This window comes from Medicago truncatula, chromosome 8 (genome assembly GCF_003473485.1).
Source record: "Medicago truncatula cultivar Jemalong A17 chromosome 8, MtrunA17r5.0-ANR, whole genome shotgun sequence".
In the NCBI taxonomy this organism is placed as follows: Eukaryota; Viridiplantae; Streptophyta; class Magnoliopsida; order Fabales; family Fabaceae; genus Medicago; species Medicago truncatula.
Window position 1 is genome coordinate 34,827,929 of NC_053049.1, and position 69,492 is coordinate 34,897,420.

The following is a 69,492-nucleotide window of genomic DNA, read 5'->3' on the forward strand; positions in this document are numbered from 1 at the left end:
GAAAAAAATATTTTTTTTATATAAAAAATAAAAAGCTCTCTATGTTTTTTTTTTGTGGTGAAAAAAAAAGGATAACAAAATACGTTGTTTTCCTTGCATAAAATTTCTCTTTGTTTATATTTTTTTCGTACAATAATATTTAATATTGGTTAAAAAAATAATATTAATAACATAATACTTGTGTGAGATGACACAGAGAAATATTTACTCATGGTGAATTGGCATCTGATTGTTGCTTCGTTGATGTCATTTTTGAATCTGATAATGAGAAAAATGTTAGGGTACTTACTAGGAAAGAAGAAAACCCAAACCTCGATGTTGGAAACATAGGCGGAGACACCACCCAGCTAGTCCAAGCACTCGCTCGGGCTCAATCGATACTTTCTTTATATTAGGTCCAACCCAATAGTCCATTAACCCACTTAAAAAAAATAAAATAATTGGGCAAAATAAAATATTTTTCACACGCGCACACCAAAAGTCACTTGATGATGTTGATATTATTCGAACATTCACCGCAAAGAGGTCTCAAAAAGGTCATTTACCTCCTAATTTTATTTAGCACACTATTGGTAGGTTATATTTCTCTTATTTCAAATTGTAGTTTTGTTGACAAAATGACATACCTCTTATATTTCGATTTATGACTATTTCAAATAATAACATAAATAATAGCAAATATATTATTTCCTTAAATGTCTAACTCATTTAACTTAGATAATACAACATTGGCAAACCGACATGAACAACTTCTAGAAACACACATCTCTTGGAGCACAAGTCACGTGAATAAAATCTTCAATCAAATCTTCAAGAATTTCACACAAAAATATAATCTTCCAAGAAAGCAAAACAAAGTACTTCACCTAGTACATGATGTCGTACTCACATGTTCATGACATCTTCTCCAACATCTTGTTAGAACTTCTTGTTTTAACAAAATACAACCAACACAATATAAAAACCCAACACTTAGTCTAATAGAAAATTGTTTTCTACTAAGCACAAAAGGAAGTCCTAAACTCACATTTGTTTTTAATTTAATTATGGGCAAGAATTCTCTTTTTCCAGCGTTGTTTCCTAATAGGATTTCCCAACATATTCAAAAGCAAAGCACAACATAATAATTTATCTCATCGGCTGATTTGTATCATTTACAGGACCATATTATTTAGTTTGTTTATTCATCAGGAGGTTTGCGGGTTCGGCGTTCTATGTTGCAACTTGTTTGGCTTAAAATTTTGAGATTGGTTAAATTTCCAAGATAAGGTGACAATGTTCCAGATAAATATGTATCAAAAGGTAAATCGATGCCGTCGTCGACGGTTCCAGAAAGAGTGAGACTAACAACTCTTCCTGTGGTGGAATCACATGTGACTCCATTCCAACCTTTGCAACAATCAGTGGACAATGTCCAAGAATTCAATAGTTGTGATGGGTCAGAGGTTATTTTGTTCTTGAATTGTAGTAATGCTTCTTTGTCTATTACATTACAAGCTTTAGAATGTGAGATGAGTGATGTGAGGAGAAGGAAGAATAAGGGTAGCAAGAAGGATTTGGTGTATAATGTGTGTACTTTCATTTTGTAGATTTTGCTTTTGAAAATGAAATTGGTAATGTTGGTACTTAGAAAATGATTTTTCATCTGTATTTATAGTGTTTGGGTGATAAGTTATGTTTCAACGGTAAGTAGGTGTGACAAGCCTTTTACCATCTGTTTTTACTTGCATCATCTTTGTTATAACGTTTTTTGTGACACACAATATTTGATTAAAAAACAACTAACTAAATTTAGAAAAACGTATGAAATCCGTGTATGGTAATGTCATCTCTTGAAATCACGAACACTAAAAATTACTTATTGACAGATTGGTAATTTTTTTTGGCAAACTTGTAGTAATTTATTAGTTGGTAACAATTAACAAAAAAGCTCTATGTTATCCTTTAACAAAATACGTTGTTTTCCTTGCATACAATTTCTTTGATTATATTTTTCGTACAATAATATTTAAAACGGGTTACAAAAAAATTATTAATAACATAATACTTGTGTGAGATGACACGGAGAAATAATACTCAAAAAGTATGTATAAAATCCCAATTTTAATAAGATTGTGTACGAGTAAAAGAAAACAGAGAGGTTGTATATTGAAATATGTATGAGAAAATATATACCATAAAATAAATTTAACTAGGTTATCCATGGAAGAATGGTGGTAATTTACCCCAACCAATACACATTAATCACATAAGCACATATTCATGAACTATCTTGACCCCACCAATAAATTGCTCATATTCATTGGTTGGTGGGTAAATTACCCACCATTTTTTAAAGGTAATTTAGAAGAAAAAAAAACCTAAATTTATTGCTATTTTTTATAACAAGAGGAAATGACAACAAAAGATAAGTATCAAGATGAGGGAAGTTTTGATGTGGGGGGTCTAACAAATCAACCAAACTCAAGTTTTCATTATTATCCAAGTGGGTAAACTAAGTTATTTTGATGTGCTAGAAACTTTTGATGTGAATAGTCTTTATCCTAATTGGATAAAATGTATTTCAGATGGTGCATCTTCTCAGATGGTGCATCTTCTGAAGTGCTTGGAAAAGCATTTGTGGAGGCATGTTTAGATCAAGTCAAGCTGATCATATGAAAGTTTTAATGACAACTTAGGCATAGCAAATGCTTTTAGAGCTGAGCTAGTAGCTGCTATGCTTGCAATTGAAATTGCTTTCTATAAAGGGTGGCACAATCTCTAGCTGGAAATTGATTCTAAACTAGTAGTTCTAGCGATTTCTTCTATAAACGCGGTTCTTTGGGACCTAAGGAACCGTTGGTTAGACTCTATGCATCTTATAAGAAATATGAACTTTGTTGTTTCTCACATCCTTAGAGAAGGAAACTATTGTGTTGATAAAATGACAAATCAACGTTCAAACTTTAACTTGGTGGGATAAAGTCCCTTTAGAGGTTATGTCAGATTTTGCTAGAAACAAGTTAGGATTACCTAACTTTAGATTTGCTTAGTTTGAAGGGTTTTAGTATATCCCCCTCTTCTTTTGTATCTATGCTTTTATAATATATTAAAGGAAGAACTATGCACCTTTTTTTAAAAAAAGTTGTTTTTACTTAATTGTTATTGTTTATAAAGAACTCAAACTTGACCCCAAATATTTATATTTTTTATTTGTAATTAGTTTTGATTCAAAATTAATATTAATTTAAGGGTTAATTAAGTTTTTAGTCCCTATAAATATTCACAATTTTATTTTTAGTCCTACAAAATAAAATCACACTTTTTAGTTCCTATAAAATTTTCCATCAGCATTTTTAGTCCCTATAAATTTTTGCATCAGCACTTTTAGTCCCTGTCAAAAATTTTCATCAATAGTTTTGGTCCCTAAAATGTTTAAGGAAAATGTCACAGGGACTAAAAAGTGTGATTTTATTTTGTAGGGACTAAAAACAAAACTGTGAATATTTATAGGGACTAAAAACTTATTTAACCCTTAATTTAACTATTTTGATTAAAAGTTGCATAAAAATATTAATTATTAAAGTTGTAAAAAAATATTTTAATAAATTTTACCTAAACGAATTTTAAATACTAATAAATATATAAAATTAAAAATGATACAAAATACACAACAATAATACATTAAAACTACATTTTCAATGGAATACAAATAATACATAACAATAAAAAAAACAAATGACATTTTAATCGACATACAAATTATAATACAAAAATAATGATATAAAATAATAAATTTAATTTTATAGTCCCTACAAAAAGTAATGCTTGTGGTTTTTTTATCAATGATTTTGATGCTTGGGTTTTATTTTTATTTTTTAGGTTGGATATATATATAGTTGATTCACACCATGTTTAGTTCACCATTTGCCACGTCATGTTTATGCTTACTTCAATGCAAGTTTTCGAAAGTTGACATCATCTATAGGAAATTGGGCAAAATCATCTTGCACTAAAGTTGCTCTAATAGGCTAGTTTTTAAAAGGCTTTCAAAAGATGAAGAGTATTGCTGTTCCCACATGTTGTTTGGCTGTGCCACACGAGTAAAATATCAAAATACCCTTCAGCAGTTTGCTACCGAGGTTTTTAGGAAACCGGCGGCAGTTAACTGCCGAGGAAAACCTCGGTAGTTAACTGCCGAGGAAATTTGATTATGCAGACAGCAGGTTCTGCATAATTCTAAGTATTTCCAAGCCATTTTTTCGGCCAGTTTTTACCTGTAATTAAACCAGAGCATTCCAAAGGTAATATAATTCATATGTATGATTGAAACTCGAACATAATGAAGATAAATACAATATCTTTTACAATTGTTAATAATTAAATTAAATCGACATTTGGTTAAAATTAAACAGACGTTTGAAATTCATCAAAACATTACAAAGTGTCCATAATTAAACTACTCATTACACATCATTAAATTAAATCCCTACTTACATTCAATGCAATTACATATGGAACGAACATACATATATAATATATTGTCTTCCACCATATTCCGAAACATAAATCCGACGTCGCCATCGTCGCGAATAAGCAAAGGCATATAGCTTGCCGTTTCCCATGCGTATTCATCTCTATCTTCTCCTAGGTCTATGCATGGCATTTGACCAAACAAGTGACGTGTATATTGATTTTCACCAAGATGCTCAAAATAAGTGTTAAGTTGTGCTTTCAAATTGTCAAGAGAGTCCGTCGGCGTTATCATAACCTTAACCGTCTTTTTAAACGCGGAGTACCTAACCCGCCCTTCAATTTGTGCAACCTCAGACATGTCTCACTTGAAAAATTTTGTAACAAAAGAATCATATATTAGAACAAAATTAAATGGAATGTAATAACGAATAAATGAAATGCGGAAAACATTAAAAAGCTATAAATTAGTATTGCATTATTTTCTCCACATAAAAATCATATTATCATATATATATATATATATATATATATATATATATATATATATATATAAATTACATAATGTTAGTTATATATTGGCCACCAAAAAATTGGCGTTACAATTTCGACCCAAAAAAATACATCGGTGTAATTTCTACCAAAAAAAAAAGAACTAACACCGACAAAAAAATTACTCATTAAAGACCAAGTGATTGGAGAAGATCAAGTGACATAGAATCTTCCTCATCTTCCGCAATAACTTCAAATTGTTGCTTTGCTTTCCCTACAACGTTTTTCTTCCAAAGCAATGTTGTCCAAAGCATTTCTAGACACATGATCACCTAACCCCGAGTACAAAGTGACATCTTTGAATCTATGTTCCAACACGCAAACATTTTGACCAAAGGATGTTTGTATAGCGGTCAACTGGAGCAACAACATGTGATGTATTTTCTCCCAACAAGTACCCAAATCACCCACACTATTGTCCAAGTATTTCTTCAACAAAGCATGGGCCGATTCGACCCTGTTTGTGGTCCTGCAACCAAGATGCAACACATGGTTTGTCCATGCCCTCACAATTTTGTCCTTCACTTCATCCAAGGTGGTCATGGCATAATCTACAAAAATTGGGAAATCACTACATGAATCTTTGAACTCCACTAATGCATTTGCATATAATTGTTGATTGGGAGATTCAACCATAGCTTTCCATGCGTTCATTATCTTCTTCACCACATCCCGATTGATCACCTCTTTCCCATCCTTTTTAAAGCCCAAAGGATATTTACAATTCAAGACACACCTTTGTTTAACATTAGCTTGCACATGAAAAAAACAATTCAATGCATAACTTTCCGGAAAAACATGTGCAACCGCTTTCATCAAAGACATATCCCTATCGGTAACAATCACCTTAGGCATATTCATCTTTGACGAAAGAAGTTTACGCAAAATTGTTAAAACCCAAACAAAGTTTTCTTCTTTCTCATGTGTCATAAATCCAAACCCAACCGAATATGTCAAATCGGTTGAAGTCACCCCAACTACCTCAAACATTGGCATCCTATACATGTTGGTCTTGTACGTGGAGTCCATAACCAAAACCGTTGGAAAATTGTTAAACAATTTAATGGATGTTGGATGAGCCCAAAAAATATCTTCAATAGTATTACTTTCAAGTTGTGTTCTTGAGTAATAAGTATAGTTGTGCTCCTCCAACTTCGAGATTAGAAATTGCAACGGCTTCTTGTCACCCCTATTTGCCTTCCATATTTGTTGACGTTCATTGTACACTTGCTTCACATTTGTCATGCAATGTGGTCTCTGGTTCTTCAAGTGTATCAAAATATTTCTTGGAAGCATCTTGCTCTTGGTCAAGTCACGTACGATCTTCTTGTCGTCCTCCTTTAATCTACCGGCAAGAATGTGTCCTTCTAAAGCCGGCTCCATGGGATGGTTGTGAACTCCATTAAGAATGTTCAATCCCCATTCCTTTGTTTGCTTACTTTGATATCCACTAATCATGAATAAGCAACCGCATTTTCTTGAGCCCGTGTTCGCATGCTTCGGTTTTTTTTTCGGAACTATGTGACTTCCACTCCTTTCACACACTAGCCGGAACATTGGATTGATCAAGCTTGATCTTTGTGTGACAATGGTAAATCCCGCCTTATTTGCTTGTCGGCGCACCCACTCAAGCAATTCATCTCTATTTTTCGACTTAACGTCGTCTGAAAAAAACTTAGCCGTGTCGACCTCGTGGGGTTGAAGTGGGAGTACACCGGAGCCGCCAACATACTTTGAAGCTTCAACATGGACGGAAGCTTCATCTATGTTTGTTTTCGCTTCAAAATTAGGCGGTTTGACATCTCCGGAATTTTCGACAAAATTTTCTTTTGTCTCTCCCGGAACATCTTTCGCATTCTTTACCATTACTATAATTAAACAACACATAAATATGAATTAACAACTAAGTAATGCATAAACATCAATGCTATAATGAATCAAAACAAAAAAAAACAAAAAAAAAACAAAAGAAAAAAAAATTTGAAAATTTGCCAGTGGCTGCCATTTTTTCGTGGTGAAAATTTTCACCAAGAGTTCCTCGGTACCTAGCTACCGAGGTTTTCCTCGGCACTAAACAACCGAAGTTTTCCTCGGCAGTTAACTGCCGAGGATTCCCATGACAGGGTTCTACGTAACTGACGTAGATACCCCTAAAACACCCAAAAAATGACTCAAATAAAACGCACAATACCTGTTTTTTTACGTCAATAGTGTGTTGATACCTCCTATGCTTGATGCTTGAATGATTTTGGATCAAAAATTGATTATAGAAAAAATGGATTTTGGGATTGAAATGAGGTTGGAAATGAAGGTGATGAAAAATAGTGTGTAGGGGGAGCAGGTAGCTGTTTCATCGTATGAAACATTTCCCTCGGCAGTTAACTACCGAGGAATTCCTCGGTAGTTAACTGCCGCTGGTTTCCTAAAAACCTCGGCAGTTAACTGCCGAGAGGGTATTTGCGTAAATTACTGGTGTGGCACAGCCATACTATATGTGGGAACAGCAAAACTCAAAGATGAAACACTCTCTTGTTAATGAACATTGTTAAACTTTGTTCATGTTCTGTTAATGAACTTTGAAATTCATCAAATCAGGGAAGAATACCTAGACCCTTACATTTCTCAATTGAACAAATACTATAATTTAAAGGGTTAATTAAGTTTTTAGTCCCTATAAATATTCGCAGTTTTGTTTATAGTTTCTACAAAATAAAATCACATTTTTTTAGTCTCTATGACATTTTTCTTAAGCATTTTAGAGACCAAAAATGTTGATGGAAATTTTTTATAGGGATTAAAAATACTGACGGAAAATTTTATAAGGACTAAAAACACTAACAGAAAATTTTGTAAGGACTAAAAACTGTGATTTATTTTTATAAGAACTAAAAACAAAATTGCAGGGGACCAAAAACTTAATTAACCATAATTTAAAACAAGTAGGCATGCGTGAGGTTTGTATCATAAAAAGGTGCAGATTATTTTAGTTGAATATTACTATTGGATATGTTTTAAATTATTTTCCTTAAAAAAACACTAGTACTCCATTGGACATGTTTAAAACAATCATTTCATGTGTGAGGTTAGTTTCAAAACAGGAAACAGAATTTAAAACAAAGATTTTTAAAATTTTGAAAACTTGAAACTGAGAACTAGTATTGTTGAAAAATGGAAACTTTAAATACTTTCATGAAGTAGACACGCCCTAAATCTCCGTGTGTTGTTTTCCACTTTGCATTTAATGTTTAGAGTTTTGTACATAATGTTTGAGCTCTCATCTCATTGTTATTAGATTTTCATTTGTGGCGTGGAAGATTTTCTCTCATATCCAGCATCAAATAGAGAAAGAAATAAGAGATAATTATTGTGTTTTTTTTTATGTGGTCGGATTCGTGGTTGGAGGGTGGCCTTTTAAGTAGTTGGTTTAGACGTTTGTTAGACTTAGCTAGAAATCAAATCTTTTATGTTGTCGAGATGTACTCTTTAAGTTGAGGTGTTGGTGGGGAGGCGTGTAAGTGACGGTTTTGATAACTAATTTGAGAGGAAAAATGAATAGATGAATGTTGTGCATTGTTATTTAACATTTTCTTGTAGGATGGTGTAGTTGATAATTGGGATTGGAATCCTGCTCCTGAAAAAGGATACACAATCAGCGGCGTGTACCAACTTAAATTTTCAACCATACTTACACAAATATCAAAACGGTTAGGCTTAATATTCAATGAAAAGAATATATGTATAATTTAATTCAAGAAAATCACTAATTTTTGTTATAAAAAAAATAATAATAAAAAAAAATCACTTATTTATGTGTTTGCTTGACTATTGTTACGTAACCGTCTCTGAACTAAGGATTACTTCGTCGGCAGATCATCCTGCCCAATTCCAATTTATGTACCGGTGGAGGCAGGCTGAAGGAAAATTCTAATCATCTTTTTATGTTTGTGAACACTTTAGGAGTATATGATTTTTTGTTTTTCAATGACTTATTGCCTGTTTAGTAGCACGGCTGAAAAGCTAAACACACATCTATAGGGGCTTCCACAGCTGTTTTTAAAAGCTCCAATTCCAAGCTTTAGCGGAAACGCGGTTTCGTAACGTGGGTTTGGTAAGTTCACCCCTAGAGCAAACACACTATTAGAATCTCTTCTGCATGCGCAAATAACCTTGGCGACCATTTCACTTCATTTGTGGAATTGGGAGGTAACTCTAAAAAAGTTTGGTCTTCTCTATGATTCATTTGGTTGACTTATGTTTGGGCAATTTGAAATGAGAGAAATTACCGTATCTTTCAACATAAGAAATCTCTCATGAATCAAATAATTGATAATATGAAACTTCTTTCCTTTTAGTGGTTGAAAGCAAAAAAAAAAAAAAGTTTTAGCTTTTGATTTTCATTTCTCCAAAGTATGTGATTCATTACCTAACTCTATATCTCGCTCGTTCTCTTTGTTGGTTCTTTGATTTTGTACTATTACCTTTGTAACAGTTTGATTTTTATCTCTGCACTCTTTGTGTCGGATAAGATTCTTTGTTTGTTTTAGTATATTCCAATTTGACTTAAGAAAAACTTTGTATTTTACCTATAATAATTACAAGTTTTAGAGAAGAGAAAGTTAATATAATAATTAAATAACAATAAGATTGGCAGTGGCGGAGCCGGGGGTGGCAAGGGGGAGCCACCGCCACCCCATCTTCAAAAAAATATATTTTTTTCCCCTGGAATCCCTTGACGTGCTGAGGTATGGTCGGAATCAGAATCAAAATCTGATGGATGTTGTAAGGATGCCGTGAAAAATCGAGAAACGTGTGAAATTGTAGACGGCCGCCTCTGTTTGTGGAGACGGTGAGGTAAAGAAAAAAGTGTCGGAAACTGGAAACTACCTCTTTTGGTTTAGTGGCCACTTTTTTCTCCTTTCTCTCAATCGCTGGATTAATCTGACGGCAGAAAATGGAGCAGAAGAGATGGCAGGAGACATACACGCAGGAGATGATCCATTTCCGGTTTTGTGTTAAATGCTGAGGTTTTTTTGTTGCACATTTCTTTACTCCTTTTACAACTTACTGTCTTTTTTGTTTTCAATAATTAATAACTAATCATGTGATTTAAAACATTCATACACACAAATACAATAAAATTCCCTTAATAAAACACAATAAAATTAATAATAAGAGTTGAATAGCATATTTAGATGTACCAAAAAGAAAATAGCATATTTAGATGTACAAAAAAAAATAGCATATTTAGAGAGCAAGCGAAGAATTTGTTGACTTTAAGTTGTGCTTTGTCTCTTCAAGATAGATATAAAGTTTTTGACATTGACGCTATATGTACTCTTGTTGAAAAATATTATCCCATGAGTTTTAATTAGTGATCAAGAGAAAATTAATTTTCCATTTCATTTTCGACATCTCCTTTTTGATGCTCGTCAATCAACAACTTTGAAGAATTTATCAACTATTCAATAATTATGCTCATGTTTGCCAATGGACAACCCAAAAAATATTTCTTGCTTGATAGGTTGTTGCGTCTTATTACGACTCTTCCAGTTTCTACCACTACAATTGAAAGATCTTTTTCAACAATGAAGATTATTAACTCTAAGTTGAGAAACAAGATGGGACATGGTTTACTAGCAGATAAGATGTCAGTTTATATTAAAAGGGAAATTACTGCATGCATTAGTTCGGAGTCAATTATCGGTGATTTCAAGTTACTCGAAAAGCGTAAAGTGTCAGTTTAAGTATCTAATGATCGAATTTATATATTATGTAGTTTAAATTTTGATTTTGGTTTATTACAACTTAAATGTGTTGTATGCAAATATGATTTATATATTTTATTTTATTTTTTTGCGGCCACCCCAAATTTTTTTGTCTGGCTCCGCCACTGAAGATTGGGTTGCTTAAAAAAAAACAAGACTGGATGAATTCGGACTGAATCAGTCACGTGATCTAAGGATGTAGGAAAGGGCAATCAAAAATACAGTTAAAGAGTAAACATGTCTACAAACTCATTACACTTTTTTTCCCTTTATAATACAGTGTAATCAAGATCATTTACCTCGGTAAACGCCTCAAACTATCGAGTATTACTGTTGACACATTTGATAGCAGAAAAACACATGTAAGTTATTCAAATACCCATCGGCAGTTAACTGTCGAGACAGTTCAAAACCGGCTGCAGTTAACTACTGAGGAAAACCTCGGCAATTAACTGTCGAAGAACTTCAAACTCAAACTGCTACCGATTTCATTTTGTTGGCAATTTATTTTATATTTTTATTATTAGCTTTTATCATCAAACTCAAACTCCTCCCAAAATTAAATCTTCAAACTCAACCACGGTTGTCCCTTCATGTTTCTCATCAGTAAAAAATTGAAATTGTTGCTCTTTCCCTAATTAATCAGAATAGAAAATAAATAGAATTTCTGCTTTTCGTGTTTCTTTTATATCGAGAATTAAGTTGTTGTGGCAAACAGATGACTAAAAATTGCTTTCCAATAAAATCTCAAAAGCCAAAACTCAGCCAAAATAAGTTGTTGGAAAGAGAAGAAGTTGTCGGCATATTGGAAGATGAAGAACCATTCATGGTGGTTTGAAGAGAAACGAAAATTTGCAGTTAAAATCAATAAAAAACATCATTGAAGTTCTTCGGCAGTTAACTACCGAGGTTTTCCTCGGTAGTTAACTGCAGCCGATTTTGAACTGTCTCGGCAATTTACATGTGTTTTTCAGCCCTATCAAAAGTGTCAACAACAATTCTCCAAACTATCCCCATCGTTTAGGCTGTTTGGATATGCTATAGGACTTTTCCTGAGTTGGAAAAGGACACCTATTTTTTTTTTTTTTTAACTAGGATTACCCTACCTCCTAAATGGATGATTTTAGAAATTGAACCCGGATTCTTTTTCTGATGAGAGTTATGTTATCAACTCTTCCAACATTATGTTAATTACACCTCTTGTAGATGTCTCAAAGTATCTCCATGGCTTAAGTCCTTTAAACACGTTATGAGACTAATCCTCAAATCGACAATAAAACATTTTTATTTTCTCAAGATCGAATTACCTCTTAAATGGACAACAGAAGAAATTAAATCCAAAATCTTCATTAAGGGAGGTCATGTTGCTAACTCCTTCAAGACCATGATGATTACACCTTGGTTTCTATATACATATATTTTAAGGTTGTTTTGCACATAACAATAAATAATTTCGCCCCTTAAAAAATTTCTTTACGTAATTTTGCACATAACAATTACTTTTTTACTTCTTTTTTTTTTCCTTTCATTTTTCTCCATTTAACTACATATACACATAGTAATATCCATTTATTTTTAAATAGTTTTCTTTAAATGCATTAATCAGTTTGTCTTGGTAACGTATAGAATGGATAGGTTCAATCTATTCTTTTCCCCAACCTTTTTCTCTACATCTCTATACCCCCATTGCAATAACTGTTCCTCACCCTTAACCCCTCTCTCGCCCGTCACAGCCCTCACTTGTAAGGAGGACTCTTCTACTAAGGGTGTGTGTAAGTGGTCGCTAAATTTTGTCCAAAGTTACGGTTATAGGAGTAGATTTATGTATCTGAATGGGTCGAAGCCAACCCGCACTGGATTTTCACTACATGGAGGATTGGCGACCCGCATGATTAAGATCAGATATTGGTCCCCTTTTAGAGTGAGATTTATGTGTATGGCAAAACGTCCTAAACAGACTTTCCCGTCATTTCTCTTACATGGCTCTACTATATAAGGACTTCGTTCTTCTGGAATTACACAACATTCCATTACTTCTCCTCTCGATCTCAAGTTGAGTTGAACATCTAAGTGTTTGCATATGCGCCCCTTCTCCAACCGTCAAAGATGTAGAACCGGTGTCCTTAGCCGCCCTCCATCACTTTCGATCACTGCTCGTCTGCTCGAGATCCACCTTTGATCATTGATGTCGTCTATCAAAATGAAGGGTTGATAGACCCTTTTAGCCACTTAACCTCGGCTGAGAACTACAGTTACTCTTAACCAAAAATTCACACATTATATGAAAATTCAAGCATAAATATAGTTTATAAACAATCACACTTCTCTACCTACCATGGTGTCTTTTATTTTTTTTTTATTTGAAGGATACCAAGATGTCTTTTAACTACGGACAAAACCATCAAATTTAGACACCACCCACAACAGACTTGAGGTCGAAATATTTGAAAATCTGAATTAAACTTTTGTGGTTAGTTTTCATCTTACAACAACAGAATGTGCTTAGTTTTCATCTTACAACGACAGAATATGCTTCACGGATCTAGAGCTAGAGGCCAAGAGGTGCATTTTACCCTTATGACCATCCATGCACCACTAAACAAGTGGTGGATTGGTTATAACCCACTTTATTTCTTTCACAAACCAAACCAATTTTAAGACATAATAACGTCCCACTTGTTTCCTTCCCAAAAAAAAAAAAAAAAAACGTCCCACTTATTAAAAATTGAGGGTTTGATAGATTTAGGACTCAAATTAGTATTTTTATACAGGTATATTTAATAGTATAGTACTTAATTAACACGTTCTGTAATCGAGATGCCTGAGACAGGCCCTGACCTGGAGGGCTGTACTATTGACAGTTGACACATGCTCCTGAATTTGAATGTTTTGGCTAATGGAAAAAGCCATGCAATAAATTAAAAGCAACCATCCAAAATCATAGTATATAAATTGTGTGTCTGTGTGTGTGAGAGAGAGAGAGAGAGACATTGTAGAAATGTTGGAAACCATAACATAACTTTATTCATTGAATAATTTATTGATGATTGTTCGGAATGTAAGATCCCTAAACAAAACTATTTAAAACAACAATAAGAACATTGAAGACAATGACATCAGGATAAGTTCCCCCCTTTGAGCAGCAGCCATTTATACATATATCTCTATAGTTTCTCTATCTTCTATCTATTTGTACAGATCTGACTTTAGATCGACAACACATTAATATGATATAATAAACTATTATAACTTCTATTTTTGGCTGGCTTCATAATGCTATTCTACAACCCTTTGATGTCATTTGTCTTCGTTCGGTGTCATCCTTCTATCTCTCTAGGTTTCTTCTCATTTTCAATAAACTTTTCCACGCATTTCTTATTGACATCAAATATGAATGCCAATGCCCTAATCTGCATGTAAGCCAATTATTTACCAAATCAATATGCACTCAAGGTAAAAAGAACAACATCACCACACTAATGTAATATAGGAGTTACGTAGGGAAAAGGAAATGCAATTACCTGGATCAAAGTACCAGATCTCAGACCCCGCATCTGTCCTGTAGGAACTTCTTTGTCATTCAAGAATATAGACCTCTTGCCAAGATTCTTTATGCGGAAAGAACCATCTGCCGCCATCTTTATTAAAGCCTATAGATAATAAGTAGTAGTTCACATTTCATTCTAATATAAATTCAGCAGAGGAAATTTAAGAGAAAATGTAATTAAAAATTTCTGGATTTTCATTATGAACAAAATATTCTTCTGGTCCTTGTTATGTGTTGCACTCGTGCATAATGAAACATCAAAATAACCCCATTATGTTCAATCACCAAAAACACTCACAAGAACACCACACTCCAAATAGGTAAATAAAAAGCTTTATAAAAATTTGTCATCTGACAAGCTGTAGAAGTACACCAAAAATGTATTACTGATTCTGCAACTACTTACTAAAATGGATAGAGATCATTTCATGCATTACTTTTCAAACGATAATACCAAATCCTTCCCAACTCTACCCTGCCTCCCCCGAAAATATGAACTTTAAAGGACATTAAATTCATCAGTAAAATCAACCATGCAAGGAATTGTTAGAAACAGTTTCTGAGCTATCTTACTTGTCTTCTTGATATGTTGTGAGCATATTGCCCTTCTTTAGCCAAGTCAATATCAACATGTGTGTCATCTGTTGATCTGCCAAGTATCACCTACGAAATAGAAAAAGATTGTAAAAGTATGAGAAAAAATATTTAAACTGGGAACAAACACGACAAACTTCTGGAGCAGCGCCAAATTAGGCAAACACCAAAATCAGAAATTTAGATGTAGATCTAGGCACACACAAAGGACATCATTGTATTAATGTTCACCATAATAAAGGTCAATCATTTTGTAGATTTCGTCAAAATTTAAATATAACTATCATAGATATAAAAGGAACGCAGAGATAAGAAAAGTACTATCCTCAACAAACATTGAAACTCCTAGGAAGATATATAAAACTCTAACAGACGTAGTCACAAAAGAAATGAAAGGTAGTCTGTTCAAAATTTATTCCCCGATTGGCAAAGCTAGGGCATTAATTGTAATGCAATGATACTAGAGCAGTACTATGCAAGACAATAAATCATGACGACATGCAAACATGCACCTCAGGTTGACATGATTCGTTATGGTGATATGAGGTGGAAGGCAATATGGGTAAAAGTTCCTCTCCCCATTTTTTAAAGGAAAACAATAGCTCCAAATTCATAAATGCACCTCGGGTTGTATAATATATTCCTTCATAGTGCGCCCATACAATACTGCAAGTGCACCGCGAGAATCCATGGCTCTTCGCGTCATGGCCTGAGAAGATTGCTCCAACCTTATGATGGTCCTCTTAGTTTCTTCGTTTTGGAATCTCGAAACTGGAATAAAAAGAACATAGCATTAGTAGACAAACAACCATTACTATAATACCTACAAATGGCCAAACTCAATGACGAGCAATATTAGTAATATTTTAACCATAATTATTTCTGTAAACATTTATGAAGGCAGACCAGCATATTACTAATATAAGGAGTGTTTATTTGATTATAAGAAACCACACAGGAACAAAGAAAAAACACAGAACCAAGCAATGAATTTCCATTTTCATTCAAAAATCTAAACTTTTTTTTAAATTTTTAACAACCTTTGAAGTAAAATTTAAAATCCTATGCTGAGGGTGAGCTAAGGCACAAGAGTAAGGTTGGCTATCTAATGACATGGTGGCCATAGGTTATGGACACAGAACTAAACCGTCCATTTCTGGAAACAGAATTAAACCATCTATTTACATGGTAAGTTGTGTAGATTTGGTGCTTCCTAGATCCCACATGACGACAGCCTTATGCAACAGGCGGCCCTTTAAAATATTAAGAACTTTAAATAGAACTGTAATATTTATATTGTATCTAGGGTCAGGTGACATACCTTCAGTACTTGCCTTGGTATCTTGATCGGTTGGACCTAAGTCCATTTCAAGAATCTGAGCAAGCAACATCAAGAATATGAGATAAACAAACACAAATTAATATGGGGAATTATTACTATTCAATGCAACATAGTATACTTACCATTCCCTCAACATCAGAAAAGTAAGGAATTTCTTGCTCTTCACCATCACTCTCATCATCATCATCACTCTCATCATCATCATCGCCTATTTCCTGATTGATGAATGATAGTTTTGCTTCTGAATCAGGTAAAGTCTTATGTTCCTCTTCCTTTGGATGTGTATTAACAGGTGAAGGCAGAGCAATAATTACCTGTAAATAACATACAACTTCAATAAACTTTATTCTTAATAAAAGTATAATCATAATTAGTTCCCTAAAGAGCTTTTCAATTATGTGTATCCAGCAATGGACACATCTAACCTCTTGTGTCGGTTGTCCATATGAGGCATGCTTCATAGTTGCATGAACTAATCTGCTTTGACTTTGATTGGTATTGACAATGAAATTGTTACTCTGTCTAGAAACTGCAGAAATCAAATTCTTTGCGGGATTTTCAGTTTTCGGTACAGCAGCAACAGGGTTTTCCTTGCTTATATTAGGCACTAATCCTGGTTGAACTGACTGCAAAGCCGAGGAAAAGTTCGAAGGAATGTCTTTTCTTTTCGTTACAGCAGCAACATGATCCTTTCTTGATTTCAAACTTCTACCTGGTTCATTTCTTTTTTGATTACTGATGGAGGAATCTGGATAACCCACCTCTTTAACAATTGATATGGGTTTCGGAGTCGCAGAATTAGGAACTACTACAGCAGATACGTTCACAGAATTAGGAACTACAGTGGATTCGTTTACATCCTCAATGCCATCGGATGGGGACGGGACACTATCTTCAGTGTTCAATGAACAGACCCTAAATTCATTAGCAGGCTTAGGGTGAGAACCATGTGCAGCAGCAGATGATTGGACTTCATTTCTACAATCAGCAACAAAACCGGAATCACCATGACTGCTAGCCGGCGAGTCAGCAACAACCTCTAACTCAGCAGACGGACCATTTGCCATAGCAAGTCGTGTTTCTGCAACCAACTTCTGAGATTCACCAACAACAGACATATCCTCGCCTTGAATGTCACAGGGAGAACGCAAAAGAATTGAATCAACATTCGCATCAGACTGTTTATTCACTGCAGTCTCGTCTTTCTCGTCTATATTCACAAACATAAGCTCGTCTTCATTCGGCAAGTTGAAGAGTGCATCAGAAACATGGGGAATCGTCTCTTTCGACTCAGAACCTCCATTTTCAAGACTAGCATGGATCGGCATGTTAGGTGCAGAGACATCCTCCATTGTCTTCCAAAGTGGATCTTCACTCATTGAATGAGATGACCCCGCCCTAGCTCCCACTAACCCCAATTGATTCCCATAATTAACTATACTATTGACAAGCAAATTATTATTCACATCCTTATTTAAACAATCATTAATATTACCAGACCCAACAATTTCTTTTTCAGTGGTGTTATTTTCAATGCACATCTCATCACGTAAAGCCATATCAAAAGTATTAAAAAAAACCTCTGTACGAAGTCTCTTCCGCATGGCGTAGTACTTCTTGCGAAGGGTCTGAGTTTTCCTCTTCCGGGCAGTAACATCCACAGAGGCTGCTTCCTTGATTCCAAGGTCCACAGAGACTGCTTCCTTGATTCCATCACTGTTAGGCTTGGCAACCTCCAAATTGTTCATGGCAACGGAAGCTTCATCGGAAATGTCATAATCGTAGAGAAGAGAATGCCAGCGCTCAGTCAATTCTGCTGTGGAATACCTTTTGGAGAAGGAAACAACACCCTTGGCCAACGATTCCAGAGAAGCTCCACCCTACACAACAATTAAGCATCATCAGTGGCAGATCTAGAAACATTTCAAACTGAGGGTAAAAATAATAGTCTAAACTCTAAAATGTGTTCATAAAAGAAAAATATTGATCTTTAACAACATACACAATTTTATGAAAGAAAAAAAAAAACCAAACTACATGAAAATATGTCTATAAAAGAAAAATGTTTTTTTTTTACAAAAAAAAAATACACAATTATATGAACAAAACAACTAAACTACACGAAAATATGTTCATAAAAGAAAAATGTGTATTTTTTTACAAAAATACACAATTTTATGAACAAAATCTCCATAGTACACTAAAATATGTTCAAAATAAATTTATACACAATTTAAAAACTGTTTCTTTTCAAATATATTTTGTATCACTGTATATGCCTTATTGTTACTATATGATTGATAATAAAAACTAGAAAAATAAATGATTAAAATTAATACAATTTACTATACTTCATACATTTACTACACAACTTGATTAATTGAGGCAAAAACAAAATATTTAAAATGATTTTTTCTTCAGTTGGGGCAACAACACTCTACATGCATCCGCCGCTGAGCATAATTGAGTTTAGGGTTTCAATTGTATCTTAAAAAAAATGAAATTACTGAAAAGTAATGAGAGTAGTTATACCTCAACGGCGCTCTTGAGGACAAAATCGTCATCGGAATTCCACGGAGGAGGAGGAGGAGGAGAGGGAAGAGAGCTACCCATGACTGGAAAAGAAGGATCTGTTTCCAGAAACTTCCAAACCACAACACTGTCAGTTTAAAGAATATTCGGTGTAATGAAAAGAAATGATTCTCTAACCAGTGAACTGCATGATAAAGGAAGTGGGGAAGAGAGGTGTAACATTTTCATTTCATTTCATTTTGGTTTGTGACAAAAAATGGGTACATGTTTCTCTCTTTTATAATCTAGTTTTTGTGTATTTTATGAATTTATTTTTTTTGACCAACTTTTTTTTTATTAATTTTGTGATTTATTTTATTAACTGATTCCTTTTTTATGAATTCTAGAAAGAGTAAAATGTTTGACCAAAAAAAAAAGAAAGAATAAAATGTATTTGGACAAATTTAATTGTAAATTCATTTGACTACTTTAATTTATATTCATTTTTGATATTATTTCTTTGGGAAATTTTGGTCAAAAAATAAATTATTTCTTTGGGAATTTAATTATATATCATTATTATATATTATAGGCTTAATTACGGTTTTGGTCATCTTATCTTTACTGATTCACAAAGTTGTCGCCCGATTTTAAAATCACACGGTTTGGTCCTCTATCGAATTTTTGAACTTAAAAATCCTGATATTTCATATTTAATTGATTATAATAGTTTTTTTTTAATTTCATGGTCGGTGATAATTATACATCATCATATCATATTATATGTCTTTTAAAATATGCCGCATCACTAATTCTGAGTTGAAAAATATGAAAAAATGACCAAAACTACGTAATTTTAAAATATAAGGACCAATTACACGAATAAATAAAAATAAGGGACCACAATTATAATTAAACCTATATATTATTATTAACAAAAATCACTATTATTAATTATTATGAACTGTGCTTATCAATATTCAAATCCTAACTTCGTACTTACATTTAGTGTTTGAATGTCTCAAATAAGATATTAGGAAACCCATGGGAAAACATTAACAAAAAATTTGGCGAGGGAAATTATGATTAAGAGCTATGATACTCAAGTATTTGACACGATATGATACTAATACAACAATACATGAAAATTTTAAAATTTAAGATCGGCTAGGATACATTATTAAAAAAGTTAAATTTAAAATTAAATATATAAATGCACAATATATAAACATTGCTAAAATTGATAAATGTGATGTGGACAAACTCAAGGTTTTGATTTTATATGTGTGCTTGAGCGTTGCTATGTTAAAAGAACGAATGAGGAAAAAGAAACAAAAATGTATCGGAAGTGTGTATCAGAAGTACAAGACAGCTGCGTCACAAAAGTATTGAACTTTGTGTCAAAAAAAAAAGTATTGAACTTTTTTTTTTCAAAAAATAAAAATTAATTTCCCGACACTTCCTCTATACGTATCAGATGTGTATCAGTATCAGATGTGTGTTGGACAAAATACTTCATCATTTATAAGTATCTAGGCTTCAGAGATTAAGAGTGGTGCTAGCAACACCCTTCAATGCTCACTTTTTTAATGACTTAAATCAAGATGAGACTCACACTTTGAAATGAGTTTCACTTCAAGTGGTTGGTCACAAATTGATTTCATCGAATAAGAGAATTAGTATTGAAAAGAGAGTGTTTTTATCATTTTTATTCTGATTAAATAAAGTATCATTATTGACTACTATTGTATAACTATCTTTGTAAAAAAAATATATATATATGGTATTTGATGATAAAAAAAAATAAAAAAAAATAAAACTTTTTTTTTTATAAGGATCAAAGAAAAACATAGATTGTATTTTTTGTTTTAGTGTGAATCTGATACGCTTTGTGCGCAACTGCATAAATTAATTTTTCAAGTTGTGGTTGATGGATTGCAAAGCTCTTTCTAAAGAGATTTAACACTGTTGAGTTTGAACTCATAACTAGGCATGGCAGCAAAACTTATACATGCGGTAACCCACCCGAACCAACCCCAATTTGATGGGTTTTTCCCGCTTTAAATGGGTTTTGGTATGGATTTGGGTTTTTCTCGATTTCAAAACACGAGTATGGGACAGATAATGAGAATATATGTACCCACCCTGGACACGTAAGCAAACACGTATCGAATGTAGAAAATTATTTTATTACCATTGATATTTGTCATGTCATCAAACTTGCAATTGATATTTAAAGTAGCAACCAAATCATCCGATCAAAGAAATGTTAAAATGAACATATTGTTAGATAATGTCCTACAACATTGTCCTCGAGACTAAAAAAATCTTTTTTTAATTAAAAATGATTCGGTTTAAGGATGAGATTAGACGGGGATACCCAGACCCGTTGGGGACGGAGATGAAATTCAATTTCTTATCTTTATTGGGTATACGTAGGGTAATAGTTAAATATATGAAAGTTGGGGATAAGAACGGATAGATAAAACTCGTCCTCACCCCGCCCCATTGTCATGTCTACTCATAATCTTTAATAAAATTGAAAAAGATCAATTATCATCTAATTCAAATGCCTTTGGATAAAAATGTAGATAGTATAATATAATTTTCTACCCAAAATAAATTTATCATATATATATAATGATATTATCAAAAAATAAAATTGAGCCAATTTCATTGCATATTGCATGATATAACACTATTATGTTAACTTGAATAAATTTATTCTTGCAAATTTTATCATTTGATTCTGTCAAACCAGTAATTATGCTAATAACAATTTTGTATATAACATAATTTTCTTTCCAATCAATTCAAAAAAAAAAAAATCTTTCCAAAATCAATTTTAATGATATTATCAATTTTAATGCTATAGCTAATATAAATATTTTCTCTTTTTTCTTTGGTCAAGAAATATTTTCTCCTTTAATTGAACAAAATTAATTACTTCTCATAAATAAAAAAAGTTATATATATTATTCTTCTTTCAATAATTAAATAATGGGTTAATAGCGTTTTACCCCCTATAATGTAAGTCATTTTCGGTTTCACCCCATGTAAAATATTTTTTTTGGATTTCGTCCTTGTAATTTGAAGATTTTTTGTTTTGGACCTTTATGAATTTTAACTGTACAAAATCAAAGATATGGTAGGGGGTAAACCGAAATTTTCTCAAATTAACAGGAGGGAAAACCTAAATTTGCTCAAATTACAGTGCGTGAAATTTTTCATGAAGATCCAAAACCAAAAAATCTTCAAATTACAAGGATAAAATTCAAAAAAAATATTTTACAAGAGAGAAAATCGGAAATGACCTATATAACAGAGGATGAATCACTATTAACCCTTAAATAATTTAGGGTTAAGTACATTTGTCCCCGCAAGCTTTATAATTGTTTGATTTGAACCCACAGATTTTAATTGTTCAATTTTAGCATCCAAGAATTTTTTATTTTTTTTAAGGAAGCATCCAAGATTTAATTGCTCGATTTCAGCCCCCCAATCTTACCTTTTTTTTTTCTTTCTTTCATTTGTTAGCATCATATCAATGAGCAATGCTATATATCAAGAAAGATTTTATCAAGAAAATTTTAAGAATGACATGGCAGAATAATCACCCTTAAATTTTATCAAGAAATAGTCTTGAAATTAATGTTAGCCAATAAAATCTCAGTCTAGCCGAAAATCATGGGGTGGTAGGTGTTATGTATTTTTTTTTATGAAAGATTAATAAATGAGACTGAAATCTAAAGGTGATTATTGTGCATGTCATTCTTAAATATTTTTTATAAAATCATTCTTGATATATAGACAATTACGTGGATTTTAAAATAAAAAAAGTAAAAAAAAAAATATAAGAACTTAACTACGTATCATTTTTCTTCTCCAGCGATTGGAAAGTCATCTTCTCCATCTTCATTAAAACGCATTTATTCTTCACTTTTTTCTTTTAGTTTTTTTTTACATCGTTCTCTCTATGACGCACCATCATCTGCATTAAATTCATCGTCCACTTCATCTAATTTTGTTAAGTTCCATATATAAGTTGTTGACATGGAACCCTAATTTTCTTCTCATTCTTGTTATTATTTCCTACTTTTGAATAACAAAAAATGGAAGAATATCTTTTTCAAACTCATCCCATGTTTCTAATATATTAATTGATAGCGAAATGAAGAGAATGTGTTTTGAGAGGAACCATTATTAAATAATTATCCATAGTGGCAGGAAATAAATTCTGGGTGGACCGTAAATTGTGATGGAGCTTAAGTTTTTTTTTTTGGGCGGCCAATTTGTTTAGAGTATGAAAATATATATTTTCTTATAGGTACATTTTATCATTAGTTAGTTCGAATGACTATAAACTTGTTATTTGTTGATTGTTGAATATAGTTCAAATCAATATTTTTAAATTTGAACCGATTATCAACTCGGACAAAGTACAAGACCATTGATTGAATAACTAGGTCATCGATCAAACCTCAGGATTGAATTAAATGACTCGACTTCTATAAACAAATATATAAGTATTAAATTGAATTGAATTAGACGATTAAGACAAAACAAAAACTCATGACATATAGTAATGTAAAAAAGATCATCACGTAAAAAAATATACTTATAATCAAGTACAATAATAAAATATATTTTTATTTAATAAAGAATATAGTATTTTTGCACCCAAAAAATATAGTGTTTATACAATTAAATAATTTTATGATATAATACTCCCTCCGTCCCAAATTTTATGATGTTTTGGGCATTTCACACATATTAAGAAATGTAATTAATATTGTGTGGGAAAGAGATATTATGAGTTGTTTTACAAAACTGTCCTCAATAAATGATATGAGAAAGATAAATGAAGGAATTGAAAGAAAATAGAGTAATAAATAATTAAGGATATAATAGGAAAAGTAACATTAATTTTTCATTGATATTGTAAAGCGACATACAATTTAGGACAAATATTTTTTCTAAAGTGACATACATTTTGGGACGGAGGGAGTATTATTTAAAGATCCTTTAACATTTATGTTATATGTCATGTGTTTTAAAAAAGAGTTTGCAATCCTCTTTTGTATATAAAATAGTAAAGAGACAATTGTACCCAAAAATAAGAATAAAGAAAGAATGAAAGTTTTAAATTGAATAAAGGAGTTGTATTTTTTTAACCAAAGGTAACTTCAATTATGAATTTCAACGTTTATACTTCGTGCAGGATTCTTTATAGAGAAAAAAAATAGGAAAACGGCATAGGTAGGAGTTAAACCTAGCACACTATACTAGTCAAAACACTTCCTAACCGCTACAAGGCGCTGCACTGATGCTACTAAATTGGCAGCAAAAACATATATATAATAGTAATTTAGTGTATAATATGTATATATACCTACTAAGAATTATTATTTTTGGGGTGGGCTGTGGCCCACCTTCCTTCACCATGAACGACCAATGTTTTATGTCGTCTCCATCTTTCTACTAGTCGCCTTCTTCTAGTCTAATGCTTTTTTGCGACTCAAAACCTCCAATTTACTACCCTAAATTCAAATCAACAAACAAATACTAATTTTAATAAAATGTAAGTCATGTGCATTATTTAATGTCTTTTATTATTTTCGACTTTATTTTTCAACATGGCCAATTAGAATGTGTTGTCGTCGTGCAAAATCTATTGCTCAACCGAGTGGACGTGTGATCAGTCGGGATCACGACAACTTGGTTTATTTATAGATTTCTCAGGTAATAATATGACATGAAGGCTGATTTTGTATTTGAGATAATGATCCCATTCTTAGTTGCGGGTTCATACACTACTCCAAAGAGTGTTAGTGTTAGAGGGTGAACTACTAGAAAAAAGTAAATGAAAGTCTTAAAAGAAAGATAAAATATATATAAATATCTGTTTGATTTGTTGTGTGTTGAATAGTCTTTACTTTGAGGTATTTATAGACTTAAAATAAATAAGCAAGTTAAACTAACATTGATTGCCAAATTTTTCGTCCACTATCTACCAGATTACATCATGTAGAGTCATGACTAACATCACTATTGCAAGCAACTACCTCATAGGCTAGGTTACAACCTTAAAATGCCTTGTTGACAAAGTTGTATCAACTATCCATGTCACACATCAACCTATTAGTAAGGGGACAAATCTTCATGCGCCTTCTGAACTTAATCAGCAGGTATCTTGCTCATACGGCTGAGTTGAGGGAAAAATTATATTTGTATGACTGAGTTCTTGGATGACATCTACCGATATTCTTCACCTTACCATTTTTGAGGTAGTTGATATATGATCGTGTTTTGCCACTCAAACCGATCATTAGGTCATATTTATCTCCTTTTCTCTCTCTCTCTTTAACCACTTCATTTATCATGCAAGAAAGTGGTTGTATAGCCTTTGGACTAGGTCAAATTTATGTTACCGTCTCTTGGGCTCACATTAAATATCACCACAACCTGATAAGTCCTAATAATAGCCTCCAAGGCCATTTGGACTTGGTAGCCATGCTCAATCTTCAGTCGATAATTGATTCAGTTATCAGACGATTTAGTGTTAGTTGTCAACATTTTTTTCGTGTAAACATATTCGCTCTGCATCTTTTAGCTAACGACATCAAGAGAAAGTTGATATATGTATCATGCCAGACAAATTGTTCATGCTTTTTGTCTTGACTCTCGACTAATATGACTTAACTGTAAATGGAGAATTGATCTTCTGGATCAACTAGGTTTACATAATTACATATAGTAGACTTACAATGCATGACTGACGTTGCTAAGTTCCCCCCAACTGTTATATGAACCAACGAGTCTGGGAAACTCCAGCGTCACAAATATTGGTGGTTAACATGTAGTAGTCGTACACTATCAGTTTGGCACAACTGAATGTCTTCCCACTTGATCTCTTAACTTGGTGAGCCTTATTGTTTCAATTGTTTCACATCAGATGTTTCCATTTACCTTTGATGTTGTAAATGGTTAGTCAGACGCCAAATTCTTTTAGGAAATGGAGCTAAGAATCAATGTGCATCATTCTTTCTTCTAACTACATCATTTTCAACATTTCTCAGATCGACCTCGGCTGCTATATTAATGGTTTCCATGTTATTAGCTACCTAATGATTATGATAGTCATATGTGTCATCAAATATATCATTATCATCACTAGAGATTGTTGTATAGTTAGATCATTCAAGTTCACCCTCTTGAATGAAAGTTTCAATCCTAAATGTTTTGGTCACCATCTGACTAAAGTTTAAAAAGTTATGGGCAACCAACTCTTCCTTTAGATGAGAGTATGTTACCCATAACCAAGGAAACATACTCCTACGTTGGAAGTTGTTTTGTGCTCCTACAACTTAATTTTCTGAATGTTTCTATGAAGTCAACAACCGTCTCATTTTCTTGTTGTTTCAAATTCATTAAGTCAGTTGTCTAACTTCATGTTGAAGCTTATAAAACTGATCATGGAAGCACATTTCCATGTCTTCCTATTTTACCACGAAATTAGGTGACAAAGATGAATACAAGTAGAAAGCAACCACTATCAATGACAAAAGAAACAACTGTAGCATTTTGTATTCGTTATGCCTATTCGACTGATATGTATCCGTGCTCTCCACCTTCCAATTTACGAGGTAGTGGATATTTGACCACGCTTTTCTATTTAAACTTAATATGGGGTCAATTCTATCTAATTTTCTCTATTTAACCACTTCCTTTGTCATGCAAGAAAGTGGCTGCATAACCTTTGGACTTGGTCAAATTTATATTGCAGTCAAGTGAAAGATGCAGATAATAGCTTAATCATTCCACTTCAGCCTATTGGAAAATATACGATTTGACTAACAATTTTTCTGGTGTAAACAAAATCAAACACTTGTAAATGAAATGTCACATCATCATTTTTAGTCAAAATTACAATGAGGACTAACAAGTGCAAACATCATAAACACAGGGCTAAAATCAAGTGATTGATACTTGCGGGGATACAACTTAGGGGGGCTTCATTTATGTTTATAAATTAATAATATTATTCGTTGAACTCAAGTGTAATGTTGATTCTACTTCTCCATTCTACCAAAATAATGATGTGATTTTCATGTTTATTTGTGACAATCATGACAATTTTGTTCTTGCTAAGACAAAATAAACTTTTTTTTCTCATACCCAATTGCTCTTCCACATTAGTAAAAGACCATCATACCCCATTGACAGTTAACTGTTGCTGGCTCTTGCGTTGGGAAGCCGACGACAATTAACTGTTGATAGGGGTATAACAATCTTCTACTAGTGTGGAAGAGCAATTCGGTATGTGAGAAAATCAATTGTCATAACATAGTTATCTCTTATGTGCACAATAGACGAAGGAGAAAATCATGGGCCCGAACAATACGTATTAAGGTTTAAGATGAATTTTAAAAGGTCTTTTTGAATCTCATACTAGTATTTAATTTAGTAAAATTACTAATTTTTGTTTAAATTGAAATTTTCAAAGGTCTAAGATGAATTTTAAAAAGCCTTTTTGAATCTCATACTAGTATTTAATTAGTAAAATTATTAATTTTTGCTTAAGTTGAAATTTTCAAAGGTTTTCAAATATAATCTTTAGTTGTAACAAAAAAAATATATATAATCTTTAGTTCAATGATGTATCAAGAGTTTTGATTTAAGACTTAATATGAAAATAGTTCCTTCAAATATCAAGAGTTTAAATTTTAGTTCTTATAATAATGTTTTTGTTTTATTTTCGGTCCTTGCAAGTATACAACTTTTTGCGTTTGATCTGTTGTTTTATTTTAGCCAATGCAACATTTATATATTGAAATTGGTAATTGTAATATCTAGAATATTTGATTTAGTCCCTCAAAATAAAACTAAAATGAATATTATAAGTACCAATTTCAATATGAACATATTTTGTAGGGACTAAAACAAAAACCAATGACCAAAAGCGAAAATGATATATTTGCAAGGATTAAAAATAATTACATAGACACAAAGCAAAACAAAAAAGTTGTATATTCGCAAGGACTAGAAACATATTTAATTACCTTTTTATGTCAAGTAGCCTAGCGGTTACAAATTCACTCTTAAAATAAATAAGTTGAAAAATTTAGTGTTTGAAACCCAACGTCTACGTATACTATGCGGTGTTCCTCACAATTGAGCTATGCTCATGGACAATTTAATTAGCTAGTTTTAATCTACCAAAAAAGGCTATCTTTACTCTCTAGTTTTGATGCCATTTTATTGGATTACAGACAACTCTTTACGTTATTTTTCGAAATTCTAATGTTAACTTTGTTCATGCTAATAAGATAGATCATATTTTACCAAGGACATTTACATCTTTAACTAGCTTTCATATTTTCATTGACGTTTCTACATGTTTACTACAAATTATTGTTAATAAAATGTTATATTTGTCCCATGCTAAAAAAATAGTTTAATTAGTATATTCACATGTTTTCATATTCATTAATTGACATGATAATATGTCATTGAATGTATGAAAACATTGGATTGAAAAGATGAGAACTCTAGGATGGCGTGTAGCAAAAGTTGAGATGGTGCTTTGCCCCTCAACCATCAGATTAATCTAACACCTCTGAATAATGCTGGAGAGATTGAAGAAGAGAGCATGGAAGGAGAGGATATGTGTGCTAGTGTATACTAAGTGAAGTCATCAAAAAATGAGTAGGTATCCTCTCACTAGCAATCTTTTGCTCATTTTTCGTATTTGTTTGTATTATTATGGTATTCGTTGGTTAATATTACCACTTAATAAGATGTTTCATATCCAAAAAGATTCCGATAAAAATCACATACCGACACAAGTTTGAAATCCACATAAAACAAAATATAGTTGAATTTTTCGGATTTCCTTTTGTGGAAACCACTCAAATCAAATTAAATTTTAGAACCGAATTATCAGTGTGCATATATAAATTATAATATTCATTTATTTTTAAAATTTACATACGATATTCATTAAAAAAAAAAAAGCTAAACTGCACTTCTCGCCCTCTATGTTTTAAAATGTTGCGATTTTGATTCCCTATTAAAAAAATGGCAACTTTAGCCCTTTCATACCAAAATTGCTGAGAAGACACCACGTGTTCCAAAAAAGGGGTCATAATTGCAACTTTTTGTAAAGATAAATGGTCAAAAGGCATATTTCCCTTATGTTAGGGGGTCAAAAGCGCATATTTCACTAAACATAGGGGGTCACTTTTGCCATTTTTTTAATAGAGGTCAAAATTGTAACATTTTAAAATTTAGGGGGCGAAAAGTAGAGTTTAGCCCTAAAAAAAATTGCATGAGATATTTTTTAAATGAATGCATCCTAAGATCGTATGTTTTTTAATTGAAATTGCCCTACCAGTCCATTATTATCGATACAGGTAGGTAATTGTTTATCAACTTCCTTCTAACCTAAATAGAATGCAATTAATACACAAAGCAAAAGGAGAAAGGGACCATTTTACAGCATCTACGTTTAGATTAGATCCAAAAAAATTGTTACTAGTAGTACTCAAGAACAGCACACAAAAAACAAAACAAAGACTTTTGTTTTGTCCAATTATTAGATACTGTGAATGTTAGGTGATTCCAACCAACTTAGCATTTATGAGACCATCACTGCACCATAAAAATCCATGTTCCACATACTTGAGTGTAAGATAGACATTGTTGCACAAAATAACAATAAAAAAATCATCACATTAATCCTACAATGAACAACAACATTGGTGTGGAAGTAGAAGAAACTGTAAGAGATTTGAGACAATACTTCAAAACAGGAAAAACAAGAAGTGTTACATGGAGAAAAAACCAGCTCAAAGCTCTACTTAACCTAATTCATGAAAATGAAGATGCTATATCTAAAGCTCTTTACCAAGATCTTGGGAAGCATCCTGTTGAAGCTTACCGTGATGAGGTTATAATTTTTTTTAGGAGAAGGGAAAATTATTATTAATATATTATAGTATATGTTTTATTTTTATTTTTTAGTTTGATCTAAAATACAGTTAGTTATATATTAACTGATTTACTATGTCACATATTCTTTCTTCCATCAAATAATTAATAACTTGTTTCTAATTGCAATTTTTAATTTGTACTATTATACTGATCCTTTTTCTTTTTATTATATTTTCTTAAAATTTCTGTCCCAAAAAAGTAAAAAAATACTTAAAACTATATTGTTTAGTTCTTGAGAGAGTGATTAATTTTGTAGATTGGAGGGGTAGAAAAATCAGCCCAAAACTCTTTGGACTGTGTTGAAAAATGGATGGCTCCTAAAAAGGTAGGTTCTTGTATATATTTACTTTTTAAAATTAATTTCCCCTTTAATATATATTTTTTGTTATAATCAAAATCAAAATTGAAGGGATTGGGTACTCCAACCTGTATTCATGGATACATATAATTAATCTTGTCTATGCTGCACAATGAATAATTAACTGTTACTTGTTCTGGACACTGTTAAAGATTTCAGCTGATTTGTCCATACTTTTTTTTTTTTACAAGTTGTCCATACTTTTGTTGTTGGACTTATTATGCCTAATTATTTTCACTGTTATTATGGATAATATTGCAGAGCAATATTCCTTTGGTTTTCTTCCCAGCAAAAGGAGAGTTACTGCCAGAACCACTTGGTGTTGTTCTCATTTTTTCTTCTTGGAACTTTCCAATCAGTAAGTCACAACATTTCCTACCCCACCGATTTTATTTATTTTTTTGGTATACTCCTTCGTCCTAAAAAACAATTTTGATATATAAATTTTTGATTTAATACATTAACTTTTGTTTAGATACATCAACTTTGTTTTTATATTTGGTGTTGTTTAAGGTGATGTCTTTACTTCGTTAAAACATTAGTTACAATTATAAGGTACAATCATTTTTGTTGACTGAAATATCCTTAATGTTGTGGAAGTTAGGTGGGAGGACTAATTAATGTAGGATAGTTGAGATGCAAATTATTTAAGCTACTAACAAGAAAAATAATTAATCCCTTAAAAAAATTAATACTCCCGCACGATATTCTAAAGTGATTAAATAATTTTTCTATGAGGAAAAAGTGATGAATAATTTGAAACATACTACTCCCTCCTGTTTTTATTATAAGAAAAAAAATTCACTTTTTTATTGAATGATTGATGTATCTAGTCTATAATAGATCAAATACATCAATTATTTAATAAAATTAAAATGTGAATTTTTTTTTATAACAAAATGAGTACTTGTTACCGCCACTATGCTGCAGAATTGTTCTTGTACATGTCTTTAAATCTTCTAACAAAATTAGTATTTGTTAGAGGGAAGAAATTGTGATTGCTTTTTATTTTTACATTGTGATTGCATATATACACACAAAAATTGAGTAGAAAATATTAGTTAATTAAATGTTAATACAAAGTTTGTAAACCTTTCTATTACTACACTAATACATTTACAATATGCAGTGATGGCATTGGATCCAATAATTGGAGCAATATCTGCTGGAAATGTTGTAGTTATAAAACCATCAGAGCAAGCTCCAGCATGCTCTTCATTTCTTGCCAATATCCTTCCTCACTACTTAGATCCTAATGCCATAAAGGTCATTGAGGGTGGAGGAGATGTCTGTGAACAAGTACTTCTACAAAAATGGGACAAAATATTCTTCACTGGTACTATTTTCCAAATGGCCAAATTCATTCATTGAACTAAACTTGTGGAATATGCAAATATTACTACTATATACATTTTAATTTGATTGGCTCAACACTCGTTATTCTTTCCTTTGAATTTGAATTTCCTTGCAGTGAGCAATCTCACGCATTCATGCAGTAAGCATGCCGGTAACATTGAACTTATGTGCTAACTGCGTGAATGCGTAGAATTGCTCACTGCATGCAAACTAAATTCATTTCCTTTTGCTTAATGGTTTCTTTGCTTATAATCTCAAACTGAATTCTTGTTCTAGAATTATCTCTACATGATGTATGACATTTTCAGGAAGTCCACGTGTGGCAAGCATAGTCATGTCTTCTGCTGCAAGAAATTTAACTCCTGTTACTCTAGAGCTAGGTGGAAAATGCCCTGCTATATTTGATTATCCTTCAGACTTTAAGGTAATTCACATAACGGTTCGTGACCGCAAATTGTGGTCACATGTCAAGATTTTTGTTGTCTCTGCTACAACCGTGGTCACATGGACTATATTTGACTATAATTTTTTGCAATATTGTGATACAAACACAACGTGATTGTGATTTAAAAAACTTTGGTTATTATGCATGTCACATTATTGAAGATCAAGGTCTAACTTAGTTTGATTATTACCAAGATGGCAGTGAAAAGAATAGTAGGAGCAAAGTGGGGAGTCTGCAGTGGACAGGCATGTATAGCAATCGATTATTTGCTTGTTGAGGAGAAGTACTCATCTGAATTGGTATATTCACTGTACATTATAAACTGTTATTTATTCTGAACTGTTAGTTTTCTAATAGTAACTTAGTAAGTTTTTTGGTTTTTTCTCTAGATAGAACTATTAAAGAAGTTCATGAGAAAATTTTATGGTGACAACATGATGGAGTCAAAGGCACTCTCAAGAATAATAAATAAGCACCACTTCGAGAGATTGTGCAATCTTCTTAAAGACCCTCTAGTTGCTGCTTCAATAGTTCATGGTGGTTCAGTTGATGAAACAAACCTGTAATAGTAGTTTCTTCCTATAATCACTACACATTAATTTCTCTCTTTTCATTTGTCTAGTTTTGCAATTAAAATAACATGAGAATGTTTTCTAATACTAACCAATAAAAGTAACTGAAGTAAATAGTAGTCAAATTAATTTATTTCATCAGTTTCTTACAACTTTGTCAGGTTTATTGAGCCTACAATATTGTTAGATCCACCACTAGATGCTGAAATCATGACAGAAGAAATTTTTGGTCCACTACTTCCAGTGATCACTGTGAGAATCAACAATTTCTCTTTCATGTTCTCATTTCTCACATACAATGTGACTATCTCTTTGAATTACAGTACTTAACTTGCCATCTATACAGGTGAATAAAATTCAGGAAAGTATTGAATTTATAAACTCAAGGCCAAAACCTCTTGCAATTTATGCATTCACCAAAGATGCAACTTTCAAGAAAAAGATTGTATCAGAAACTTCATCAGGAAGTGTCACATTTAATGACACACTAGTTCAAGTACTGCTCCTCTCACCTCACTTAATTTTCAATTTGGACCCGTTTGGTACATATTATAAAGGATAAGAACAGGTTAAGGAAGCCAAAATAAGAAAGTTTTAAGTTGAAAATAACATTTTTTAAACTTTTGAGGAGTTGACTGCACAACTTTCAATACAGTGCTGCTATATTTGCTTCCTTAACCAGTGCCTTGGGGCACCAATTAGGATCTTCTTATAAAGAATGATTTTTATATTCAATAATCTAGAGATTAATATTTAAATTTTTTTAAACAAAGTTGAATCTATTGTGTGTTTGTATACCATAATAAAAATCACTGTTTTCTTTAAAAAATAAATTATTGAAAATGATTTTCTTTGCATGTGCAGTTTTTATGTGATACACTACCATTTGGAGGTGTTGGTCAGAGTGGTTTTGGGAGATACCATGGGAAATACTCGTTTGACACATTCAGCCATGAAAAAGCTGTATTGCATAGACACCTTTGCCTTGAAATTGAGCCAAGGTATCCACCTTGGAGTAAGTTCAAGCTAGAATTCCTCAGATTAGCATACAGGCTGAATTACTTTGGACTAGTACTACATATGGTGCTACATATGTTAGGACTGAAAAGACACAACTAGATCAATTCCTCAACTACAATGCTTCTCTATCTCCAATATCTATTGATTATAGGCTTTGTTGTAATAAGAAAAGCTCGAAGTAATATATTCATCTTCTACCGTGCGTTCAGACGTCTTTCACCGTGGTTTCAAACATGTACTCGATTTAATAGTTTAAATTAATAAAATCATATTCTACTTACAGTTACTTTTAAACAGTAATTATGCAAGGTCGGGGGTTCAAACCCCGCCATCACAAAAAAAAAAAAAAAAAAAAAAAAGTAATTTTTAGATTGATGAGTCTTGATTGCCCCCAGCCGTGTTGTTATTCATCAGACTCATCAATCAAAACACAATTCTTCAACAGCGAGCATGTCCAGCTACTTAATTTGGGAAATTAGGGTTTTTTTTCTTCTCTATTTCTTGGTCGAAACGGAAACAAAAAATGAATGTGATTTGATACAATAGAATCCAGGAAGGGGTGTCCCTAGTGCACTTTTAAAGGCATCGAAACCGGATGTCTTTAATGTTTGTGTTCATTCACCTAAAAGTTTTGCAGTCAAAGGGAGGGAGATGCTCTGCTGTTGGTGGAAAAGAAAATAAAGGAGAGAAAAATTCCAACTTAACCTTTGGTTGTATATTGTACGTTACTTATGGTGTGGTGCATGAAAGAATTAGCCATTTCCCATATCCAAACTTCATTATTATGTGCAATACAAAAAATATTAATCATAATCGGTTTTTACAAAGCATGAAAGTTGTTTTTTTTATCCTCTCATATTCAAATCTAACACAAGAGGGTTATGTTGATGATCCAACCATTAAAACTAATTGGGTTCTACAATTTAAAAACATGTAAGTGGCACCTAATGAGTTTTAACAATGAAGTCATCAACCCTCTCGTTTATGTTAGATTCAAACATGAGAGCATCCAAATCAAGGATCACACACTAAAAAAATAGTGCAGCAGTGAATATGAGGGCGCAGTTGCTAGATCTTTAGGTTTTATGAATCAATAGCTAAGATTCCAAAACCAAGAAAAAGGTACAATGTGCAACATGAGAAAGAGTGTGTGCACTAATAGTCGCACCATCTCGACTACAACTACAAAGCAACAAACGAGGAATCATCGCAATGGAAAGTCTTTTCATCAAAAGGTTGTCCAGCTGTGAACTCTCTCACCCTAACTCGAATTTTGTTGCTAATTTTGTTTTGGCTATCCTAATTTTTCATCTACAAGTAGTACATGCGATAACTCACCTACATGCATATTACACCCTCCAGCTAGAGTAACAGACCACTCTGTTGTATCATTGCATCATCCATGTGACAGGATATAAAAATCAGTTATTTGCTTCCGCTACTCGGATTAGGAAACAGTAATCCATTCTATCAATTTGAATGGGCATGCGCGCACAAAAGGCACACATGGCAAAAATCGTTAGAAAGAAAAGCAATAAAAAGGACCAGTTATCAGACATGCAAGTTAAACACAATATTTCAGGTTTGTTTCCTCATACTATCAAATGAGGTATAATTCCAATTTACAGGAGATTTGCTAAGCGTTTAAAGGCATCCTAGTTTCTCAAAATGCCTTCTCCACTTGATATTTATCCTTTTTGAAAGGATAATCCTCTATTCTAGTTTTATGAATTTATCACCAGTTATTATACTTTATCATCATGGAACCACCATCTTGTCTCCTTGGGAGATCTTCCATTTCTACAGTTCTTTACATAGCGGTCATTATCTTCAGGCCGTTGCTGTAGAAGAGATCAAATCAGAGTTGTTAAGTAAATTGATATATAAAACCATTGGATGATACATCACAACAAAAGATGCACACGCATTCATGCATGTGTATATAGATACTGAAATTATACGGAAAAAACAAAAGGACGCCCAATATGTACAATAGATTCGCACCTTAGCGGGTGAGCTTGAAAGCATTGAGAGAATGCTGATGCATACAGAACTAACAGTCATGGCAGGGGACCAAGAATCATACAATATATCTGCATAATTTCATAAAGCATATCAAACATCAGCTTACTGCTAAATATTAGACCCTAATCAATCATGTTATTTCTTGGAGCTGCTTTCCAGTATAATACACAAAAACCAATCAAATTACAATTATCTTCTCATAACAAAAGGAACCAAATGAGAATATTATTATCTATTATTATGACAAGGTAAATATCCCTAATCATCAAATTCACAAAATGGAAAGGTTAAAGCTGAAGTAATTTATGTATCACCGATACTACCAAGGAGATGGAGACAGTGTAATGGTTCTTAATTTCGAGACAAAACTTAATGGTTCTTAATTTCGTTCGAGATTATTAACCACCAAGATAATTATTTTCAAAACAGGATACTTTGCACATGCTACCATATAAAAAAAATAAACTGACTGATTCCACCCATAATATCTAGATGAGAAGGGGTTGATTGAACGAAGAATATAACCACTAACAATTCACAGATAGAAAAATTCCATCTCTTAATATTAGAAAAATTACAGATAGAAACTCTTCAATAAAATTTGACCAACCATGGAAGATATATCTTCAAATGAAACATCAATATTTCATTTGGAAAGTTTTAAATATTTTGCAGCGATAACTACCATTCAATTCATCACTGAATAGATAGGAAGAAACAGAGAATCAACTACAAGCCAAAATTCCGGAGAAATTTGTATGGTTTCTGAGAGTAATACCTCCAGCTGATAACAACACAACTTTGTAATAACGAAACTAAACTTGACACTTGTGCATCAAAGTCAAAATACATGGTGGTTAGATGACTACGAATGGTTGGGTTTATCATTTTGACATTACATAATAATTTCTCCAAATTTAGGCCTTGCAACTTCAAAGACACTTGTATGACTACAAATGCTTAGATGATTTGAAAATTGCAAACAAGATTTTCAGGCATAGAAACATAAACAAAAGCTTGCATGAAGAAATGTGAGACTCTGCATACAAACTTTCAACTATTCCTAGTGCACACACCAGACTATCAGAGCATTAATATCTCCTTCTCAGGTTCCCTTCAAATTCATAGTGCCAACATATTCAACAGTAACCACAATCAAGTCTTATCCCACTAGTTGGAGTTTCCTACCTAGATCCAACGACGCCAAAATGTTCTATCAAAAATCATGTCTGTAGTCAAAACTCAAACCATTAACCTCAAGGTCTTTCTTGATAGTTTCGCCAAATAGTCTTCCTCTACCTAAAAATTGGGCTACCCTCCATCAAAATTTGCTCTCCATACTACAGAAGCTACCGTCTCCTTCACACATGCCCAAACCTTCTAAGTAGAGATTCAACAATATTTTCTATAAAAGGTGCTACCTCAACTCTCTCTCTCTCTAATAATGCTATCATTCCTAACCTTAACTCGCCTTGTAATTCCACTCATGGGGCACAGCATTCTCATCGCCGCTAAACAAAATTTATTCTCATGTTGGCATTTTTATCCCGCAACACTCTGTTGCATACAACTTTGTCGGTCTTAGTTGTAAGATAAAAAAATTCTTTTAGCTTGAGCAATGCCTTTGGATATTCAAAGTCATTTGCCATGCTTTTTCTAACAATTTTTAGCAAGTAATAGATGTGAATATGATGACTTGAAGTAATAGATGTGCCAGAATATGAATGGCAGAAAAGCTCATCTTTAAAACCAATAAACGCTAACGAATACAAAAAAAAAAAAAGAGCAATAAAATGCTGTGCTACCCACAAAGAAAGAGACAAAGTGAAAAAGGTAACAAGAACATCTTACAGGTTAAGTAAACGGCAAAACTTTACATGATCTTTTCAAATTTCGAGTCTATCTCTTTTTTAATATAGATTAATTTTTTGGCATCATAATGCAAAATTAAGAAATTTTGACCTCTAAAGATTTGTTCTCCTCTGAAACAAAGTAAATAGCATACTACATACCTAAACAAATATGCCCATTGCTATAGATATGGGGATGCATTGGGGCCGGATTCATAAATATAACCTGCGAATAACCATCCAAAACATAAGTCACAGTAAAACTAACCACAAGATGGTGAAACTGTAACAAAAATCCTTAATCCAATGGCTTATTACACACCTGTGGAGCTTCCATTGGGTAGTGCTCCGGGAAATCGACCTGAAGCTTGTAGGTCTCATTAGCATAAAGTGTCCCAGGAGCTCCAATCACTTCAATAACCCACCTTTGAGAACCAAAATAACAAATCGTCAATAACCGCAAGGAAAATGACATTTTGACACACAAAGTTGACATTTAACATCAAATTTAGATATCAATTTGGATGGTTAACAGTAACACAATTCAAATATGCAGTTAATCATGTCCAGTGGATGGTTAATGAATACAACAAAGTGATGGAACTCAAACCAATATAACAAAATTAACCGCGATGATTTTGAATGTTGTTAACCATAACATCCAAGTGTTCAAATATACAGATATCCATCAATCATCAAAATTGTGTTCAAATATACACTTGAAAATTGTGGTCAGCAACATTAAAAATTGTGGTTAGATGGTCTTCAGCACCGACACTACTGATCGAAGGTGTGATCGGTCAGTGTCTCACACCAACACATGTGGTATATATATCATTTTCTCAAATTATTATCGGCGACGTGTCGGTGTTTGTGCTTCATGGTTAAATGTGTTTGATAGACAGTTAATGAGTCATGACACCTTGTTATATTCATAATCATCCACTAAACATAAGCAAGCACATATTTGAATTGTATTAACCATCTAATTTGTCCAATTTGATGTCAATTTTTTTTCTTCAAATTAACAAACTCGAACCAAAAAAATCAAAAAACCTAATCTAAAAAACAAAACTTGAAAAGGGGAAAATATTCCCAGACCCATTAGCAAAAAACCCATTTCACCAATTTCAAAAATTCGAATAAAAAACAAAGTAAAACATCAATTTCACACTGATTTTAATAGAAAAATAAAATAAAAAAATGTGAAGCATTATATACCTTTGGAGATTATCGCTGACTTTGTAGTTGAAACCAGCAGGAGGATTAATCTGCCATTCAACGAGCTCTTTCTGAAGCCTATTGGAGGCAATCTTACTGAGATTCTGAAAAACAGGAATTGGAAATTTCAACAAACAAAAAAAGAGCAATAAAAAAAAAATGGAAGAGATAAATTGGAATGAAAGAAACCTTGCGAGAAGAAGTTGAGGAGCTAGTCATGGTTTCAGAGAAGACGAAGAAGAAGAAGAAAACGATTTTGACCGAAGAGAGAAAGAGAGCGAATCGGTGACTGACTAAGGTTTTACTAACGCGTTTACCCCCTTTCGAAGATAGTATCCTTAACTTTGTTTTTTCACTCTGCGTTTACTTTTTGCTCTTTTTATACATATAGATGTACTAAATTTTTGTTTTAATTCTTTTAAAATTTTACTTCAATTGATAATCTTTATAAAATTTTCAATCACCACTTTTAATTTAGAATATCATTAAGTCAACTCATATATATCTCTAAAAAAGAAAAGGTCAACTCATATATAATTTTTTGTTTTTTAATGAAATTCTGCAAAAATTTGTAGAATATTTTTAAAATCTTTTAAAAAAAATATATATATGAATTTTTAACTGCACAAAATATAAAAATTCATATTTATTTCATGTTTTGTTAAAAAAAATTAATTTTCTTTGAGTGAGATTCTTATAATATTATAAACTTTTATCTAATTTTTTATTCAAAAATATGAATTTTATATATTAGTTTGTTTAAAAGGAGGGATCAAAAGTGAAGATGTAAAAATTTTAGGAGACTAAAAATTGAAGAATTTTTTTAGAGGGACTATAACAAAAACTTGACATATTTATAGATACCAAAAATATATTTAACATTTTTTTGTTACAAAAATTTACAGTCAGACGTGCACTTAGTGTTCGATTTGTTGTTCGTTCTTTTTATAATGTTAATACGTATAAATTACAAACATTAATTTCTTATAAAATTTTGATAAAAAAATTATAAATATGTATAATAGATATTTTGTACTTTCATAATTTAACAAACTATAATTATATTTTTTAACAATACAAGCAATGTAACAAATATAATATTAAATACTTATATTTTTAAATTATATCAACAAAATAACATTCTTTTAGTCAAATTTATTTAAGAGTTTAAAGGTGAAAGACGGGTCAAAACCATGTATTCTTTTTATATATAGTATAGATATAGATATATAAAAAAATAGAAAAAATATTTGTCACTAAAAAAAGTATTGGACAAATATTTATCATCTGTAAATAAAATATACAAGGCCCCTAAAATAAATTTAGTAAGGATATATATTTGTCAGTGATGGATAAATTAATATGGGACAAATTGTCATTAATAAATAATTAAGAAAAACTACCTGGTAAATGTTTATCACTGGTCCATAAAGAAATATGGAACAAATATTGCCTCTGATATATAGAAAAAGGGTTAACTGAAATTTCCTCTTTTCGTTTGAGAGATTTTCAATTTATCCTCCTGATATGTTCGATCGAGGAATCATAACGGTTAGTCATGGTGTTTCGGTGTGGCGGAGGTTGAATCTTCACGGCAGTAGAGAGAGATGATTGCAGGTACGTTAGCACTCCAAAACTCAAATTAGTATCCGAAAGAGGTGGTTATATGCGAAATGTGAAAATTGTGAAGTGTACATGAAAGAAGGTGACGTCGAATCACCCTTTTATAGGCGCATCGAACACTAATGATCCCTACGAAGTGCAACGCCATCTTGGAAGGTTGTTGGTAATGACGTGACGATGGAGATGGAGTCAAGGTGTACTCCTATGTGGTGATCCACACAGGAATTCGTGTGCTCTTTCACCGTATTTTTCCTTGTTTGTCTTGGGCTTTGGCTTAAAGAGCCTTGCTTTATTAGGCTTCTAGACGGTCCAAAACACCTTTAGTATTTTTAATATTATGTTCTGGACCGAGCAAACCGTTAAGGCCCAATCTGGGGGGGGGGGGGGGCGCACTTGTAGCACTTCAGGAGACCAATTAAAACAAACTACTCCTTCATGTATCCGTCAAGCGCCACAAGTGTGCTCCACAACGACTCTTGCACCTCTTTACTATATAAGGGGACTCTCAGTAGTCCCTAAAGGTACAATATTTTTTTACCCTAACCCCTCTGTTCTAAAACTCTCATTGACTTGAGCGTTAGAGTGTCTGCAGGTGCACCCCGACTGCGTTGGACGTCATTATTGTGATCAAATACGATCATATTCCAACTCTTTAATTTAAAGATTCTTTATTTTTAGACCTTCGAGAGATTTGGTTGTGCAAAATATATGATATGATAGGGGATAAACCATAATTCGCCTAAATTTCTGGTGGGCGGAAGTACCTTTATTTCTTTTAATTAAGATGTGATGAAGGTCTAAAAGAGACAAATATTTAAATTATAAGGTTGAAATCTAAAAAATAATTATTGCACAGGTTAAACCATAATTTTCTCAAACACTATTTAACCCTAAATTTTTTGGATAAATATATACCTGTCCCTGAAAAATATAAAAAAACATGGGACTCATACTTAAAAAACATAATAGACATGTATTTATCACATCTCTTTTTTCGCTCTCTCGTGAGCCGTCGTTAAAACCAATTTTTGATCCAAAATCACCCCTCTCACTCGTTTTCCCTTTCCCTTTTATTGAAATAAGTGATTTTCACATTTATTTTGTTTTTTATCTTGTGATTTCGTCGTCTTCGTGCGACGTTGGTTTGTTCATCGTCTTTGTGCGATGTTGTTTGTTTTTCTTGTTTCTTTCAGGTATTTGATTGGTTCAGATTGTCAGATCAGCTTCGATCCTGTGCAGATCCAATCAATGACTTTGGCGTCATCTACGTTATAGATCCGGATACATGATTATTCCGAAGATTTAGATATAGTCATACGTGTAGACATTTGTACTTTGTCGTTTTAAGCTATTAACATGTATGTTGTGAGCCTTTTCAGATATTCATCCTTTTTGTTTTTAGCGAATTTGCATTATATCAATGTACTCTATCAATTTGAATGAATGAATATCATTTATTTTATAAAAAAAAAAATGTATTTATCACATATAAATATAAATGATTTTTTCATTTAGCCGGATCATTTTAGATCTTAAGATGAGAGGTAACTAAGAGAACCCTGCAATAATTTAATAAATAATTTTGATCTTAATAAATAAAGAAAGGAAAACTAATTTTAAATAAAAAATATAGTAACAATTAGCTTAAAAAGGTCTATTTTAGAATTTACTTCGGGCCTCAATATGTATTAGATCACCATATTTGATAACAAATCAAATATCACCATATTTGATAACAAATCAAATATGATAAAACAATTCACCACCAAAAAAATCAAATATGATAAAAAAAATTTGAAATTTGTGCAGTCAACTTTTTAAAAATATATAAAATGATATTTTTAATACAAAGGCTATTTATTTTGGTTTCCTTAACAAGTGTCATTGTGTCGTAGTTAGCATGATCGTTACATTGAATATATATATATATATATATATATATATATATATATATAGAGAGAGAGAGAGAGAGAGAGAGAGAGAGAGGATCCGTTGACACCAGGTGTCAACGGTTATATTGACACCAAATCTCATCCATTGAATTAATTGATCTAATGGTATGTATTTATTCCCTAAATCACGAACATGAGGTGACCCGCACACTAATTATGCTCACCTCATCTTTAATGTTTTCAAGAATGAACGAACATGTTCGTTTTCCCCACCGATCTCAGGAATGGCAGCAATTCAATTTAATGGTTTTTCATTTACCAAAAGCATAAAATTTGTTATACTCCCAACAATCTCAAATTTCAACTTTAACCAAAACCAATTCATTTGGAGCGAAGGATACTACCTGATGACATTTTAATTAACTTTGCAATCATGGTTAAAAACCTATAATTATAACAAATGGATTGAAGTATGTCTCAATCTTCTCATCCAATTATTTCTCCCAAGGGCGTTGAACCTTCATGATTGCTTTGATATAATTAAGCATCCTATAAACATGAGTATTTTCTTGCAAAATTTAAGGAGTTTTTTCGGCTGATGCATTAGAAATTTGATGAAATTTAAAATTCAAGAATCATGAAATTTCTACCTCCAACAATGGTAAATGATAGAAACATCATGGATGATAGAAGGAAGGAACGGATAAAAAAAAAAAGAGGTTTTAGGAAAGAATGTGAATGAGATTGATGAGAGAGAATATAATAAATAGTCTTAAAAGTGAGATATAATCTTGAATGTCCACATTAAGATTTTGATGAATTATTATTGACCATTAGATTAAGAGAAATGAACGCTTAAGATTTGGTGTCAACGAATCCGTTGACACCTGGTGTCAACAGATCCTTTCTCATATATATATATATATATATATATATAAAGTAAAGCAAACAATAATGGAGACACTTGTTAACGAAATCAAAAATAGTAGTTTTACTCCCTAAAAAAAGAGTACTCCCTTCGTTTTAAAATAAATGTCGTTTTAGTAAAAAAAAATTGTTTCAAAATGAATGTCATTTTTAGTTTCCAATGCACTATTAATTACTTTTTCCCAATAGTACCTCTAAATTATTACTATGCACACTACTTCCAAAGTTTTACATTTTAATTTAATTTAGGATGATGGAAAATGCATCAATAGTTAACAAGGCTATTTTAGGAAAAGTGTCATGTCTATAGACAACATTATTACATTTCTTAATATGTGTGTAACAACCTTAAACGACACTTATTTAAAACGGAGAGAGTAGTAGTTAGGGTTGGGAATAGGTCAGGCCGGCCTACAGGGGCCTATGGTCTGGCCTGTTTAAGCCTGGTCTGGTCTGGCCTGTTTATTAAAAAGGCTAGGCTTAGGCTTTTTAAAAAGCCTATTTAAGTAAATAGGTCAGGCTTAGGCTATCAAAAAAGCCTATGAAGCCTAATAGGCTGGCCTGTTTATGCATGTTAGGCTTCATAGTGGACTTTCTAAATAGGCTTTAAAGTTTTATAGTGAAATAGGCTTTTAAGGCCTTATAGTAGTGATAGACAAGTTTTACACTGAAATAGGCTTTGAGACCTATTAAGCCTATTTAAAAGTAGATAAAATGGAATATTTAGTGACTTTAATAGTAAGTAGGCCTGTAAATAGGCTTTCAGGCCAGGCCAGACAAAAAAAAAATAGGCCTATGAAAGGCCATAGGTCAGGCTCAGGCCTATCAAAGCCTGACCTGGCCTGGCCTATTCCCAACCCTAGTAGTAGTTTTACTTTTGAAATTAAAGTTTTTAAACCGTTAAAAAGTTGAATTCGCCTTTTTTCATCATTTTCCAACATGATATTTATATTTGTGTTCTTTTAACCAATCCCTTAAGAGCACACTTCATTTCCAAAAAACGATTAAGATGGATGAAGTATTAGTATATGGCATGGGGGTGGGGTCAGGGGCGTAGCCCTTCAACGACAAGGGGTAACTTTGGCTACCCAAAAAAATATATTATTCTTCAATTGGTTGGTATAAACTTATATCTGGCAACCTTAAATAATAAACATTGAGTTACCCCAAATAAATTAAGTTGTCAAAAATTAATATAAATAAGAAAGTAAAAATATTACTACATCATTGATAGATTTATTTATATTGGTTTGATACTTCCGGTCTCAATAACAATTATATAGAAAACCTTTTCGGTAGTAACAATTATTAAGACAATAATCATAAACAAATTAAATTGACATCAAGCTTGCAAATAACCTTTTTTTTTTTTTTTTGAGCAAAGCTTGCAAATAACCTATTTGCTTGCATTAGAGATTAAATACAAGACTAAAAACACTTTTTCTTTTCTTTTTTGTAAAATTTTAAAAAATTGAGACAAAAATTGAATAAATTTTTTGTAAGGACTAAATCTAAAAAATTATAATCTATGGAACTAAAAATATTTTTATCCTTAAATTAAATATGTTCATTTCAAAAATATTTTATTATTTCCTTATAGTTAGCCCCTCCGTAAAATTTTTGCTAACTTCGTCGCCGCTGGGAGGGATTAGACATGGGAAGAACTCCATCAAGGTAAATATCCATATATAACCGAAATGAGTGAAGATTATCCCAAAAAAACAATGAGTGAAGACAAAATAAACGATTGGGGTTGATTAGGTGAACCCAATAAGACCATCACATTAAATGATTGCTTTAAGCCCTAGATCTTCAGAATCTCCCTCTCAATATGTGTATCCCCACTCTCATTTATATCTCTCTCCCTAGGGAACGACAAAAAGAAGTTTCTTCCTTCTTAAACTCTGATTCATTCATCACCTCTCTCTCTCTTCCTCTCTCACCCCCAAAACAAAAAACCCAGCTGCATGAACTCATCAAGTCACCACCATAAACAAAGCTATTGCTAGGGTTTGATCAAAGTCATCATAAGAAAGGGAAAGAAGAGATTTCTTATAATATGGGATGGATTATAGGACTATGGTTTTTAATGGGTACTTTTTTATTATGTTGGTGGTTTTTGTTTATGAAGAAGAAGAAGAATAAAGTGAAGATGAATAAGAAGAAAGGAAAAGTTCCAAGAGGGAACAAAGGTTGGCCTTTACTTGGAGAGACCCTTGATTTCATTGCTTGTGGATACACTTCTAACCCCGTCAGCTTCATGGAAAAGCGCAAGTCTTTGTAAGATCACTTTCTTTTCTATTATTTGATCATTCCAATTTATGCTTCTTATATTAGTAATTGTCATTTGTACATTTTTTGGTATCTTCATCTTCTCAATGAGAGGGAAATGACATGCATGCTCAACATAACACTTATTTTTTTCCTTTTCATTTTTTGTTCTTACTTTTTGGTTGAATACACAAAATTTTTGTAAGTTAGAGGTTATATTAGTTTTAGGGATTTAACTTTGAACTCTTCTTAAAAACTCATTGGTACATTTTTGGGTTGTTACTTATCTTCTCTAAAAAGACAGTTGGAAGTTAGAACATTACATCATTGATGAGTACAAGTGATTTCCCGAATGACAAGAACTATCAATGGTCAATTTATTTAGAAAGATATGTTTGTGATTCTTTAAGAGGAATATCCATCATCTATAGTCTATATGTACACATGTAGATGAAAACTAAAAACCATAAAAGTTTTTGTCCATCTTCCCTGTTCTTCTTCTAGTCTATTCTTTGTGAAGGCCCAACTTTAAGAAGCTTAGTGTGGTCCTTTACAATATTCGCATAGAGTATATTTTTATTGGTGACCATGTGTAGGCAATAATTTTGTCCTTCAATGTGGTCCACATATACACTAATGAAGCACCATGTAGGAAAAAAAAAGTATTAGTTTTTTTGAATGACGTATCCTGTGTGCAAATTGTAATAGATGATAAAATTAAAAGATTTAGCATTGTTACACTCTCGTGTTTGAATTCGATTTTAAGATCTTTAATTAAGTTGAAAGATATCATTTACAATCTCATCAAAATGCCTTTCGATAGAAAAAAATAATTAGTTAAATTAAGATTGTAATTATTACCACAAAAATAAAGAAATATTCAATTATCATGTTTTTTTTTTTGTTGAAAGAATTCAATTATCATGTTTGCTTCTTTCTAGTTTCTTTAATTTTAATGTTTTGTCACATCAAATTAATTATTTTAGCACCCTTTACAACTTTAAGTGCATGATTGGGAGAAATGGATCACAAATATTCAAAACATAAAAAGAGAAAGAAAAAAAAAAACATCTATCTAAGAATTAATAAAGAGAAGCTTTTACTAAATTATGTGGATGGATGAGCACATTATATTAGTTGCATATTGGTGGGTAGTGGATTGAATCATTTGTATAGATAGATAACCTCCTTATTTTCCTCATAAAGCATTCTTGATCTAATTGGAGAAACCAAATTAGTTTTGAATTGTTATTCTTAGTCACCATAGATATTTTTGTTATTTTTTATTGTCAACATTTAAAAGGCAAAGGCTAGTTATTTTGCATGTTTCACTCTAGTATATACACCATGTTGGTTGAAACTAACAAATTAGAAATGAATGCAATTAATGTGGAAAAATAATTGTCAAGAAATGGGTAAATTTCACTTTGCTCAAAAAGAAAAAAAAAAGGCTAAAATATGGTTTTAGTCCCTGCAAATATGCCTCGTTTTGGTTTTAGTCCTTGTAAAAAAAAAATTGTTTTTGGTCCCTGCAAAATTTTTTGTTTTTTAAAATAGTCCCTGGAGGGACTATTTTCAAAAACAAAAACTTTTACAAGGACCTTTTTAAAAAACAAAATATTTTGCAGGGACCAAAAACTACAAAATCGGTTTAGTCATCATGTGCCACGTATGCAAATCATCACAAAAATGGGGTCAGAGACTATTTTAAAAAACAAAAAATTTTGCAGGGACGAAAAACAATTTTTTTTTTTTTTTTTTACCGGGACTAAAACCATATTTTAGCCAAAGAAAAATAAGCAAATGGTATTTCACAGTTTCTATGTAAAGGATACCTACCTGGCCTATAGTCTATGCCTTTAAAATTGAATTGAATGAATGTAGCTCAAGAAATGCAGGTACAGATTACGGGGTTTTGGAACATTTAACCCTCTTTCATGTTCAGTTAATAAATGTTACTCTTTTTATTAGGTTGTACCGTTGTAGGCTTGCAGCTTCTAGGGAGAAGAGCATATATTCAAAGAAGTATAGAAACAGAAAAAGCATGCTTCTACATTAATTAGAGTTAGCTATACATAGAACCTTAGCTTAGTGTTAACTGCAGTAATGTTTGCTTCTGCAGGCAGTAACCAACCATACCCAATATTATTCTTTCCCCCCCCCCCCCCCCCCCAAGTCTCAAACTCCATCTTAAAATATAAGAAAAATTAATTAGGAACATTATGATTTTGGAAATAGATTCCTTATGGTTAGCTGTCACTGTTGTTATTATAGTTAAAGAATAGACAATTGAGTCTGATTACCAAAACTATGATTACCAAAACTATAATGTGATACACCAATTTGAATCAAATATTTTGATATGATTGAAATAGATCGCCTACTATTGGTGTTTAAAAATTGGACCAGTCATCGATCCGATCAAAGTATTGAGTCAATAGATCTTTGATTTAACGAGCGCGTCACTCGTTGAACCACGTGAATTGATCTATTTTAAAATTATAAATTAATGTTACTCATCTAACGATTGTGTCACTCATTGAACCACATGAATTGATCTAATGAGTGCCTCACTAAATAAACCATATATTAATATATTTTTGAAAAGAAATCAAATAAATATAGACACACACTAATATACATTATATTTTTTTGTCTAACTTAAGCAACTTGCAACATTATAACTAGTGGTAAAGAAAGTTTATTTGGCTAAGGTACCAAGGTTCAACTCTTAGGCTCTTAATGTGGTTGAATCAACCAAGTTTTTTTTATTGTTCAATCGAGTTACAACCAAGTTGATAGTATAACCAATATGATTGTTTCACGAAACTGTTTATATGTTTGGTTTTCCGTTAAAGTGGTTGGACCAGTCGGTCCAAAACTTAAAACTATGCCTACAACTACTGCATTGTGCGTCAGTTACTGGAGATCCAATTCAACGATTGCGGTTAATCCAAGCCCTTTTTTACTCTAGACAATCTGGTACTAATTTTTTTCTTCCATTTTTTACACCACAACATCTTATAATGTGTGCGCGCGTGTGCAGGTATGGTGATGTATTTAAGACGAGTATTTTGGGAACCGGTGTGATTGTGTCCACAGACCCAGATGTGAACAAGGTGATTCTACAAAACCAAGGGAGCATCTTCATCCCAGCTTATCCAAAATCAATTAGAGAACTAATGGGAGAACACTCTATACTTCAAATGAATGGGAACATGCATAGGAAACTTCATGCACTCCTAGGAGGATTCCTACGATCCCCACAATTCAAAGCTCGAATCACAAGAGATATTGAGCACTCTGTCAAACAATGTTTAGCTTCTTGGACTCACCAACCAATATACGTTCAAGATCAAGTCAAAAAGGTTCGGTTATATATTTTATCAAATGCATGTTTGAATTATCAAATGACATAATTACCACAAGTCATCGTGATTTCGGTAAAAATTACACTTTAGAGTTTCACAAAATTACTGTGTCATCGTAACATTTGCATAACCTACCGTCAACCTACATACGCTAAATCTAGGTGAGGGGACAGTAGTACCCCTATCTAGGCATGGAAGACTTTAGGCTCAAAGGTAGGAAAAGATCTTTACACATATTAATTAAATCATTTTGTATTTTTTTTTCCTATTTCAAATCTCTTTATCCTCTTATTTCTTTCTTGTTTTTTTTTTTAGGGATTCTTTCTTATTTTTTAGCTCTGTCCTTTTTTCCCTTTCTACTTCCTTTTATCTCTTTTTCCCCCAAAGCCCCCACACCTCTTTTGAGGCTATTAGAAAATATTTTTTCCTTGCTGATTTTCCTACTTTCTGTGTCATACATGTCTTTATTTCATCAACCTTGCATTAAAGTTTACCCTAGTATTCAACCCGAGCCCACCCAACAAAATGTGAGGACTCTAGAGGAAAATGTGAGACCATTATATTACTTTTTAAGAAATGATGAGAGCATATGATATTAGTATGGAGTGGGACATATACAACACACTGTGTCATGTTGCATGTGATCACGATTGTTGATTTGAAATCGGTCTCTTCAAATTAAATAGTAGTAAGTTTCACATAGTATGGTGTGGGACATATACAACACACTGTGTCATATGTGATCACGATTGTTGATTTGAAATCGGTCTCTTCAAATTAAATAGTAGTAAGTTTCACATAGTTAATCAATTCTAGTTGTTGATTCAGATCAAACAATCACAACGTAGTCTAATCCGAATCTATTTTAAAATATAGTATTAGGCGAGATCCGATCTGTACAATCATATATTTAAGTTGAGTGAGAGGTGAAATCGAGAGTAAGTGTTTGAGTCGTCACCCCTTTGTACCAACACATTATTCATTATATGTTAAGTGCGATTAATTTTTTTAAAGAATAGTAATAAAATTATTAAATATTATATATAGGAGTATCGATTATTTTCTCTTTCTCAACTCATAATACATGTAGTATTACTTATTTGGGGCATAATTTAAAAACAAATATTTCATTGAAAATTTAAAACATTGTTAATATATTTTTTTATGTGTTAAAAAGTCACTTAATATGGAATGAATGAAAACAAATTATGTTTCATTGAAAATTTAAAATGTCAATATATTATTTTTGTTTTGTTAAAATATCACTTATTACTTAATATGGAATGAAAGGCATATGCAATGACTTAAACACTATATGTTAGGTGCTTGTGAGCTTAACTCAGTTGGTATGGACAATATATAATATATGCAAGGTCCGGGGTTCAAACCCGGCCACCAACAAAAACACACTATATGTTATACTTTCTCTAAACACTATATATTAAATGTCAATATATACTTATCTGGTCTTAAATATAAGGAAATAAATATATATTTCTTTGAAGGGATAATGAAAAAATATTATATTTGTAACATTGAGTGATTACATTTTTTTTGTTTGCTCCATATTGGACATACATATCAGATTACGTTTACTATTTTGGTGAAAGTTCTGATGAGCATTGATCCTGGTGAAGATTTATATAATTTGAAGAGAGAGTTTGAAGAGTTCATAAAAGGGTTGATTTGCTTGCCCATTAAGTTACCAGGAACAAGACTATACAAATCCTTGAAGGTTATAATTCCCCCAACTCATCAAACTTAATATAATATATATATTGTTGTTGAATATTATATACATTAATCAGAGGCAATTTGATTGTTGGTGCAGGCTAAGGAGAGAATGATGAAGATAGTGCAAAGGATAATAGAGGAAAGGAATGATAATAAGGATTGTGTGGCAAATGATGTAGTGGATGTACTCTTGCAAGATAAAGATGAGTCCAACACAATCCCCAATATATGGTTGAAAAATATGAGTGAGAACATCATTGAGATGATGATTCCTGGTGAAGAGACTCTTCCTACGGCTATGACCATGGCTGTCAAGTTTCTTAGTGACTCTCCTCTTGCTCTATCCAAATTAGTGGTACGTTTTTTGTTTGAACATCAAATTTTATCATTCGTGCACTTTTTTTTTTAACAACAAAATTTATTAAAAACCAGATCTACTCAAGATACACTGAGACCGGTAAATCAAAGATTACAAATGCACCGTATATAAGCGGAACATCCAAAATAAAGACCAATAAAGACACAAATACAATCATCACCTAACTAATGCTTGAACCTTAATCATGTTGCTTATTTGTTTACTATATGAGAGTGTCATACATGCTAAAATACGACCAGATACGTGCATACTAAAATACTACTAGATACGTTTAATGTTGTAAATATTTCCTTTATTAATCTAAAAAAAAATGGGAAGAATTCAGGTAGAGAGATTTTTTGGTGTAAACTAGATATCATCCGTGCGTGTAACTTTGCAAACTAATCATTTGAGTCTTATGGAACTTAAATGGGCGGCAAAATCTCCTTAAGAGTTTTAACGTTGAGCTTTATGAGACCCAAATGGGCGGCAATTTCTCCCAAAAAGTTTTAACACTGCTGCATTGCCCAAGATTGAATTCGATTCCAGGATCTTGGTTAAGGTTGAAGAGACTTGTGTCATCTCATCTAAACGTTGTTGGGTTCTGGGGTAGAGATTAAATTAGTACTATATGTTACTCTCAAGTCAATTAATAAAGATAATTTTGTAAAACTGTTATTTTCTTCTTCTTTTGGCTTTGAAAGTTAATTTTTTATTTATAATACAAAATCCACTTCATTTGGGAACTCAAAAATTGTTTAAGGGTGGGATTTGATGGATTTTGGAGGGTTTATATGAATTGTTCTTTCGAAAAATATGAAAGATTTTTTTTCCATTTTCCTATATATTTTCAACCCCAAAACTCTTTCTTCCCCTTCCCTACAAACTCTCAAACAAAGCCTTAGTGTTTGTTTGTTTTTGTCGTGGATTAACGTCTAATGCACGTTAAGATCAAAGTTATAGTTTATAGCTTGTTAAATTGTGGATGATTAGCGTGTGGAGGTGAGTTGTGTGTGTCTAGAAGCGAAACCAAACATTTAGTTAAAGTAATCATATATATAAGTATTTTTTATTCCACCACCTACATTCTCTTCCCCCTAATTTTTTGAAATCGGATTGCATGTAGTCCGTAATTTGACGTATTTACATAGTCAGCACATGTGCAGTCGTGGAATCGAGATTGGACTGTCAATATTTCAAGCTCGATATTTTTTATTTAAACAAAAAATACAAAATCCAATGAAGAATTTGGACCGTCCAATCACACGGATGTGTTGACTGCATGAATGTGTCAATCTGTCCATGTATCTGTTTTTTTATCCTTGCAAAAAAGTTAAGAGGAGTTGGACTCCGGGGGCACACTTCAATGCTCAAAAAACACTTACAAAGATACTCATATATCACTTTATAATAATAAGAGTTAAACTTACAACTTTGGAATGAGTCAACTTATTATTAACTAAGTCAACTTTTCATAGGTCTAAGAGAAAGATTTGAGTGCAAAGTATGACATACCACTTGCATACCTTGAAGATCCATTGATGTACTAGTAACTAGTAAAGTTTGTACAGAACAGAGTAGTACATAGTCAATCTATACAAACCCATAACATAAGATCTGTGGTCGGGTGCAGTACTATCAACGATGTATATGTCCTATATAAAAGTGTTTGGAAAGTGCAGACTTATGCACGAGTGAGTGTGGGGTTCACATGGATGTTGATGTGCACTGCCACTGCACATATGAGGGGTATGTGTTTCCTTACCGTACGATGTCAATTAAATTCAGCGGCTATGAATCTGGACCACTAATTTAATATTTCCACTCAACCACGCAACCACCACTTGTCTCCTCTGTTTTTACCACTCTCCATTTACTCACTTTGGATAAAGTTACTAGTACTATTTGGTAGATGGTGTAACAATTTGAGAAATTTGGTCGGGAGATAAAAAAGAGTGATCAAACTTAGGTACTTTCAACTGATACAACCTCAATTACTTGGTGCTTACATGGTTGTACTTCTTAAATTCTAAAATTTAGGATTTTATGACTTTTTTCATTAACGATTCAAATTCATAGTAGAATCCTAAAATAGACAAAATTTATAGATTTTGATTGCGATTTTACGATTTATTATATACTAAGTCATTTATGACTATATACCATTTATAACATATATATTTAGTATTAATTTTTCTGGATAAAATCTATCGATTTTTATTGCGATTTTACAATTTCCTATCTCGATTCTACAAAACTCCTTGAGTAAAATCCTTCGATTTTAATTGCGATTTTACGAGTTCCGATTTGCTATTCCCCTTCGATCTTGAAGTAAAGTACTGATTATGATTATGACGACAACCTTGGATACTTACGACACTAGTATATCACTAGTTCATATTTCATAAGTGCATATACTTACGCCCAAATTACATGTAATTTTGATGAGTTAAATGACATGTTTATTTTTAGGCATTTGATGAGTTAAATGAAATGTTTATTTTTAGGCAAAATTGGCATGTAGTTCAGTAACATGGCATTTATTTTAGTAAATGACTCACATAAATTTTTTTCTTTCCCTTTTATATGAAGCCTCCGATACTTCAAAATGGATGACGTACCGTATCCCTTGCGTATCCTGCACCGATACCTGTCTGATACTTCACGATACGTATCAGAAGAGTATCCGAAGATTAAATTTTATTTTTAAAAAAAATAATTATCCGATACTTCCCGATATGTATCAGGAGAGTATCCGATCATTATCCTACACCGGTATCTGCCCCGATACTTTCCAATTAATGTTAACTAAAATAACTTAACTCTTGATGTGTTCTTTTTTGAATATAGTGTTTCTTTTTTAGATTGATATAGTATAACACTAACAATAATGTTCTTTTTGAATATAGTATAACATTGATGATGCTATTTTGGGGATATATTGTGTATGTAATTGGCTAATAATCACTCTCTTAATCGTCAATGACTAATTTATGTTGTTTGTTAATATATTTTCATATTAAAAAAATGGTATAATTATATTGTAAATTTATATATATAATTATTTTTTATTAACGTATCTTAGCCGTATCGTATCTTGATTTTTGAAATTTTTCCGTATCGGTATATTGGTGCAGTATCATATCCGTATCGTATCTTGTATCCGGGCTTCATAGTTTCAACGATTATGGTGTATATTTCTTAAATTAAATGTTATACTCACTTTTTTTTTGGTAATAAAAGAGGGTCGACACCCTTGAATCTTGATCTTGCTCACTTTACTCTTGTTAGTTAAATGTCTTGTTAGTTAAATGACTAACGTATTGTATATTTCGTACAAAATAATATCACAATAATGACATTATATTGCGAGATATAATTGCACATCTGTGTGAAAAAATCATGATTATTAAACTCTAATTTTATTTTAAGATATAAAGGATATGTCCTGATATTTAAGGCTTGATTCAGTTGACAATGTCGATATTGTTAGGCTATACACCTACATTTGGATTTGAACCACGGATCTCAATCGTTGAGCGTGTGAGTTTCAGTGGTACTTACTACTTCGTTTGTAGACAAAAAAAAGGATATGCATAATGCATTACACTCACTTCCAATAAAAGTTTAATTATTGACCACATTATACCCCTTTTGTAAAGATATTTTTAAATTGGTGATATGACATGGAAAAGATGATGGTCTCTTATTGAATGTGTGCGTAAAACTATTTTACACCGTCAATGTTTGTTCATTAATTTTTATTTTTTTTTGGTATAACCCAAATATCCCAACCTTGAGGTCAGGCAAGATCACATGGCATTCTCCTTCATGAGTTGTAACGCTTTTTATGGTTCAACTAGAGATCTTTGATTGAATACAAAGAGACTCGCCTCATTCCATCGAAATACTTAGTTATTATTTCTTTTTTTGTGGTGGTCGGAGGTTCAAACCTCAGACCTTACAAATATTAATGCATTGACCTTACCAACTGAGTTAAGCTCTCGATGACATATTTTTAGTCATTTAACTCTTATTTATAATTAAAGAACTCTGAATTTAAAACATGTTACCAACTTTATTTTGTGTCTAGTGTTGCAAGCTAAAGAAAAATATCAGTCATGGTAGCAAAATTTGTAATACATCTAATTCCTAATATAAAAAAGATAAATATGTTTGAAAATTCCGTTGTTACATATAAATTGGTTTCTACACATAAGTTCAAGTAGCATGTCTTTTGTTCATATTACCACAAACTTGCACTTGAGATTAAGTTTGACAATCATAGGTGGGATTGGACCCTCAGATTTGTCGACTCTAGGGTTGGATACGAAGTTTTCAACAGAAAATAAGTTTGACAATTATTTTATATATTTGTTTTGCTTGGAAGCCAAAAGTTCTACAGCAATAAATATATTATTATTATTATTATTATTATTATTATAAATAATCCATTTCCATGGGAATTCTCCAAACATTGTTAATGAAATCCATGTGTAAGTAATTTAATTTATATTTAGTTGTTTGTACCAGGAAGAAAACATTGAACTAAAGAAGAGCAAAAATTGTTCCGATGATTACGCATGGAGTGACTACCTCTCACTGCAATTTACTCAAAATGTGAGACTTAATTTGCCAGTCAATTATAATTTTACTCTTTCATTATAATTTTAAATTAAAATAGCAAAGCATCACATTTTTCTTCATTGCTTTGTCTTTAATTTTCTTTCAACTAGGTAATCAACGAAACCCTTAGAATGGCAAATATTGTCAATGCCATTTGGAGAAAAGCTATAAAAGATGTAGATATTAAAGGTTAGTTTATGGAGGAATTATTTGTATTGGACCTACATTTAAGCATATACACAAAAATACATGATGTGGTTTCACTAATTTTTTTATTTTTTTTGTAGGGTACCTAATTCCTAAGGATTGGTGTGTTGTAGCATCTCTTACATCCGTTCATTTAGATGGCACGAACTATGAAAAACCTTTAGAGTTTGATCCATGGAGATGGGAGGTAAGTAATTAAACATCAAAATCTCTCTACTTTATAGCTTATACTTGTTTTTGAAGTGAAGTTGATACATCTAATATTGATATTACGGACAAACACGACCGATGTGGTCGCAATGTCATTAGGGATATATCGATGGAACTAATACAACGTGGCCGTAAGTAATAACTCAACTATATATTGTGTGAGTGCAGAAAATTGAAGCTGGAACTAGAAACAATTGTTTTACACCATTTGGTGGTGGACAAAGACTGTGTCCTGGGATTGAACTCTCTAGGCTAGAGCTCTCTATTTTCCTTCATCATCTAGTTACAACTTACAGGTAATTAATCACTTTTCTAGGAAAAAATGGAAAGTACTTTATGAATTTGGTTTTTGAAAATGGATTGTGTTTTGCAGATGGGTTGCTGAGAAGGATGAAATTATTTACTTTCCAACAGTGAAAATGAAAAAGAAGCTCCCAATTATTGTGACAACCATCAACACTTGATTGGATTGGAGAATAGAATAGTTCTTGTACAGCTTTATAGACAGATTTATGTATCTATTTCAACTTAGATCGTAAAATTTGAGTATAGACAAAACAATCCTACTTAGTTATCGGACAGTTTCAAGCGAAGAGAAAGATTCATCGAATGAAATATTTTATTCGATGAATCTTTCTCTATCCAACTAGAATTGTCTATTTATCTGAGACAAGACTAATCTGACAATGATATAGTGGTCATCCCAACTAAAAAGATGATATGTACTCTTGCATTAGCATTAGGGTCACATCCATTTTTTGTTAGGAGAAAGGTGCCTATAGGTCCTCTTTGGATTATATTCTAAAATTGATTAACATTTGAGATGATTGGAGCTAACTCTCACATCTTATGTCTCATTCCATTAAATTTTTATGTTTGATTCCAATGTAACGTTTGTGGTGGCTTTGGATCCCCATGTGGATTTAGTTGTGGTGTTTGGTCCCCATGCCCATACCATGGGCTCGTGCTCCACTACTGCCTATATTATCTATTACAATCAGTGGAGTTGTACAACTCTTGTACCACCAGCATGATCCCACAGTCAACGTCACCAAATTGTTGAAGATAGGATTTTATTTTGGGTCTTGAAGATGTGAAAGTTGTTTTTAGATGTGTAGAACAAATTTTGATATGTTTGAAATGTTTTTGGATTGAGTTAAATTTCCGTATGGAATTGATTCTAGGATTTGTAGTTTTTTTTTACTCTAAACATGATATTTATGTTTAAATTTATTATTAAATTTATTTTTACACATTTATTTGTTGTGAATTCAAACTCAAGTTCACCAATAAACTTAGATATTGAGGACAAATATCAAAGACAACCAATAATCAAACATTCTCAAGCAGCAACAAATCCAATCACAAGCATAATCAAAGATTAAAGATAAGAGAGTGGATGAATCAACAAAGGAATATTTATTTATTTACTCAGTTTAGCACCAACACTCTCATAACCTTCTTGGTCTCAGGCAACCACAACTTAAACGGAAGAACTACCATTGTGCACTTTCTCAAGACAATCCTTTTTGAAGCGAACGACCTTATGACAAATGAAGCATTTGTATTTTGATATATCAAAACTCATTTGACATTGATTTAGACCTATACTTGCTCTTTCCTCCACTCTCAGTTCTTCCTCTGAAAACACGCAAACATTCACTGCTATCATCGACCTTCAAGCCTTTGAATTTGGTTAACTCCTTGATTTTCAAAGTCGATTGGATCTTCTCCATGTTAGTGGTGCTATCCTTTGTGTAAAGGATGGTAGCCTTAAAATCCTCAAAAAAATCTATGCGAAGAATACCACAAAAACAAAGTTTTGTCCTTATCATCAATGTTCACTTTAATCTTCTCCAAGTCATCAACTAGCCTGTGAATGTATGTTAATTGATCCACAAGAGGTTTAAGCTCCACCATCCTAAATGAGTAGAGTTGTTGTTTCAAGAATTGTCTATAAGTCAATGACTTGAACATATACAATAACTCCAATTTGGACCACCTTGACGTCATAATTGTTTCCTCTCTGACTTCCCTTATAACCTTATCTCCGAGACATAGAAAAATAACACTTTTTGTCTAGTCTATCATCTTTATCTTTGTAGCTCGTCTCAAGTTTGCTAACATCACAACTTCACCAACCCATTCTTTAACACACTTTTGTTTTGTCAAAACCTCTTGCGTCTTTATCTTCCACAACCCAAAATTATTGCTTCTAGTAAACTTCTCAATGTCCCATTTCAACCCATGATGCTCACTTGACCAATTTACCCCTTTAATCCACGACGAGTGCCAAATATTGTGAATTCAAACTCAAATCACACCAACGACTTAGATGTGTGGGACAAATATCAATTGCAACCAATAACCAAGAAATCGCAACCAACAACAACAAGTCTAGTAACTAAGGAAAACAAAGATCAAAGATAAGAAAGTAGAGGAATGAATACAATTTGTCCAGTATGACCTATGTTAGAGAGAGAGAGAGAGAGAGAGAGAGAGAGAGAGATTCTCTCTCCAATCCACTGTGACATGATGAGGTTGCTAATAATTATACCCTAGAGTTCACAAAGTACAATAATATATTTTTACCTATTTTTCAAGTCACCCATACCCACAATAGATCCTAAGAAAAAACAAAAAGAGAAGACTTTGCTCATCCATCTAATGAGATCTCAACTACCCAATGTGCATGAAAAATATTTTCCAACCCAAGAATCTAATGCAAAAATACTCAACCCTTAGCAAACAATTTTCCTAAAAGTTTCCTCTTTTGGTTTCTCAAGATTACCAAACAGAGAGAGAGAGGGTCCTTAAATAGTAGTTCAGAACACAGATAAATTGCCTCGCACTTAGGATCCTTTGCCTAATGATTTCGAACCGTTGCAGAAATCGCCTCTTTATGTAGAGTCATCACCTCAAGATTTATCTCAAACTAAAAACATTTCAAACTTTCAAACAATTGCATTGCGAGATTTTAGGACACACACAATAGTATCCAAACATAAATCAATTTTCTTTTAATTCATTTTTAACTAAAATCAATTTAACACCATAAATATATCTAAAGTTAAACTTTAGAACCAAACACACACTAAGCAAGCTTATGGAGGAGAACAAGAGTTCATTCTTACTTATCACACTTATTACGACATGGTCAATCAACTAGAGTTAGTTGATACTTTACCAAGTTGGTTAGGAGATGAGGAAGTTAGTTACTCGATGTACACCTATATATAAGTCTCTATATTGTAACATTTACTCTCTTTTTTTATCAATCTATTCATTTTATTATCAATTTGTGTATCTCCCACATGAATGCTTGCTTGCTTTCTTAGTGATCACTATGATCTTTATCCCTATGACTTCGTAGTTTATAATAACACTCTTATGCTTGTTACCAATTCATATTTATCCGATGCATCTTTCCTGAATATCATAAAATCTCCTTATTCTCTCCAATTTTCATCAAGTTATATGTCATATTTTCATATCATAACCTATTTCGATGCAAAATAATTTAGTTTTATAGAAAATTATTTGCATCAAATACAATGACCTTAGACAACCGTACTCGTAGAGTTCTTCATTGAGATTCTTTCAGTTGTTGATTAGGTCCTATACCCATACTCACATTATATTGAACCCATCACCCAACTTGTTATCTCTACACTGATGCTTGAACCATGCCTTATCTATTCTTCACTTGTCCATGGCTTATTTATTTGAAAATTCATATGTTCTTCACCTCCACCTTTATTGATTTTATTTTTGTTGAAATAAAACGGGGCAAAAGCCCAAAAAGGGACTACAAAGGAACAAGACATGAAATAATAACTTCATGAACATTATAAGCAACTAAATGCTTAAGACCCTCAGAGGGGTTGATCAAAGAAAAGATGACAATTATTCAACTCGCAACCAATATTATCTAATGCATCGTCAACTTTGTTGCTTATTTGTAAGTTTTTTTTTTTTTTTTTTTTTTTTTTTACGTTAATCCTTCGATTCTTAGGAAAAATGGGTCCTAGAAATCGAACTCAGATTTTCTCGAATGATTTGTCCTTGGTGAAGCTCATTTACCACTTGAGTACAATTGTTTGGTTGACTTAATTGTAAGTTGTTGGGCTTGCAACACAACAACAACATGACAATCAAAGTTTTTTTTTAAGACAATTGAATTTTTTGGAACATATTCTCTTCGAACAAATTCAAATTTAATTTTTTTATTAACACTTTTTGGAATGAAAAAGTTGAATAAAAAAATTATTTCATACAATTGAGTTTTATTTGGAATTATATAGAATTTGGGGTATGGAAATAGATGTGGGGGATGGGGAGTATACTTTTCTTGACTCTTCTTTACGATTAATAATAGCTCAATGGGCCTGAATTGATAGTCCTTTGATAGAAAAACCACTGGACCGTTCCTGAGAAAGAAATGTGAAATTCTTTCCACACTCTCCACCCATGTACTTGGCCATTCGCTTATTGCTCAACTAAAAAATAATATAATTGTTTTGAGTATGTGTGTATTTTATTCGTAATTTTTTAGATCAAACTAATCAAACACATATTTGAAGACCAAGTCAATTAAAGAAAGATTTGCCGACTAAATTAATTAACAAAAGACACATTTAGATATATTTATGAAAATCTAAAATAGTTTTGGACTATTGTGACAACACCTCATACATTCAATAACTTTTTTTTAGGGAACATTCAATAATTAAAATGCGGGTTTAACCTTTTTTGAGTTTCTTATGGTATTTAACATGATCAACGATAAAAACTTTTTTTTTTTTAATGACAAATGTTAGTATGTTAATTTTTATGCTAATATTTTCTTCTTATTAATTTCAAACACTGAACTTTTAACTCCTTAACTTTTTAATCTCTTAGCGCAATCAAGCAAACTACCAATCCCCCAAAGGTAAAGACTAATCAGTTGAAGAATCTAAAACACTTTTAAAGACTGTGTCTTAAAAATGGTGAACTTCTAATGATATAAATCGGGGATCTTAATGATAAATAATACTATTATGTCGTCCATTACATACCATAAACTCCGCCATCAAAATATAAACACCAAATGAAGAAACATTAACAAAGCATGAAGTGAACTAATGATTATGTTGTGTTTGTAGCTTATATACCGATTTTCTTCTTACAAAAGTATGCCATGCTCTTATCCATTTGAATGCTCTACCTTTTTCAAGCATTTGGAATGGAAAATGATCGCTACCTTTGCTTTTGTTCGGATATTTTATGTTATCCATTGTACCATTTCTATTGCAAAACAAAATAATTTTCTTTTTATTAAGAAATAAAAAAGATATATTTAGATTTTTTAACCGAAGAATTTTTGTTAGAGTTGAAATGTGAAATTTCAGTAAGTGAAAATATATACTTGATTGATTAAGAACAACATACATTTTAGGGTTCTAGAGACAATGAGAGAGTAGAGATGAGAGACGAACTGCCTTCATTATCGTCTAAGATATCTTCACACCGTTAACCGTCTAATAAGACAACGATTAAGTAATTATACAGATGATGAAGCTGATTTGTTAATTGTTATGTTAACTTAAAATTAATTTCAAATAGGACTAGCCACTAAGAGAGTGTGGTTTTTTTTTTTTTTGGTTATATATTATATATAACGTCATAAATGTCTCATATATACCTATTTTTTTGTTGTTGATACTTGTCTCATGTATACCTTTGTTGCATGAAAACAGGACACGATACATTTTACCTAACTCACGCAAATTCACAAAGAGACAACCACTAATTAGAGACAGTGAAACTCCTTGTTTCGTGGCACCATTTGCTAATTCATCCAACGGTTGAGTGAAACCTATTTCATCATGTCCCTGCCAAAACGAAAAAGTGACAAAAGTATCTGAATTCCGTTATTTTTTATAATACATGGACCAACTATTGAAACATAATACATAAATTTGATTTGATATGGACAAAATAACACTCGTTAATTAGCATATAATGCAACCACGTTGCACTATACAAATGTACAAGATGGACCAATGAGAATAATATTGTACTAGATAGTGACGAACTAATTAAGGAAGTGTTCTCACAAGAAAAGAAAAAAGACTAATAAAAGAAAATGCACTAGTGTTTTATATTGGTCTTCTTAGAGATGAAGAAATGTCCATAAAAACATAGGGCAAAGCAAAATGCCAATGAAGATATCCCAAATCTCCCTCATCATTTATGATATACCTTTTTCTCAAAGCTTGTTATAGGGGTTTGTTTTATACTATCACATTTCCCACTTTCAACTAGCTAGTAATTGGTGGTTACTATCATTTCATTAACGGTCATTTTATCCATGTGCTAATAATCATTATATTAAGAAGTTTTACCTAGTTCAAGCTTTTTGGTGCTTTCTTTCTTTTCAATCCATCATGTGATAAACTAACCTTTGATTTTTTTCCCTTCCTTTTCTCTATTCCGTTGCAAAAGCAAAATTGGGGCCTAAGATCAATACAATATTAATAATATATTATGAGTGTTTCTATTGTTTTGTAAGCATGGTTAAATTAGGAAATTAATTAATAATGTAATGATCATAATTGAATATGTCAAATGTTGAATATATGTATGCATTTGATGTACTTTATCATTTTATTTTTCTCATAAACAAAAAATTGAATAGATATTTATGAAATATCCATTTTTAGTCAATAGATAAACCACTTAATTAAGTTTAGAGTAAATTACACTCCTTTCCCCTCAAAGGTGCTTGAATTACACCTATCTCCCCTCTTATGTTAAAATATACACTCTTCTTCCCTCTTATTCAAAACATATTAGAAAACATTTCACTCTCATCCCCTCTTATGTTAAAATCTACACTTTACTCCCTCAATATTTTTTTTATTTCTAATAATCTAGCAAAAAAAATAATAAACTAACACACTTCGAGAAAAAAAATAGTATTGCGAGTCTATTTTAATATAATCAAAATTTGAATACATATTTTTCGCTATTTTTTATTCACAATTTCATTAACATATAGTTTTAAACTCTATTATAAAAAGATGAAACAGCCAAAGATAAAATTAAAATATGTCAAAAATTACTAAAGATAATAAAGTATGGTTATTTAAGAGTTAATTTTATACTATAAATTATAAAATTAATAACAAAATATTTAAATTTAATTATCATTGACATTTAAATTATAAAGAAATGAATTTACTTTTCTAAAAAAGGTGGTTCAAAATTAGTATATCATAAAAATATTTATTTACGTTAAAATAGATTAAAGTGTAGTGCATATTTAATTATTAAAGGTGAGTGTTGTAATTCAAGCATCTTATAGGGGATGAGAGTGTAGATTTTACTTTTCAAGGGAGAGAGAATTGTATATTTTAACATAAAAATGTGAGAGGATTGTAATTCAAACATATTTGAGGGGATGAGAGTGTAATTTACTCTTAAATTTATCTACAACGAAATTATTGATCATTGATAATAATAATAATAATAATAATATTAATAATAATTAAACATGAATTATTTTGTGATTCTAATCATAGACTAAAACAAAAGTTCAAAGGTTGTTTTTTCAAAGTTGGACTCTCACTATTTTTAGTAAAATAAAGAGGAGCAGATGTGTATTTTCACTACAAATACAAATAGTTAGGTCCATCTTTAAAATACCGTATTATAGACAATCTTTAATTATAGGTGAATGGGGAAAATCCTATGAAGATGCAAAATATTGAGTTTGGCAATGACAAGGTTGGTTAGCAACTTAGCATGGTACACCTTACAAAGTACAAACTCATACCTCGTGGAAATGAATGAATGAATATATACCAAATGAAAAACAAGCAAAATCCAAATATAGATGATTGTTGTTGCTTCTCACCTAACGTAGTATGTCACCGACGCTAACGCCGCAGCATCTTTTACCGTGAACTCACTAACTGTACTTGACAAGGTAACAATCATGCATGGCACGTGCACCGACGCTAATTAGTGGTGGACCCCACATGAAAATATACCTAAGTCACCATGCTTCACATGGACCAGCCAACTATGCATGCTTTGTCGTAGCTTCCTCTACCTTTCATATTATCTACCCGTGGTAGTGTTCAATTTGAGTCTATTACACTCTTTAGGCTATTTTGAAACATTTGGTCCCCAATCTTTTTTTTTTTGTTGTTGACAGAATCTTTTATATATGTAACTTGTTTAACACACACATGGTTGAATAAACATTTATTTATACTAACAATTACACAATATTACATTACCCATCAATTAAAGGTGAATAAATAAGAACTTGTCTTTATTTATAGGTAGTTCGGTATAAAAATGTGGATATGTCATTGGAGTTATGACGAAATTTTTTGTGATTATGTAATGATTCTACTGCTATTATTATGAGATATTAACGTTAACGGACACTTTATGTTTATTTGATCACTCTTTTTATTGTGCTAATATAATCAAATTATGTACATCTTTTTTATATAAAATTAGATTTTTTATTATTATTAAAATTAGTTAGATTTTGATTAAAATTATATGCATAGATGTTTGTGATGTTTAATCTTTTATCATTTTCAATGACACCAACAATATTTTCATTGTTAATGAAAACTTTTTTTTTGAAGAATCCATTGTTAATGAAAACTTGTTTAAGGTATAAAAAAATCCAGCCCAAAATCTCAATCCCCTTCACGTATAATATTGATAATATTCCTTAAAAAAAATATAATATTGATAATATTGTTTCCTATTTTTGTGGGATTTAATTTTTTAATTAAAAAATAATTATAATTTGGGACAAAGATGTTTAACTTTTTTTAAAGACAACAAAGATATTTTACTAGAATGTCATATTTTGCTATACATTCAATTTATGATATTATCTATGTATTCGATAATAATTAGAACTCTCTTCGTCTCAAATTATATGTCACTTTGATGATTTCATAAAAATTAAGAAATATAATTAATGTTATATGGAGAAGAGAAATTATGAGTGCCTTTACATAAATGTCTTTCATTAATGGTATGAGAAAAATAAATTAAAAGAATTGGAAAATGATAGTGTAATAGTACATTGCCTAATAATAATAATAATAGAAGCATTAATTTTTATTAAAATTATAAAATGACATATAATTTAGGACAAAGATATTTTGCCAGAATGTCATAAAATTGTATAGGAACGCCGACTCGAGTTGGTTTTGGGGGTGTTATTCGAAACAGTGCAGGTTTCTATCTCTTTGGATTCTCCAGCTTCATTCCAACCTCGACAGATATATTGCTTGTATAGCTCACCGCAATTCACTGTGGTTTACTCCTGGCAGTGGAAATGGGAATCGAGGAAATGGCTTGCTACTCCGATTCTCTCATATCCATGAGACTTATCACAGAGCAAGCTTGTAAGTATCATGCCTATGTTGTCTTAATCCAGGATATTAGTGATCTTCTATCTTCAAGAAATTTACATTGTCTTAGAGAAGAAAATCAAGGTGCTAACTTCATGGCTAAATTAGGAGCTTCTTCTAATGTGGATTTTTCTACCCATGTTACTCCTCCAAGCGACCTCCTAACCCTGCTTAGGAACGACGACATGGGAACAATTTCTTCCCTGAGCCTAGGCTTTTTCTTTTCACTTTTTTCATGTTTCTCTTTTCTTTTTGTTTAGCTTTGTAACAACAACAACAAAATGTCATAAAATTGAGGATGTAGGAGTATTAATTTGAATATTCCCGTAAGAGCAATTATTTACTTCTTCATTTGTCCTTTATTTCTTTAATAGAGAAATACTAACAAGTGTTTATAAACATAAGTAAAAAATTCTATCTTAAAAATGATGTATTCACTTTCTTAAAAATTTTAAAAACAATTTTTTTACGTAAAAGTTATGGATAACTTTCTTTCTTAAATATTTAACAAGTGTCTTTTAAAAACTTGCTAGCATGACTTTTTTAATATATATGCTTATCTATCAATGATTTCGTAAACAACCGTACAACACCGAATCTATAAGCCGTACTTCTTTAAAATCACAATCCAAACGTCCATACTTTTTTTTTTTATGAAAACCATACTTTTTTTTAGAGGCTGTGAAGACTATACTTTTTTTTTTTTTTTTTATAGGAGCATAACATAGTCCATACTTCTTATAAAAAAACATAGTCCATACTTCTTTGGATGTATTATTGTTTAATCAAATAGTTTATTTTTCATCTACAAACATATATTTTATAGGATCTTTTTGATCAAATATTTTATAGGATCTTATAGATAATATTATTCTTTTATTTTAATTGTTGTCGGCCGTATATAATATATGGAGGAACACTATATTAAAATATATAGAAATTAAATTGAGATTAAAAATGACCATCCTAAAAAAACCTAGGAATATGAAACAAGTCTTACAAAGAGAGCACAACCGACACAAAGAGGAAAAAAAAGAAAAGAGTATTGTTAGCTAAAGTCTAAAAAGAGAAAGGGCTAAGCCACAAACCATAATAATCGAAAATTAAATTAATATATCTTGTCTTCAGTCATCAATACGAAAGTAACTTGACCTTATCTAGAAGATGATGAATACAGACTTTCTTTTAGCTAATATTCCTCTCTTTTCAAATAACCCACACACATGAAAACCAAATAATAACATACATAAAAGATCGTCGAACTTTTGCACTGCATGTTAAACAACCAAACTGCATAAAACGATTTGAAATACTAGGATCAACCGAAGAGAAATCAATCCAATGTCAAAAATGTTGTCAAATGCCGCTGAAGAAATTACAATTAAAAACAAGTGATTAGCTGATTCAGAAGCACCACACCCGCTCACACAAAGTTAAGAGTCTTGATTAAAGATGTCACACCTAAATATAATGTCCTTGGTAGGAAGCCTATTTCTGAGAAGACGCCAAGCAAACAGAGATACCTTCAAAGGAATGTGATTGTATCAAAGAAGATCCAAAATAGAAGTATGAACACGGGGAATAGAGTGAGCTAACAACTAATATGTTCCACTGATAAGGTAACCAATTGTTGGATATAACTTCCATTGTCAATGATCACCACTGCTAACCTATAAATTAACATTGTTAAGTAAATCCCTACACTCCACACTACCATATCCTCCTCCCACGCAAACAATTGATGCCTCCAATTCCAAGTATCACCTCCCTCATCCCACCCCAAAACAAACTTATATATATGTCACTAATTTTTTTGTGTAAAACAATATTTTAATGTCCTAAACATGTATGGAAAAAAAAATCATGTAAAAATTCAATCTCTAGGTTACTTTTTCGGCCTACATGTATATTATAGTTTCAATAATAAGAAGAATCTCAAATTATAGGGTTAAAATATGTGTTTTGTTTTATTTTTTAAAGGTCATTTTTCAGACATCACATATATTACTTGTCAATTTAAACAAGGGTTAATGGTGCTTTATCCCCTGTAATATAGGTCATTTTTTGTTTTCCCCCTGTAAAATATTTTTTTTGATTTACCCCCTTGTAAATTTTTTTTTTTTTTGGAATACCCCCTAATAGGTCATAAAAAAACGACTTTATTTATTTTTTTGCAGAATTTTTCGTTTTTTTATGACCTATTAGGGGGTATTCCAAAAAAAATAAATTTTACAGGGGGGTAAATAAAAAAAAAATTTACAGGGGAGAAAACAAAAAATGACCTATATTACAGAGGGTAAAGCACCATTAACCCTTTAAACAATTATATTATTTAATTATTATATTTCAATAACTCTTGCATGAGGGCATATTTATATTAGGTATTTATTAAGTTAGGAGTTTTAATCTATCAGCGATCTTAATTAATTAGTATGTTTTAATTAATTAGTCGGTATAAGATCAAATATGAGTGGATGTCATGATGATCCATTTCAGAATAATGTGAATATTAGTTGGCTATCACTATATATATATATATATATATAGGATTTGCTATAACACACCCACTAGTTTTTATGTGTGAATGTTTTAGCAAGCTACACCTTAAGGTGCATTTCACTACTTTTTAGTTATAACTTGCTAAAACACACATTCTAAAAAATAAGTGGGTGTATTCTAGCAAATGTCTATAGGAGTTGCTAACATACACCAATTTATTTTTTAGAAGATGTGTTTTAGCAACATTCACCTTAAGATGTATTTAACAACTTTTTAATTATATCTTTGCTAAAACACACCTTAATAAAAACTAGTGGGTGTATCATAACAAACTCCTTTATATAATCTTTGATAAATCAATATGTTAGAGATCCTAGAACCTTATACATGCTCGTTTGCTTATTAGCTTCCGCACTAAAGTATGATTGTTGTTAGGTATCGAGCATGTATTGTGTAATTAATCAATATTCCAACACTAACTACCAAGTGTCGTTTGTTGCAAAAGGAAATTGCTCTCAGAATTTATCCTATAAAGAGAAAGATAAAAAAAATGCAATCATTCTCCTAAAGTTTTCTGGCCTGTAATATTTTAGAATAAGAGAATTAAGTGAAATTTTTTAGAATGTGCAGTGCCCAAATAGACATAATCAACAACTAGTACATGAAAATGAAACATTAATAGACATGGAGTGGGTGACCAACAATATTTTAGATTTAAGAGACTAAAGCTAATTAAGCCCCACTGCATTTGGGTTCCAATTCTTAATCCCCTTCCGTTGTTTTCGCCGTAATTGATCAAACACTAGAGAAAGCTTAAATTAAAAGAAAAAAGATAAATATAATATGTTGCACAACTTTAAGAAATCAATTAGAATCTGAACACCGTTCATTTCATTTTATTTATTTATTTTAGTTCCTGAACATCATTAATAGTGAAGCCTGAACTATACTGGGTGGCTTCCGTGAGACAATCAAACATGTCCCATGTGGGGAGTGGAGGGTCTTCTTGAAAGATATTACAGTATGAATTTTGGACCAACAAAACAACGAGACAACTACATTATTATGCTTAATTGGTGACTTAACGTCAAATACAAATACAATTCACCCAGGCCCTTCGTTAATAGAATACTACAAATACAATTCCCTGGTCAAACCCTGCACCACTGTCTTAAAGTCAGAATTCCAGATGTGTTTGTCAGGTGAAAATTCCCAAAGACTAGTTAAGTACATAGCTAAAAGCCTAAAATTCCCAATTTGGTGTTAATCTCCAATTAAAAGCCTAAAATGAATCATGGTAGTTCGTAGTTTAGAGTTCAGTTTGAATGTAAGTAAAATTTGATTAAGAATTGTAACACTCAAATCAAATTCAAATTTTCTGAACAATTTATTATTAATGGAGTTTATTAGTTGTTTAAGCCCAATGACAATTAAGTATTTTGGTTGTTACAAGTGTGAAATACTACTATACTCTGGTACTACGACGTTTGACTTGGTTTTGTTAAACGTGTTCTTAGTATATCATAACATGTTCTAGATCTAGTTTACAATTCAGGTGCTGACATTACATGTCATCTTACTAGGATCAACATGTTATTTGCACCAGCCTAAAATACTAAAATTCAGTTTAACCAATTTTTTTTTATTTTTTTTTATTTTTTATTTTTTATCAATGAAATCAAATTTACAACACTCATGCACTCTACACTTCAATCACTTGCCCTAGATCCTA

The 69,492-nt window shown here is 31.8% G+C and overlaps 3 protein-coding genes and 1 pseudogene across 4 annotated transcripts; 2 read left to right on the plus strand and 2 right to left on the minus strand.

Moving 5' to 3' along the window:
* Positions 1–13,768: 13,768 nt before the first annotated feature.
* Positions 13,769–19,026, minus strand: LOC11408169 (uncharacterized). Its single transcript, XM_003629326.4, has 8 exons — positions 18,785–19,026; positions 16,678–18,132; positions 16,375–16,566; positions 16,232–16,286; positions 15,533–15,681; positions 14,890–14,979; positions 14,291–14,419; positions 13,769–14,179 (listed from the first exon to the last, which is right to left on the minus strand). Exons 1-8 carry the CDS (start codon positions 18,863–18,865, stop codon positions 14,087–14,089), a joined length of 2,244 nt encoding a protein of 747 aa, XP_003629374.1. The 5' UTR covers positions 18,866–19,026; the 3' UTR covers positions 13,769–14,086.
* A 10,396-nt stretch (positions 19,027–29,422) lies between these two features.
* LOC11413753 (aldehyde dehydrogenase family 3 member F1) lies at positions 29,423–33,733 on the plus strand. Of its 2 annotated transcripts, XM_003629327.4 has the most exons (10): positions 29,425–29,714; positions 30,015–30,083; positions 30,378–30,474; positions 31,246–31,452; positions 31,781–31,896; positions 32,112–32,216; positions 32,307–32,479; positions 32,651–32,741; positions 32,836–32,985; positions 33,354–33,733. In XM_003629327.4, exons 1-10 carry the CDS (start codon positions 29,511–29,513, stop codon positions 33,606–33,608), a joined length of 1,467 nt encoding a protein of 488 aa, XP_003629375.1. In that variant the 5' UTR covers positions 29,425–29,510; the 3' UTR covers positions 33,609–33,733. The 2 variants fall into 2 exon arrangements, with proteins under 2 accessions (XP_024628132.1, XP_003629375.1); XM_024772364.2 differs by lacking the exon at positions 30,015–30,083 and having other exon boundaries at positions 29,423–29,714.
* Positions 33,734–34,956: 1,223 nt separating this feature from the next.
* Positions 34,957–38,958, minus strand: LOC11406630 (probable ubiquitin-conjugating enzyme E2 16; annotated as a pseudogene).
* A 5,810-nt stretch (positions 38,959–44,768) lies between these two features.
* On the plus strand, positions 44,769–56,691 carry LOC11406632 (3-epi-6-deoxocathasterone 23-monooxygenase CYP90C1). Its single transcript, XM_003629330.4, has 9 exons — positions 44,769–45,327; positions 48,365–48,686; positions 50,275–50,424; positions 50,521–50,778; positions 55,315–55,401; positions 55,518–55,596; positions 55,695–55,801; positions 55,993–56,120; positions 56,198–56,691. The coding sequence occupies exons 1-9, from the start codon at positions 45,107–45,109 to the stop codon at positions 56,286–56,288; spliced, it is 1,443 nt and encodes a 480-aa protein (XP_003629378.2). The 5' UTR covers positions 44,769–45,106; the 3' UTR covers positions 56,289–56,691.
* The last annotated feature ends 12,801 nt before the right edge of the window (positions 56,692–69,492 follow it).

What these genes read in the sequence shown, in the direction of transcription:
- LOC11408169 (XM_003629326.4), bottom strand. Translation starts at nt 18,865, where the DNA reads ATGGGTAGCTCTCTTCCCTCTCCTCCTCCTCCTCCTCCGTGGAATTCC. An exon ending in ACAACATATCAAGAAGACAA is followed by an intron (nt 14,420 to 14,889) that starts GTAAGATAGCTC and finishes TATTATCTATAG; the next exon opens with GCTTTAATAAAGATGGCGGC. An exon ending in GATCTGGTACTTTGATCCAG is followed by an intron (nt 14,180 to 14,290) that starts GTAATTGCATTT and finishes GCTTACATGCAG; the next exon opens with ATTAGGGCATTGGCATTCAT.
- LOC11413753 (XM_003629327.4), top strand. Translation starts at nt 29,511, where the DNA reads ATGAACAACAACATTGGTGTGGAAGTAGAAGAAACTGTAAGAGATTTG. An exon ending in AGAAGTACTCATCTGAATTG is followed by an intron (nt 32,217 to 32,306) that starts GTATATTCACTG and finishes TTTTTTCTCTAG; the next exon opens with ATAGAACTATTAAAGAAGTT. An exon ending in CACTACTTCCAGTGATCACT is followed by an intron (nt 32,742 to 32,835) that starts GTGAGAATCAAC and finishes CCATCTATACAG; the next exon opens with GTGAATAAAATTCAGGAAAG.
- LOC11406632 (XM_003629330.4), top strand. Translation starts at nt 45,107, where the DNA reads ATGGGATGGATTATAGGACTATGGTTTTTAATGGGTACTTTTTTATTA. An exon ending in ATGGAAAAGCGCAAGTCTTT is followed by an intron (nt 45,328 to 48,364) that starts GTAAGATCACTT and finishes GCGCGTGTGCAG; the next exon opens with GTATGGTGATGTATTTAAGA. An exon ending in GACTATACAAATCCTTGAAG is followed by an intron (nt 50,425 to 50,520) that starts GTTATAATTCCC and finishes TTGTTGGTGCAG; the next exon opens with GCTAAGGAGAGAATGATGAA.